Source organism: Chenopodium album, chromosome 20 (genome assembly GCF_948465745.1).
Source record: "Chenopodium album chromosome 20, dcCheAlbu1.1, whole genome shotgun sequence".
Classification (NCBI taxonomy): Eukaryota; Viridiplantae; Streptophyta; class Magnoliopsida; order Caryophyllales; family Amaranthaceae; genus Chenopodium; species Chenopodium album.
Genome location: NC_137853.1, coordinates 29,818,797 through 29,890,885, shown reverse-complemented (window position 1 = coordinate 29,890,885; position 72,089 = coordinate 29,818,797). Strand labels below are relative to the sequence as shown.

Sequence of the window (72,089 nt, the reverse complement as noted above, 5' to 3'; positions counted from 1 at the left end):
AATTTTTCTAGCTAATTTTTTTTTATTGAATTACTATTATAATATATGTTCTATAAATAACTGAATTTTATTAAGCAAATCTGATCTTATTTCAACTGAACGTAGCCCCCCCTCTTTTTTTTGAAGGGGAAGCAAATGATTAACCATTAATAGCAAGAACATCCATGAGTACATAGAGAGCTACATTAGAGAGAACATAATAATATTTATTTTCTAAACATATTTTTGTAGAATCTAACTTTTGATTATAATAATAAAAAACAAAAAAACTATTAATCCAAGGTAATGAAAACCGAAGATTAATATTTGTTGTTGTTAATTTAAAAAATAGTTAGAAAATGGAGGTAATGTTTCCTTCACCTTATGCAAATAATGTTTAATAAAAATAGTTAATTCAATAAATTTATTAGGGAAATTGTACATGGTAGCATGTAAGATTCACAAATTTTATTTGAAGGGAAAAAGCCATAGTTTCCAGTGGCACTAAAGATTTGCAAAACTCTATGTAGTGAACTTATTTCATTAAATTGGACTTAACCAACAAATTATGGCTACCCTTTTAACTCCATATAGTAATTTTACTAACCTAACTTTAATTAGAAAAAAAAAAAAAAAAAAACTTTATTATTTTTTCTTTTTTCCCCTTTCAATTGAAATCTTCTTCTTCTCTTTTCTCTTCCATAACTTCAGGCCACCTCATCTCCTGCCCACGCACTTCGCTTTCAGCCACCTCCCATCCTTACCCCTCTTCTCTTTTCGGTCACCTCCCCTCCTTGCCCAAACGATAGCAATAACCCCCACGATTTCCTGCCACCCCACCCACACAACCCACCACTTGAAACCCAACCGCCACCCCTCACCACCACCCCCTTAATACCCACCAATCAAATATAGCCACCATCCCCTTGAAAACTTATCGTACCCTAGCCCTAAAAACTCAGCAGCTAGAAAACCTACTAAACCCACCACCGCACCCACGAAACCGAAACAACCCCCTGAAAACCATGAAATCCAGCTACCTAAACCCACAAAAATCAGCCACCCGAAACCCACAAAACCAAGGCACCTAAACACCCATGAAATTCGGTTGAACACGAAACCCTTGGTGTTTTGCTGGTGTTGCGCACCCTTGGTGGTCGGCATGAATGTGTAAGGGGGAAGGGGTTGGTTTTGGGTGTGGTTGTGGGTGTGGGTGGAGGGTTGTGGGTGTGGGTGGAGGGTGGTGGGTGTGGGTGATGTGGGTTAGTAATTTATTTGGGGGTAGGTTATAGTAACTTAGGGGCCGGGATTAGGGTTTAAAAAAAAGCTCAAAATCAAAAAAAGGTTAGTCATTTAATGAAATAGATTTATACCAATTTAAGTGGTTACTAGAAATTATGGCTTTTTTTTCACCAAGTTGTAATTGTGAACTTGAAGGCTACCATGTAGATATTTCCTTAGCTTATTATTATTGTCAAACAATAAGAATGTAAATTTTTGTTAGATGAATGAAGTACTAATTAATTTCTCTAGCCTAGCTAACTGAAATTACAAATTTAAAAGTAAAATAGAATTTAAAACTCGCAACTATTGTAAATGGATCATTAACCATAGTAATAAAACAACTAGAGTTTGGATAATAAAATGTAATGAGCAAGTTGGTAAGATTTGATGTTAAAGTCGGATAATTTAAATTTAGGATTAAATTAGATGGATAATTGTGTTTTTTTTCCAAAAAAAAAAAAACAATAAATAAAGTTATATATGTATGGTATATGTTTGGCAAGAAATGCGGAAGATTATTTATGTTTTCTTTTTGTCGATATTGCTTATATCACGATTAAAGCTTTATAGTGGTGCTTCATTTTAAAGCCCCTTATTACGAATAACAATCACTCTTCAATAGTTAGATTGGACAACCTCTAAATCCTACAAAGGCCACTTCCATTATTAATCTCCAAAGATTTATAGATAAGGATAGGCCTCCTCCCATTTCCCACCTAACTCAAAAATTAAATTAAAAAAAAGTACATATATAATTAGCTTAAACAATAAATACTGTAGGAAATTTGCACGCACATACATAAACTTGAAAAAATACTTTAATACTTGGCACAATCATTTTTTATTTAAATTTGATAAATAATTGAAAAATGATAATGTCAACAAAAGTTTTATGTTTGACAACACATACATATCAGACACCTTATAAGCTAAAAATTTTATTTAGACACCATAAATTACAAGAATTGTTTATTAAGTGCCTCAATTTTTAACTTGAAATGAGCTATATAAGAAAATGCTAAGAGTTTTGAAAAAACTTTATATACATGATCTTTATTATATAATTATTTTTAAAAAATATTAATAACAAAAATCTAATATAATCAGACACCTTACCTACTATCAATTTCAGCTATTACATACGAAGGATCACATAAGAAGATAGAGAGGAAAGAACAAGAATTATTAAACATTAATGATTCAAATATTATTGTACATTTTCAAATTCATATGTATTTTGAAAAACATGTTATATATGGTCATATGTCGTCGTAAGAGTTGTATAAATGATACCTATTTGTAAATGATTTCAAACAAGTCTCTTTTTTAACCATTAAGATTGATTCTATACATGAATAATTTGAGATTACAAACACAGTCAAGTGTATTTAATGTTGTTATATCATAATTGTAGATGACTATTTCATTCAAAAATCTCTCTCTATCATTAAAATTGATTGCAAAACATGATTATTTTGTGATTAAAAGCATAATCATTCACATCTACATATATCATAATCGTAAATGATTTCAGCCAAGACTCACTCCCTATCACCCAAATCAATATCAAAACATGATTAAATTAATTTGAGATTATAGACATAACCAAGTGTTATTAATGACTCCCACAAAATTGAAACACCACTAAAACTAAATAATCTAGCTTTTAAAAACGTTATCTAGATTGTAAAATGGGCATGGCTTTTTAGGCATAAAAATAAACGATGGGAGATGATAGATTTATTTTAAATGACCCTACAAAAAGAACACCCAGCTGCCATCTTCTCCTCTTCCTTCTTAGCCATATATTAAAAAGTACGTTGCATGATTTAAACTATTGGGTCCCACTTTACTACAATATCATTTCCTATCAAATATCTCACTACTATAAACACCATTTACTGGCCGGTTAAATTTTATGTGCTTTTTATGACATCATATTAAGTCATTTCTGTGTTAAAGAGTGGATCTAAATGAATTTTCTAAGATTTATTTGTATAAAGTTTTTATCATCTTTACTTGTTAAATAGTGAACATTTTTTGTTACAAAATTTCAATGTAAAAAATGATTAACAACTTGTTACTATTTATATTCTTAAAATAAGTTGGAATTTTCAATGTAAAATGATTATCAACTTGTTACTATATTCTTAAAAGTGGGAAGTTTTATTATGAAATTAGTTCTTTTAGATTATTGTGATTACTTTTTATTCATTGGTTTTAGGGATTTGCCTTATCAAAAGTAGTCAACCTAAATTTACATGTACAGTAATCTTTCAAGGTTAGTTGCTGCTAGAAGAGCACCTGCAATATGTTCCCAAAGGCCAAAGCCAGCTTAAAGCGCAAATCTCATCTTTAATGATGAAAGAAAGGAATTCAAGTAGTGGCATAGCCAAACGCGAACAGGAAAAATTACTCATATCGTTTTTAAAAGTGATACAATTTATTTTAACTATTACACATTTACACTATTCACATTTCACAAAAATTTCTTTTATATTTTGCGATACATATATGTTTAAAGGAAATATACATGATCACCAAGGGTCTTAGCTTAATGGATTTGTCTCCATGTATGTATGTTTTCAAAATATTAAATTCTATAAGATAGATTTATATAATACTGGTATGGACTAATTATTATCAATAATTAAAAAAATATAGAGGAAGTATAACAAAGAACAAGTGTATTGATATGCAAGATTCACTATGTTATTGCAACACTAATTATTTATTGTTTTAATCACGCAAAGTCAATTATATACTCTTTTATTCTCAGCATTAATTCCAAGGTAAATCCTCAACCAACTACACAAATCTTTGCTTGGTAAATTCATCTAAAACCCGAATCATGAAAATAATATTAAAATACATACCCTTGGTAAATTCATCTAAAACCCGAATCATGAAAATAATATTAAAATACATACCCTAAATAGCAACCATGAATACTACTAGTAGTATGAAGTTGATGTTTGAGTACGTAAAACCGGTAGCCGTTACATTGCACAATCTAAGGCGCGCCAAAAATAAGGTAATCAAGTTGAGAATTTGGCGGCTAAATAATCAAGTTGACATTGTGTTTTTCCTTATTAAGGTAAGCTAGCATATGCACGAAATCTTTGCTTCTAGACTTCTAGTCATTAAATCTCCACCGTTGGATTAACTCCTTCAAACACAAAACCATCATTACAACAAAACTAATTGTTGATTTTGCGATTCCACGTCATCAATCCGAAGCATGGATTCTTGAAAAAAGTGAAAGTAAGTAGAGTATTATTATGGTCAATGCTCAATAATAACTCATGGTGCTTTCAAATATCTCCAATTGTAAACTTTGCTTTCTTCATTATTTAGAGGAATATGTTCAAGACTCACCCTTTAAAGAGTAGTTTTTGCTAGAATTATTATGGTGCAACTTGGATGTACAAGATCAAGGTGATAACATTTCCTTTAACAACTATAAAGTTGAAAAGATTAATTAGGGAAGTGAATCATGTAAGAAGGTAGAATTTATATTGGTTAAGCCGAAAGTCGAAAATAATGTACTAGTTCTGTTCATACGTTGTATACTACGTACCTTCGTTTCTAATTGATTATGTAATTTTTATATAGTCAAATATAAATGGAACCTAAAACTTAATTAATATGAAATACGAAGTAAAAACAATACTCCCTCTTAAATTAATGAATCAATTTGATTTTTGCACTATTCACGTGTCAACTTTGACCTTATTTTATACATAATATATAGGACAAATGTTATTATATAATGTTTTGTTAGATTAAGTACTTATAATTTTGATAATGTCAACATTAATAGATAACTAAAGATATTAATTGTCAAATTTATTTATTAAAATGTGTGCAGTGCCACTCAAACCGAATCATTTATTCAAATATAGAAGTGAGGAAAAAAAAATTAAACTTCCTCCAAATCTTTTTGCATGGTATTGTTGGGGTTTTTGCGGTTATCAATTTTATGAACAACATTTTGTGTCATTAATATCTATAATTATAATGAATGTATTTTACAAAAATTTAATATTTGAAAGTACATATGACTCTACATGACTATATTTTTCATAGCTAATGTATAAGTATTAAAGGAGTGTGTGTAAATAATGTATAATAAATTAATAATCTCCACAGTTATGATTAATAAAGAAAAGAAAGGATCAATTAAGTTTTTACTTTTGGGATTTTGTTTAATTTGATTCTTCTCAATGTTTATTTTCATAATTATTCATATATGTATCATATTATATAACAATGTCATATGATTGAGTGTTTCAACATACCCTCCATACTTCCATAGGTAATAAGATTGCAATCTAATAGAGTGCACTCAAATGGAGCAAATTAAACACACTTACGCGGTCTGAGTATTGTACAAGCAAATAAAGCTCGTTTTAGTGGAGTACTGAACATTACTCCTAGTTCTATGTTAAAAAAGAAAAAAAAAAAAAAAGAAAAAAAAAAACATGGCATGAGTAATTGAGTATTGCTTGCATTATTCCCTTAATAAATAAATAAATAAATCTGAGTATTTATTTCAAGATCTATTCATATTATAAGTTTTAAATTATTTCTCCTGCAATATCTTCATAAAAAGATATTTCTGATTTTGTTATTTTCAATTTTTTTTACCATATACCTTAGTTTAATATAGAAAATGAAATTATCTATTTATATTGTGTATCATTACATTATAGTACTTACAAATTAAGTTACAATTACAACTATTCTGTAAGAAATAAGATAGTAAACTGAACAAAAATTTAATTAAAGATTACATACGAAATATAAGCTTTATTTAACAAAATTTTTAATCTTAAAATATTTGATTGACATAAAGTCATGTGCTTTTTATATTTGACACCTTGAGACATATCCTTACCAACATGGCTTTAGTTGCAAAAGATCAAATGTTCGATCAAAGACTTGACAGTTCATACAATGGAATTAGACATAGTAAATCAAATTGTAAATACATAATTCATTTTTTTAATCATCATATATAAAAAAAAATAGTTATCAATAATGTGAAATGTATACATCATTATTTTTTGGGATAAAAGTTATGTAACTTAAAAAGATCAACTTACTATTGCACGCATTTTGCAACTTTAAAAGATAATTAGTTTTTGAAATTAGTTATCAATGTGAAATGTATACACCATTATTTTTGGTTTAAAAGCTATGTATAACTTAAGAAGATCAACTTACTGTTGCATCCCTATATTTTTAGGTACTTAATATATTGTTGAAATTATCATAAGAAAAATTTAGTTATTAGTGAGAAATGTATACACCATTATTTTTTGGGTAAATTTTTTTTTTCTTTTTATTCTTTTCTTATTGGTTGTAAGAAGATGAACTTACTATTGCATTTTACTATGCTCAAAGATACTCAATATTTCTTGAAATCATCATACAGAAATTAGCTACCGGTGTGGAATGTATACACCATTTTGTTCAAAGACTCTCATTAATATTTATAATTATTAATATTTACTACGTTTAGACAATTTTGTAACCACTTATACGGAGAATAAGTTATAATCATGATGAGCATGACATGCTATAAAATTCATTAGGTCTCAATGACATAGAACAAGGTATAGGTCGATTGATGTTACTAGGTCTATAAGAATTTACCTAATAAGGTAATAACATGGATGATATGCTGCTACCATGAACGAATCACATAATATTAAAATAAATAAATCCATCTTTGTTCTCCACAATTTCTCCTACATTTTAGGTGCTTGGTGGAATAAAGTTGTCAAGCCCACATGGTATTGTACTATAACACCAAAAACTTCTAAACGTGTAAACCCTATACACCTTAAGCCTTTGTACATTAATTACAACAAAGTCATAGACAAGACGAAATCAAAATCAATGCAATTACAATACCCAAGTTGCAACTAACAAATAAAATTAACCTTAATACCTTTGAAATTAAATTGAAGATGAGTAATTTCTACTTATAGACATATCTTAGTTAGAGATTGAGGGAGAGGATTCAAAACCTTCCCCTTAAAAACTGAAATATATGAGTTGTAAGGCGTTTTAACCACTTGGTGGGTGACACATCAGAAAGTAAATTCAAGTGGGTCCCTCAAATCTTATGACCCTAACTTAGTTCAGTAATAGGCAATAACAACTAGGATAAGAACATTAGAAGGTACATAGGTTTAATTACCAAAAATGGCTTATATGAGTAATAATTAGATCAGTAATTCTAAAATATATTATTATTTATTAATATATAAAAAATAAAAAATTAAAACAAATAAATAAAGAGGACGAGGAAATGAGTATGCATGCCAGGGGGAGATGTGTAGTGGGAAGTGGGATTACGTGAAAAGGCTGAATTTCAGATACAAACAACTTGAAAATTAAAGGCATTATATTAAAAATAAATAAAAATAATTTTTGAAAATTTTTGTTTTTAAAAAAATGTAAAGGAAAAGAAGAGATGAAGATAGAGAGAAAAATAATCACCACAAAACACTGTTTCATTGCTAGTTTGCTACCTCTCTCTAATAATATTAATAATTGCATGCAAAAGTTGAGGGTTTTTTTAATTTGTATTTCTTTTTTCTTTATTTTTTTTTTCTTTTATAACTTTATTTCTCCACTATATAAAGACCCCCTGCCACCTCTTACCATTTCGTCCAAGTAAGAGCAAGCAATTAGAGAGAGAAACAAAGAAAGAATATCTCTTTTCTTTTAAGTTCACTCATACAAAAAAAGAGAGAAAAAACCAAAAACAAATACACAAACAAAGAAATGGATTTTGCTCACTTCTTTCAACACCTTCCATGGATCACCATCTTTGGTCTCCTAGGTATAACATATAGTTTTACGAATATATTCTTATACTATATAGTTTATTCATCATTCCATATTTGGTCTCCTAGGTATCATATCTAGTTTGCCAATATTATTCATCACATCATATTTTATATAGTCTCTTAGGTATCATATTTAGTTCGCCAATATTATTCATCACATCATATTTTATATAGTCTCTTAGGTATCATATTTAGTTCGCCAATATTATTCATCACATCATATTTTATATAGTCTCTTAGGTATCATATTTAGTTCGCCAATATTATTCATCACATCATTTTTTATATTAGTAGCATAAACACACCCTTTCGAGTCACCTAGGCATATTAATTTCATTCATCAATATTTTTATATTAAAGTTTATCCATTATCCATTACACTATACACCAAGTTAGAATCTATAATCATAGTATTCATCAAAATGCATTATTTCTTCATTTTATGAATTTATCAATTAGTGGGATTGATGTTACGTAACTTTATATTTAATTATGAATTGGGTTCATGAGTGCATGAAAAAGTCTTACATGCACTATTACTAATAACAATAATTTAATAGCACTTTTTCATCAATCATTTGCTTACATATAACAACAGAGATTACACCTATGGATTTTCTTAATTATAAAGTAATAATTATTTTATGCTCCCTAGCTATTTTCCTTCACTTATTGATTACTTTTTTTGCACTTTTGCCCTTGGTATAGGTAACACAATTTCTTTCATGGTCTTCCTTTCTCCAATGTAAGTTGATCTTCTTAAGCTACATAACTTTTAACCTAAATATGATGATTTATATTAATCAATAAATTTGTTTGGTACCAATTTTTCTAATGATTAATTATTCTATTGCAGCCCAACATTTTACCGTATCTACAAGAAGAAATCAACTGAGGAATTTCAAAGCATTCCTTATGTTATTGCATTCTTCAGCTGCATACTTTGGCTATTGTATGCCTTTGTTAAGACTGATGTGATCTTCCTGGTCACGATTAACGCCTTTGGTCTCTTCATTGAAACCATCTATATTGCTCTTTTCCTCGTCTATGCCAACAAAAAGACTAGGGTATGTGTCTAAACGCGTTGTTTTAAGGAAAATAACATGTAACATCTATATATATATTAGTCTTGCTAAAACACAAAATATTGTGTACTAACTTTTACATGAACCATTAACTTGCAGATCTCAACTTTCAAGCAAATCCTTCTATTCAATGTTTTCGGATTTGGTGTTATTGTCTTCTTTACAATGGTGATTGCAAAGACAACCCGTGTTCGATTGCTCATCCTTGGATGGATTTGCCTCATTTTCTCATTGTGTGTCTTCGTTGCACCCCTAGGTGTCATGGTAAGTACTAGTAGTACATCATACATGTAAAGTGTAACACAATTTATTAACTTTTAAAATTAATTTTCACTACAAAAGTATTAATTTTATGATATGTTTTTTTACAGAGGAAAGTTATCCGCACCAAAAGTGTTGAGTACATGCCCTTCTTCCTCTCATTCTTCCTTACCATAAGCGCCGTTGTGTGGTTCTTCTACGGTCTCCTCAAGCATGACTACTACATTGCGGTAAGAATTAATTATCATGATTTTGCACAAATTTAATCCTACCTTAATTACACAAAATTAATTGGAAACCTAATACTAACTTGTTTCTTTTTCTATTGTATTATTTGAAAAAATAGATCCCAAATGTGCTCGGATTCACCTTCGGAATTGTGCAAATGATCCTCTATGCCATATACCGTAACTCCAAGACAATCGCGAAAGACATTGAAGTTGGAAAGAGCAAGGATACCTCAACCGATCAAATCATCATAGAAGAGCCAGTGAAACCTCAGGCAGCTAAGGCTACAACTACTCCAACCAATGATGGACTTTTCGCGATTCAAATGCCAAACCTTAACATGCTCAACCTCCACAACAACAACAACGACGAGCCAATGAAGATCAGTGGCCTCAACAACCATACTCCACCACCAATCAGTGTCGCCGTCTAAGCAATAATTTCATGGCATTACATGATCAATTAGCCTTTGCATGGGCCGGGTTCGATGTACGTGACGTCCATGTAAAAGATCAACAAGTGTAGCTGTCATGAGGGGCTATATGTTCATCTAGTATAACCCCAAATATTCCTAAATTCCATCTCAATTCCCTCAACTTTCTTTTTAAATTTTTTTTAATCCCCTCATTTTTTCCTTTTTTTACTTTCTATTTTGAACCATAATTTAATCTTTGTAATTTGTTGCTACATATAATTAAATGTCAATAAAAAATATTTGTATTTTCGCGCTTATCATTGGGGTATGGTACTTGATCATCACATCTAATGCAAATATGTAATTGTATTTCCAAATTGAAATATAAGTTTTTTTCCTCGAATTTTCGATGAGTTCATATCAATTATCAATTATGAATGTCGTAAGTAAAAACTTGCTTAAAATGTTTGCATGGTACACAAAGAAAATGACCTAAGTGAATGATTAAGCACTCATTTATCATGATCTTAGTAATGGGCAACTTGATATGAGTCGCCATTTCACTTTTAAGAGGATAAATTGTGATAAGCTAAGCTAGCTAATTTCTTTAATTTTTTTTCTTTTAAATTGAAAAGAAAATAAAAAGAAAAGCAACATCGATCTTTATGTAGTAGCAATGCTCATCATAGACCATGATGAAAAGTATACTATATAAAGGTGATGTTAATTGCTTATTAGTTGGATTTCTTACATACGTGTAGTGCTTAAATATCTATAATAATAATAATCATCATAATAATAATGTCATAATATTATAATTTTTTGTAATTAACTTATAGAAGATTAATTAGTAGCTCAAAATTATTGGACTAGTGCGTTATAATAGTGGTTTGACCCTTCTTTGACACCTTTTCCTCTTTATAGAAAGGCAATAATACAATAGCTTCACCTATTGTGTGGGAGTTATATAGCAATGTTGCTACATGAGAACTCACGGGTTCAATAGATTAGAGAAAGATGTATATGTAACTCACCTTATATTGACTTTTAAAGGCAGAAAATGAGTCGTTTAATTTGGACTATGTTTGGATGAGTATAGTACTCATATTATGTGTGCGTCATATTAAAGTGCGTGATGAGTTGTTTTGTTGATTCATATCAATCTAGTAGTTAAAAAAAGTCATATTTGATATTATTATTGGCTATAATTATTAAGCTTATTTGCGAAAAATTTAATACATACAATTCAATGATTTACTCGATTCTATCTAAGCAACACTGATAGGGTCAATTTTAGTTTGGGATAATAGAATGAGAAGGTTTTGTGTGACTCCGTTTCACGTGAGTCCAGTTTATAACGCACTCCCCTTATCACAAACCGCAACCCTTGTGGCCACACACAACCCAGAATCAGCCACCCCTTCCTTCACGCTGGCGATGATGCCGCCATCTCCGACCTACCCACTGCCATCACCCTCCCTCTCCCCCCTAAATTATGAATATTTTTGCTACGATTCATAGAATGGAAAACGTATTTGGAGTTCCCATCACAAACGAAACATTAAAAGAGATGAAAGAATATCAAGACAAGAAGACGCTGAACCAAAATGACCGACCTAAGGCAGCAGTGTTAATGAAGAACATTGATGGTAAGAATGTGAGTGCTCACAATTTCGCAGCAAATCTGGTTGATCGTTGTGGTAGTAGCGTTGCTACTAAGTCTATAAGTGTATGATTTACAATGCAACTGGAGGTCCTATAAGTCTATAACATTGGAAAACTCCGCCATTGATGCAGCACCTTCATCACGAGGAAAATGTGTCTAATATCTGATCAATACGGTCTAATATCTGATCAATATTGTCTAATTTCTGACAATTAAAACCCGAAAAAAAAACTATCAGAAATAAGATTTTGTTAGTCAGGAATAAGTTAATTTTCGTCAGGAATTCGATGTTTTTTGTCAGGAATAAAATCATTCTAGTCAGGAATAAGATAATTTTCGTCAGAAATTAGATATTTTTCTGCTTGTATGATCGGACTCACGTGAGTCCGTTCTATACAATACTTTACGTAATAGAATATTCTAATTTCAGATTTCAAGCATAATTCAAGTTTAATTTGGGTCAAATAACTCAGTTTTGCATCGGATATAATATATAGGTATGACCATAACTATTTTAATTACAAGGTCTACTATTACAAAATGTCACTTCTGTCAAATGTATACGAAGTAACTTTAATCATAACAATCTAACTCATCAATATTTAATGTTCAATGAAAAAGTTGTCAAACATAACCTTTTAAAGTTATTGGATGTATCTATGAATTTTTTTCTCAAGTTAACACCACCTTTTTACCGGCCCCTTTCTACCCTCCTTGACAACTATACGAATAATAGAAATGTTTTCTACCCTTTGAAAAATTGTAGTTTTCTACGATTTTTTTAAGAAAACTTTTCTACAATAAAATAATAAAAGGTGATTCAGCTGAAATGCAATTACCGCCAATATTACATGAAATCAACATTTTCTTGCCCCAAAAAACTGAAATGTTTCTATAGTAGTCATCCTTAAAATGATTAGCATTATATATATAATTTATTGGTCGATTTTTATTACTTTTTGTTGGTCAAACTTATTACCTATGATTTTCCTTTTGTTAAAAGTATTTGTTTCAAAAATTAATTATGAAATAATAAAAATGATATTCGAAAATTCAAAAAATGATATGGTGGTAGTCATTTTAAATACAACTATTGTAGTGTTTTTGTTTTTTTTTTTTTTTTTTGGTTTTTTTTTTGAGAAATACTATTGTAGAGTTTTCACGAATAATCTTAACAGTAATAAAAAAATAAAAAAAAAAAAAAAAAAAAAACCCCATAAAGAAAGACCCAAGAACCTAAAAACCCTAGAATGCATTTATGCACGAAGTACATAATAATTTATAATTTCTATTCTCGGCCAATGATGTGATAGGACTTCATTGAGATCGCAAGACAAAATTAGGTTTCGAACACATAGTTAGACACAATCCATCACAAGCTGGTGTTTGAGGGATGTTTATTTTTCTTTTCTTAATTACTATCTTTGTTTCTTTTAATTTTACCCATGCATATTGACCTTTCATGCTTGTTGAAATAGAACATTGACTATTTAAATCTACACATTAAAAAGTTACAAATAAATAAATAAATAAAGTTCGTAATCAAAGACTATTTGTTAAGACAATTGTAACGGTATTCTACAAAACTATATTTTTATATAATATGTAGTATATATACTCCGTATAAATTACCAATGTCGGTCGAAATGAAGTGTGCATATGAATAGTAAAATGTTAAAATGGATATTTAATAAAAATTAGAGGGATGGAATAAAATCGGAATATAATGAATTCCGACAATTCAATGTTGAACCCAAGTTTGTGGCACGTTATAATTTATGGTATAAAATAATGGCTTAACTTGGATCAAGTATTGGTACAAGACCATGAATAGCAATTAAGGATAGCAACAAAATAAATGGAGTATTTCAATTCGGACCATATTACATTAAATGGGAGCTAGCTAGCAAACTTTCTAGTCACTAAACACTATGGATAGAAACTCTTATAAAATTTAGATTCTAACTACCTGAATTTAAGCCAAACATCCTTTGTCCTTTGCTTACCAAAGTTCTACATATTGATCTCAAACAAGTAGATTCCTTTTGCTATTATAGCTAGGGAATCTCTTTCTAAAGAGTGGGAGGGAAAATGATATTGTTTAACTAGACCTTTTTACCAATGTATTGGACTTTATGGACCTAGATAACTCTAGAACTACCTGGAAATTCATGAGACCTCATTTTTATTTTCTAAAGTTCTTTGTTCTCATTTACATTTAATATGGATAACGAACAAAATCCCACCAATAACAAATGGCATGCAATTTTCTTTCCTACATCCTCCCCCGAATTTGATTTGCTACGTTTTGGCTTTTACGCTATTTCCATACCTTACTAGCCTATTCTACACTATTAATTCACTATTATTTTTACCAATACTCCCTCTGATCCCAAAGATAGTTTGGCTCACTTTTTAGTTTTGGGGTGTTTCTCCCTTATATTTTTTTCGACTAGAATAATGTGCCGTGTTGATGCATAAGATATGTTTGCCAAGAAAAATAATGTTTTGTAGTTATTGAGAAAGTTAGTGAGGGAAGATAGTTACCAAGAGGTTACTTTGAATTTTGTTTTACTGCATAAAATTTAGGATTCGAGTTTTAGAATTAAATGTTTCATTTAACTAAAGCCATCATGTGTTTGAAAGCTAGAAAAGTAGTGACTGACTTCAAGATTATTATATAGATACATTGATGGATTTTTGGCAAACTACTTTAATTACCTTACCTCGACAGTATTTAATTATACTTTTCTACCATTATAGTCTTTTACTTTATTGACCTTTTTCTTATACTTACCCACCTTTAAATGTAACTCGCTTTATTCACAATTTTCTTACATCCGTTCACTTTTTTCAATAAATCTTTTCAAGAAGTGAGCCGAAAGTAAAAGAACAAACATAATATATAAAAATCAAATGTCATTATTTAAATGGATTTTAGATTAATCTCAATATTTAAATCTAATATATACTCTGTTTTTTTAATGTATTTTATGCTAAAAGCTTTTACACTAATACTAATAATGTTCAGATCAAATCAAGTAAGCAAAATAAGGTGAACTAAACGTAGCAAATCCCCGCTGCTACAAGTCTAACGTTATTGTATGTGCAATAGCTAGATATATAGAGTATATTTCCACTCTGAAGGAGGGGTGGTCGGGTGGATGAGATTCAAATCCGTAACCTCTACATTAACCTAACTCTGATATCATGTTAAAGGACTAACTTAACCAGAAGTTTAAGCTGATGGTTGAGACCCAAGAATATATATATATATATATATATATATATATATATATATATATATATATATATATATATATATATAGGGGAGGGATCTGGTGAGAATAGCTTCATATGTGAGAATTCATACTTATATGAGAACTGATTTAAAATTTAGAACATGTGAGTAAAAATTTAGAACATGTGAATAAAAATTTAGAACATGCGAGTTAAAATTTAGAACATGTGACTCAAATTAAAATTTTGAACATATGAGTAATAATTTAGAACATTTGTGTGAGTAATAAGTTTAGAACATCTGATTTAAGAATTAGAACAAGTGATTAAAAATTTATAAAATTTGCTTTATGAAATTTTAAACATACTAGTAAAATTTAGAACATCTGATTTAAGATTATGAACATGTGAATAAAAATTTAGAACATTTGATTTAAGATTATAAACATGTGAATAAAAATTTAGAACAAACTAATATAGAATATAGAAAGTGTGAGTAAAGTATTTAGAACATATGAGTAAAAAAATAGAACATATGCTTTGAAATCTGGAACATATAATTAAAATTCTTAGAACACACATTTTAAAATTTAGAACATATAAGTTAAACTTTTGGAACAAGTTATTTAAAATTTATGACATTAAACTTAACTAATTTATGGTTTAGAACATAAGAGTACTAAATTAGAAAATTTGATTTAATTTAGAACACCTAAGAAAAAGTTTAGAACATCAGATATAAAATTTAGAACATATGAATAAAAATTTAGAACATAAAGAGTGTTCTCACATATGAAAAATTCTCACATAAGAAAAATTCTCACGAGAGCCTTCCCCTATATATATATATATATATATATATATATATATATATATATATATATATATACTCTATCAATTTTGAGGCCTTAGTCTTTGTTGTTGTCTTGGTACCAAACCATATGTACTTACTCCATTGATATTGTTTATGTAATTTATTTAGGTTTAGAAATATACAAACCAATTAATATGTAAAAATTTGCGTAAAGTGGCTCGAGGGGGGTTGCGAGAGTGGAATGGTAGTGTTGCACTATCTAGGTCTAAAAGTTCTCTCTCTTGAGCATTAGACATTTTCTCGTGTTAACATTAATCAAACAATATATTCTTTATGAGGTGAGTAACTCTCAATCATTTCCTCACCATTTTAGTATCTCATCAACTTGGACCGTCTAAAGACCACTCCACACATATTCAAATAATTCTTAATTATTTGGCTTGATGACATCCAAAATGACGCATTTTTGGAATGGCAATTTTATAAACGTGTATGAAACATATCAATTTTATGAGAAAGATCTAAATAAACATAGAAAAAATATAAAAACAAATAAACAAACAAAAAACTATGCATGTATACATATTGCGTGGCAAAAGTAATGTAAAATAATGCCAATGATAAGCATGTATGGAATTGCTTTATTGATTTTCCAAGCAATCTCTTATTTGTGTGAAGGATGTTAAATAAATCATATGAGTGGAGCTCATTGGTGATGATGAAATCCCTATCCAAGGAGTAAACCCACTTTGACATTCAATTTTTGTATCATTTCTGATTTGCTAACCCTTCAATATCAAATCAATTCAATTTTTTTTAATTTTATTCTTCATAATAAAAAAAATTTAATTAATCTTAGAGGTAGGTTAAGTACCATATTTGTTTAATCTCCATCATCTCCTTTATATCTTGTTTCCATCTTTTTGGACCTTGTCCTTACTTTTATGTTACAAGATAGTGCAATCATATTAAATTTTTTGAAATAAATCAATTTTGCTTAGCTAATCTCATACGAAGTAATTTTATTTTTTTTCTTAAATAAAAAAAGATCTTTATTATGCTTTTTGTTACTATAGTACAATATTACTATATTCATGCATTTGATCCTATAATAAAAGTTCAACTAGGGACAGTCAACCCCATTTTTACATCATTAAAATGGCATTTTGTCTAAAATAAGATCAATACTTTAAGCCTTTTGGCAATCTTTTCATGTTGTAGAGATAATTCAGATAATTAAAATATGAATGGTCCACCCAATCTATTTCATATAGTATAGTACGATTAGGCAAAGTTATGGCCACTACACCAAAGTTGTGGATGTCCTATATGCGATAATTTGATGAGGATAAACTTTGAGCTTTGTTGTAAACTTTAGATATATAGATAGATAGATCTTGTATGAGATGATTGTACGCGTACCATTAACGTGACCTTTTGATGATGTATATCAGGTTGTATATAGGCCATGTTTTTCATTGGTCTTATGGAAATAGAGTGACTTTTTTCCCTTTTTCTTTTTTTTAAAAAAAAAAATGACCTCTTCAAACGATATGAGATGATTTGATTGTATATGAAGAGGTGTAATTCAATGTATTGTTATTGTTGTACTGTACCAATTTTAGTTTAGTTGTTATAAAAGTTACAATAAAGTATATAATTAAGTACATAAAAGCTTAGTTCATAATAACTAGTTAGTAGTTACCCATTCTTGGTTTAATTTGTTTACATTTGGCCTAACATGATTGATAGAATATAAATCCAACCATGATTCATGAAGCTTCAACCATGATGGTTCAGCCTATTCTCTAATATGATTTTAAAGCTAGTGTGACAATAATGCACGAATGTCATGTGCTCAAATCTTATCCAGTTCTTTGTTTCAAAGTGGAATAATTAGAGATGGGGCGTCATATATTATAGAACCAATCTTAGGACCGTACTTCAACCATAAAATTATGTTTTTGGTTCAATTAGTCACCGAAAATACTTGTTATTTACGCTAATACTTCTTTAAAGTAGCTGCGCTATCTAACATTTATGAAGATTATTTGATTGAGTTTTAGGATACATATGTTAACTAAGTTGTATACCACATTACCACTTCAACATGCTACAACAAAGTATTTTCCATGCATATATCATAGTACGTAGATGTTTAAATTTTCTTATCATAAGTAAAGCTTATTCATTATTTGAAAACCTCCAAGCATGCACAACATCTTTAGTTACATGGAAAAAAAAAAGAACAAAAAAAACAAAAACAAAAATACAACTTCATTAGTTCCCTTTTTTAATAAGGTAAGAAAAAGAGAGACATTAGGACACCCTCTAAACAAGATCAATTTCTAATGCCATGACATGACTGTCAAGTAATCAGTATCTCATCACGTTAGGGCCTGTTCTCTTACGTTGAAATTCAGTTCAGTTCAGTTCAGTTCAGTTCAGTTCAGCTGAGTTCAGTTCAGTTCAGTCAGTTCAGTTCAGTTCACTTCAGTTCAGCTCCTAATTTCCTTCTCTTATAAAATATTCATTTCAGTTCAGTTCAGTTCAGTTCAGTTCAGTTCAGTTCAGCTGAGTTCAGTTCAGTTCAGTTCAGTTCAGTTCAGTTCAGCTGAGTTCAGTTCAGTTCAATTCAGTTCAGCTGAGTTCAGTCAATGAGAACAGGCCCTTAGTTGTTGCACCACTTTTATTACACAGGTTACTAGATTGTTCACCCGTACGATATTATGGTAGTCATATTTCAAAAGACTACTGTAAAATTTTTTACGGCGGTCATTTGAAAAATGACTATCATATTACAGTATTTTAAAGATATATAATATGATCGGTTTATTTTTTTACGCTATAAAATGGCCACAATTACTCTTATAATATCTAAAATGTAAATATAAATTTTGAAAATTTTAATTCAACATAAAATAAATATTTTTTGAGAAACTATAAAATAAGAATAGAAATTACATAAATGAAACTAAAAATTTGATAAATAAAAAAAAAAAAAAAAGTTGATAATACTCTTTAATACTATTAATAAAGTAATATAATTAATTACTTGAAAAAAAATATGTCAATTATGAACCATATAATCATTAAAACATTATGATAGTCATATTTTAAAATACTACTGTAAAATTTTTATCGAATCCAAGTTGGTAATCATTTTATACCGATGGTCTTGGAGTATAGGAATTATAGCTAATATGACATCGACCGCTCACAAGCGTTCTTGGATCAACTTGTCGAATAATTCTTCTACATATCCTGATGTTTGGTGTTGCTTCGTCTAACAATGGTTCGTAATGTTAACCAGTTATTTTAACTATTTGGCTCTTTTATGTTAGTTCAAGGTTGTCTCTTCTAGTATTTCCACTGTTAGTTGTTCTTTTTGTAGCCTTTTCTTTGCTTTCTTGTAGTTTGATACTTTGATTAATGGGAAGCATCTATGACTGAATGGAGAATTCTGGCTCACAATGATCGCATTCTTCTCTCCTATTCTTAATTACTCGTACTTGCTAATCAAATGCCATATGAACATGAGCAATTCTCGACATAACAGTCTCACTGTGTAGTTTCACATATCGTCTTTTATTAAATTGGGCGTAATTAAAGATATCATTTGTTCATAATTGTCTTAGAGAACAAAGAAAAAAAAAACATGTAGAACAACCTTTAAGGCTCAGTGGCCTACGCTTTGTGCATAATTTCTTGACAAAACCTGAATTGCAGACGTAGTTTGGTACAAAAAGCTATTATAATTGTTTTATATTACGTTAATTAATAGCAGTACAAAAGCAGTTCTTTAAGCTTAATAGCAGCACCAAAACAAATCTATTGTAACTGTATTTTATTAACTTAAAATAATAGCAATACAAAGCTGACAGAAAACATTAGAGTTACATAATCACTAACCTACCACCTTTTGGTAAAAAGAGCCGTAAGATCAAAGTTGTGTAAATTGTTAATTACTGTCGAAAATAAAAATTCTGCCCCAAAATTAGGAAGAACTGCATTTTCTTCAGTCCCGTTCTGAGACCTCTACAACAGTGAGCGCAAACTACAAAGCAAAGCTTGAATGAGCCAATGCGTAATCTCCATTTAACAGAGTATTGAACCGCACGCACGCCTTAGTTTTAGGTCTGCATGCCTGCCAGTATTTGGCATCTTGGATAAGACCTGAACAAGCTTGATGATTGGTCGCAGTTGAATTTTGACACGAATTGTTATTCTGTTAAACTCAAACTCAACTAGTAATGTACATGATGTCCTCCTTTTTTATGGGTGTATCGTTGTCACCCTTTTTCACATTTCGCTTTTGTGTTTGGTCTGGTTGGCCTCGCTAAAATGAAACAGAAAAAGAATCTCAGAATCTTATCAAGTAAATAACATGGTTTATCAGAAAAATGATAGCATTCCATAAGAAAGCAACACTCATTGTATGCCCCCTAATGCATCGGCAAGGACAAACTAAGATAAATTGGTAATTGACCCTTTGTTATTTTGGTGCAAAATCATGTAGGGAAAAGGCTGCAAGAAAATTTTCAAAACCAGGTCTTTGATATAACTTCCTAGAGACTGCGCCAATAAATCGAGAGGGCAAGTATTCTATATGGCTATTTGGCTACATTTACAACTCGTAAGTTTATTGTTTGATGAAGTATGTAAGCGGGTATAGTACATCCTGGTTTTCATACACCCTGGTTTTCATAAAGATGAAAGGAGTTTAGGACACGTGTACTCTTAACAAAATGAAGATTCTTATTGTAAATTTATCTAAGAGCTATTTCATAGTCTGCTGAATAAGCATGGTATTGTTACCTTTCTCAGCACAAAAGCCAGATATAAGTAAGCTACTTCCCACTCATCCGGTGACAACGTACCTGAAATTAGAAAGCAGGAGGGATCAATAATTTAGCAGTGAACCAAAAAATAGATCCTTTAATAACCAAATTTGTGCATAAGATTGGAGATTACTGAGAGCCTTGAGAGGCAGAAAACAAGTCATTACAAATCCAATGTGCATTGCTTTTTTCTTTGTTGCAGTCTTACAAGTTACAAAAACTACAGAGAGGGCAGGAAGAAATATCACCACCAAAGTAGGGAACTCACTCTTATCATGGGTATCACCCAAAGCACCCAGCCTCCTCATAAGATCAACAAATTCTGGCTTCTTCAAATATTCTTCAACAAATTGATGATTGTTTTTGGCAAAGACTAGTTCAAAGTCATACTGCAAATAGAGCCAGTAGCATCAATGAAACTTATTCCTCCACAAGACAATGTATATAAACTTTGCAAGATCAAGCCTTTTGATTTTTTTTTTTTTTTAAAAAAAAATAGTAAATAATACGGCCAAATTAAAAATAGTTGGTGAAAGATCAAGTTTTCTAAAAAATATCAAACTGCTGCAAACCTGCAGTGAATGCACTATAAATAATAAGGGAGGAAAGCAGACATCAAATTACAAGTGTCAACTTTATGTAGACTTTCCTCTATAAACTTCTCTTTCTTCTTTCTCTATAAAATTGGCTCGGTTAGTATAGGGCAAGACGAAGTCGTTTGGGATTTTTGTGCTCAAATCTAATACAAAACTAATTAATTCCACATAGAACGACACACATGATTAGGTTCACACTCTTCCCCTTCTCGCTTTAAATCAACACAACTAGCCTTTCTTCATTCACAACTTTTTCTTTCATTGCGAAATAAAAGGCTCAATTTTTTTTCTCTACATTTTTCTCTTCTTTTTCTAAATTTACATCTATTTAAAGCAACATACTACAGAATACTATGCAACCTTCTTACTAATCACAAACTCCACCATAGTAAGATTATTCCACAAAACCAATCAACAGGCAGTGTTATCCTTCTTTGTTAACCAACTGAGGGAACTTCTACAACATCAATTCCCCTAACAAAACCACGCACCTACCTTGTACTATCTATCCTTCATAAACGTTTTTGTTGGCTATAGTTGCATTTGTTGAATGATGACACTCGTATCAACAGGTGCAGCATGAATCATTTGGTAGAACATATATTATTCACCAAGTGACCCTTGGTCCCTTCTTGCACACCAGGTATGGTGCTAAAGAATACCTTGATAACATAGCATAAGGTGGGTTAGAAAATAGAGGTAAATGAACTCCCCTTCGAGTCAAGTACATTCATTAGTGAGAATCCTCTAAAGATCACCCACATAACAACATTGTGTGGTCACTCTCGAACTACCAATGGGTAAACCAAAAGCCACATTAAGCTCGGCCAAAATCCAAGAGTAGTGCACCGTTTTTCGGCTATTTAATGATGACCATGCTTGAACTTTGGTCAAGCTTGATGCGACTCTTGTTCTGCCCATTGGTTGTTCAAGAGCCAAACACATTGGGATGCAGATGACCTTTTGAGGACTCACTAATAAATATACATATGAGCTGAAGTGGAGTTCAATTATCTCTATTCTCTACCAAGACTCACGCTATTTTCTCAGGCTATTTTCCAACACCATATATAATTGACAAGAATGGAGCAAGGTCCACAAGGTTGAATTATATATGCTCCACCACATGATTCAATCGATACGGGTGCCTCATTCAAATAGCCAACAAAAACATTAATGAAATAAAAATAGTGCACAGTGAGCTCATGACCAAACTGCACTTTCTTTAGGTTATGTAGAAAACTTAAAATGGATAGTTTGGTTGGGGGTTTGATGTTATAGATGTTCCCAGTCTTCCCACCTGCTGGTTTTCAAAGAAAGATGACACTGCCCTTACGTGTACCAAGGGGATAAGGATATATTACCACTGTTGAGAAAATGTCCTTAAAAAATAAGAATAAGTAGTCTATTCATTGTTTGTCAACAAGGGTCCAAGTCCTTGCTCCCCAAACCATCCAATCCATCTCATCGCTCCGAGGATACTGGTTTATCTTCTACTCCAATTGAGAAATCTATCACAAATCTTTAAACTTCAATTGATGGGATAAAAAACGAGTAAAAGGAGACCCAGGAGAAATTAGCCTCCATAAATACAACTTTCTGCAAATATAAGCACCCAGATGCATTATAAGGTTTCTCGAGCGTTTTTCCCTTTACTTGTAAACATTATTTATTTTGGATTGTACACATTGTATTAACTTTATTAAGTAAGAGAGAAGGTACATGAGTGCACATATATTCTTTCTTTTTATTTAAGTTTGTATTAGGATAAGTTCTCGAATTATAATTACTTGATAAATGGGTGCTTTTGGCAAATAACTATGTTTTGCATACACTTATTTTAACTCGTAGTACTAATTGACTTAGAATTGTTCTATCCGTTCCACATTTTGACGTTTAGCACCAATTTTTGTTAATATATGAAAGTAAATGTTAAGTATATAAGATGTTTGATCAATCTAATATATTTTTCAAATATTACACATTTATAATGTTTACAAACATATAGTTAAAATGTATTATTAGTCAAATTCATGCGTCAGCAAGCATATCAAGTCAAAATATGTTGAATGAATTTGACTAATAATACATTTTAACTATTAATGTGTAATATTTGAAAAATATATTAGATAGATCAAACATCTTTTTGTACTGATTGTTTGACATTTTTTTCAAATATATTGGACAGATTTTTTCAAATATATTAGATAGATCAAACGTCTTTTTGTACTAAATATATTAGATAGTTCAATATTTTTTTTAACTATGTTTAGGATTTTAGGGTCAAATGAGAAATTCCTTAAAAATGAGAAAGATTAGAAGAATTTTATGTGCATATCTTTTGAACTAAATGTGCCAAAAAAAAAAAAAAAAATACAAGACCCAAATTCAGTGTGAATAAATTTTGAATGTAATGTACACAATTTCTGATTTTCCAGAAAATTCAAAAGTTTTATTAGTTCACAAAATCAGTTTTGCACATTTGGTGAAAAAAAAAAATGCACATTTAGTGATTTTTTTTTTTTTTTTTTGCACATTTCATCCTTCTCATTCTTCTCATTTTAAGAATCTTATCATTGGATCCCATTAACAGCATTCATAGAGGTTAATTGCAAATTAAAACATAAGATTTGTAAATGCAGGTGCATTGAAATTGAACTGTTGCAAACAGGAGTTGGGACATAAAGAAGGCGATCAAACTAAATTAACTGCAGTCATGGTGATTCAAAATGTCAAATGCCATATAAAAAGACCGCATCCATGAAGGAAGCTTTCACACGTAAAATAAAGGAGTAAAATTAAGATCATCAATATCACGGAGTATAATTGATGTTTAGAAAAGATTTTCATATCTTATATATAATTTAAGAGTTTATTCACCAACTTTCATCCACAGCATTACAAACCTCCAATCCTCAAAATCTATGCACTAATTTTTTTTTTGAACAACTTCCTACTCTTTTTTTTTGGTTAAAATCATAACTTCCACTTCTATATATTTTAAAATACAAAACAACACCAATTACTTTTTTTATAAACCACCCATAACTACCAATTACAGTTATTAAAAGATTATTTTTTATCTCAAGAAATAAATATACTCCGTGCTTTAGCACTGATACGTAGTAGGTCAGATAAATTGACAGTGGAAAAAGGTTTAAGGCATTAGCATCAATGACATGAGAGTAAACGAATAACATTTCCCCTCCATGTGTTTATTACCTATTTGGAGCTTATCCTCCATGCTAATAAGTTTTCTTTCTACAAGTAACAACACATTTTTTACACCTTTGTTTTATCAATATGAGAGGTTAGTAAGCAAATCTACCCATAATAGACTGTAAATTGCTTGCTATTAGACTAACATTTCTGCATATTTCTGAACCTGAATTCCTGAAATGATGGCTAGGAGACACCAGTGTTTGAAAATGCACGCCTAAGGTGCAAGGCGAAATGGGGTAAGCACTTAACTTGGTCTGGGTGAGGCATTTTTGGTTAGGCGCATGAGGCACACAAAAAGTGCACAAGGCGCACCTGAGAAATTTCTGCCAATTTTTTAAAACTGCTTATACAGTGCACCTCACTTCAAAGAGGCGCACTGAGACGTGCCTTAGGCGCACCTAGGCGCTGCATGACCCTTCTTGCTTCAGTGCGCCTTGAGCTTTTTTATGCATTGGAAGACACAAATAATATGCTGATCGAAGAATGCCAGAAAGTAATCCATACCTCTTCAGCCAGTGCCTTGAAGACATGGAAAGGGACAACCCATTCAGGACAATCAACAGCATCCTATAAAGAGAAATTAGGCATTGATAAGACACAATGCTAAGAAAAGGAAAGAGTAATAATTATGGTTGCAACGAATCCTCGAAAGTCAAAACCCAAATCTGAAAAAAAACACTTTTAATTCTTGACTTACAAAGTACTGTATAAACGATTACACCACTTCTATATGGGGATATATGGATGGATTATAAGAAATGACCAATAAAAGTTGTTAGGTCAAAGATAGGATTCACAACAAACACTAATAAGATGGATACTTCCAGCAGGCAGTCATGTAAAATGCACTAATTTTGGTCAGATAGAGGCCACATATCTCTAGTGGATAGAATTAATTAAGAAATGGTGAACTAAATGCATAATAATTTGGAAAATTTGTCAATTGCAGCCATTTAAAGTTTGTATTTTGCAAATCGCAGCCATTTAAAAAAAATTGCAAATTGCAGCCCAAAGTACTAATAACTTGTTAATTGCCACCCAAATCAATTATTTCATCGATTTGTGTGCTGAAAAATGTTCCGTAAAGGTTTTACGGGTTGTTTTAGCCCTTTAGGGTCCGAATTGAGCTTGGAACTGGCAAAAAAATAACACTAGTGCCTCATTTTGCGTATTAAAAATTGTATTGATTTGTGTGCTAACTATTTTTTGCTGTGAAAACGAGGAACTTAAGTAAATTGTTTTGCCAATTTCGAGCTCAACTTGGGCCCTTAATAACTAAAATGACCCCTAAAATTTTGACAGGATTTTTTTCAGCACAATTTATTAGTACTTTAAATGGCTTGGGTGGCAATTTGCAATTTATTAGTACTTTTGGGCTGCAGTTTGCCTTTTTTTTTTTTTTTTTTAAATGACTGCAAATTGCAACATTGAGTTGGTGGCAATATACAATAAATTAGTACTTTAAATTGAAAAGGTTGAATTGGGTAGCAATATACAATTTATTACTACGTTTGGGCTGCAATTTGCAATTTTTTTTTAATGGCTGCAAATTGCAATACAAACTTTAAATGGCTGCAATTGACAAATTTTTCTAATAATTTTAATAGATTTTTTATGGTCAATTGTCTGAACAAATTACGTAAGCAGTGATAAAAGAAAAACTTTGACAAACACATACCTCTAAGTGAAACTTGTATCGGATACCAAAAGGATTGGATGCTTTAAATTTCTGAAGCCAAAAACAGTAATTAATCATGGGAAGGAGCAACATAATCCTCATCAAATCCAAAAACAGTAATTAACAGATGGATGTTAACATAAAAGCAAGAAACAGTACCTTATCGGCATAATCCTCATCAAATCGTATCCAGTAGACACTGTTTCCAAATTTCAAACCTTCCACTGCATGTTATTCAAGAGGGATTAGGATTAATTCAAGCAAAGTCTAATCAGTCTATTTTGAAAAGTTTCCAATCAATTTATCACACAGGCAAACCTTTAAAAATTACAAGTTAAATTAAAATTTGCTTCCATTTCGGCACAAGACTTTCCACCAAAATGGCATAAAGGAAGGCTTTAGATATGGTAAAATAGTAAAAACCAATATAAGATATATCATATATATGATACATTGTTAAAACCTAAATGTATCGTGACCTAATGAAAATCGCTGAAATTGAGAAATGCAAAGACGTCACAATATCTTAAGAAAGATCAGCTACTATCACCCTATTCAACTAAGTCTCTGTCAATCACAAAGATAAAGACCTCAACAAGAATGTTCAGAAATTCGACGACAGTAATTAGATTATTCATACCAACACTTAAAACTCTGTAGACTTGAAACCTATAAGTGTTCTGTTAGGATGTGAGGGAACAAAGGAAAGACACTAACAGCCAGGTGAAGATGGATTAAAAGCATGCAGCTTACATAGAGTTTGTGTGAGGAGAAGATATTTTCTAGTCTATAATTACCATCAATTTGGCTACCTATATAAAATTACTTTGTGGTTGATTGATTAAAAATAGGAAGTGTTTTTCTTCCCATATTCCATTTCCTAAAAGATTTTTTTAAAAAATATGTTTAAATGATCCTAAGAAGTAAAACGAGGACTAAGTAAGAAATAGGGAGTAGAACTTCTTATAATTTTGTCAACTTAATAACTCTATAATTTTCCAGTTCTCATGGACTTCTACCACCAATAATTTTGTCAATTAGATAAAATCTAATTAGAGCAATTATTTTAAAAGGAAGAAAAGGAAAGATAACCTCATCATCAGCAAGCAAAAATGCTTAATCATACCATCAACTTCTTTCAAAAGAATAGTACCATGACCAGAATTAGTCTACTAGCTAGTCCGTGTTAGCATATACAACTGTATGTTAAGGCAAAGCAAGAATTATGTGAATTGAAAGGTTTATGGGTTTTAGACCGTAATTAAAGGGCACAAGGAGCTTCTTTGAGTACGATATTCAGCGTGAGAGAAGCTACAAATCACTGTATAGTATTATCTTATCTGGGAATGAAAGATATCTTTGTATACAATATTCAGTGTGAAAAATGGCAAAATTTTGAAAAACAGTACATCTGCTTGAACTTTCACTACATCTCATGTACATTGTACAAAAAGTCACAAACAAAAGCATTTATAAAATAATAGAAGAAACCTTCTCTGTACTTCTTGACAATAACATTGGCATCAGGCATTGTTCCAATCAAGATGCCACCAGGTCGAAGCAATGCTGAAATGTTAGCCAAAGCTCGCCGTGCACGTGCCTCAGTAGACCATGAATAGTGCAAGGCAAACTGCAAGTATCAAAGAATTGGGAAAAAAAAACAAGTATTCAATTTACCAATACAGAAGGATTGTACACTCCAAAATAATCAAAATTTATGAGAGAAACAAGGACCAGCCTCTAAATCTAAGATCAGAGAAATTGTATTCACTGTCAACGTTTTCATCCCTAATGAAGATGAGACTAGGTCCAAAGTCCCCACACAGTTGAAAATTTTGTTGTTTATTTAAATATAAAAGGTAGCCTCGCCTAGCAGGCCCATTCAATGATGTTATGCTAACTTATGTAATTAACAAAGAACTAGGGCTTATGGAGTCTATATTTGACAAGGTAGGATAAAAAGTAACCTGGCAACTGCAAAGGTCAAAGGGGCCATCCTCTGCCAATGCTCTGTCCAGTCGAACCTGAAATAATCAGAAAATACTGAGAATCATAACAAGTATTTCCATGTCCCAAAAACTCAGTAGTTAATGATATTATTAGCTGCTAAAAGGTGCATTATTATTCAAATTTATGACTTGTAAAGTAACAAATCTTCACAATCAACTGATATCCAGTCTAAACTACCTCAAAGCAATCTCCACATAAGAGGCGGGCTGGAAATTTAAACTTTTTGCGACGCTGATTCTGATCCGCATCGCCATTATACCGCGTACGACAATCTTCTATCTGCACAGTCTCTACTTTTAAACTAGATTGCAATACAGTGAAAAAGATCTATAGCGTAACTGTCTGACTAATTTGTCATCAGAAACTTATATCACTGAAGCAGCATAAAACAAATGAGCTACTAATTACTAAGATTTTATGTCATACCGAGCCTTCAGCAATATCAATTCCAACATAATATCCGATCTTTGCCTTGTCCCATTTTATAAGATCCCCGCCCTAACACATGGTGAGGTAGAGAAACAATTAGTACATTGTTGGACAAACACATCATCAAACTATAACTACTAACCAGATAAAACTTAATTCACCTTTCCACATGCAAGATCAAGCACAGCATTCCCAGGACGAGCATAAAGCTGAATTAATACACTTTTAATCTGCAAAAGCAAAACAAATGTGAGGAAGTTCCATTACAAAATCCTAAAGAAAATCTCACATAACATTCACAAAGTATACCCAATTGTTAAGTTTCTTCAAATGGATAATAGGGCTCGCTTCTCGTTCTTCCAATGTCTGGTTTGTTCTTGCGCTGTAATGATCAGCTACTTTCCGAGCAAAAAATTTTGTACTCTCATCCTCAAGGAATACCCCATCTCCTAAATTACCATTAACAAGATATTATTCAATTACCCAAAATATAAAGCCTTACTCTAATATAATTACACCCTATCAACCAACTTTATGCTATAAAGAGAGCTACAAACGGAAATGATGTAGACGGGGTTTGATTTCTCCGCACCAACCCCGAGACTTTAACCAATTAAATTAGTCGATATCCACACGAGGGTATTAAATTACACCCGAGTGTAGGAGTGATTTTACCAGCAAAAGACATATCTTTCTTTTAAAACATAGAACTAGAATTACAATATCCACCATTTTAATGATGTCCGGAAAATTACACCGATTTTAAGATATAAATTGCCACTAATAAGCGAAACCCGAAAACAAATACTTCGTATATAACAATTCTAATTTACACAACTTCTAGTATGCTATTCACAACACTTTCTTAGCTGAAGTATAGCTGAGAAACATTCATTCAATTGTAAAATTAAAATTAAATTAAGCAATGAAAAAGATTTCAAAGACCTAACTTAAAACATCAAATAAACAAGATGATAAATTTTTGACAGAAAATACAAGAAAAATACCTTCTGGGTTGGGTTTGGATCGAGATTGAGGAGGACCAGATGGAGAACCTTGATACCCACGTTTCATGGCCTTAAAATTACAACAAATTTGAGGTCTTTTATATCAAATTTAATCAATAAAATGTGGGAAAATTGTGGGAAGAAACTAGATTAATTGAATTGAAGTTGAAAGTGAGTAACAGTAGAAGTTGAGTTTGAGTGGAAGGAAAGAAGGTTAGAAATTCTTCAAGAATGTCTTTGTGGAGAGAGGGAAGAGAGAGGAGGGAAGGAGAAACTGATTTTATGTGTTGCTTACTTTGGTGGAATTATGGAAATAATAATCACATTAATCACAATTATATCAATGATTTTAGTAAACAATCTCCCTTAATTGAGAGGAATTATAGAAATAATAATCACATTAATCACAATCATATCAATAAGTTTAGCAAACAATCTCCATTAATCGAAAGGAATTATGGAAATTATGGAAATAATTGCAATAATTACAACTATTTTGGGGAATTTAAATACTCTCTAACATGTTATATTCGTGTATTAGTCTAATTCTAATCTGGATTTTATGTGAGAAAATTGGATTTAGTTGATATGAAGATCATATAGGTATAATATACGTGTGTTAACCAAAGTGCTCGATGATTTAACCGATTTGTTATTAAGAGCCTATTTGGGTGGTCAATTGCGATTTAAGGCCTGTTCATATTTACTTAATTTCAGTTCAGTTCAGCTCTAATCAGTTCAGTTCAGTTCAGTTCAGCTCCTAATTTCCTTCTCTCATAAAATATTCATTTCAGCTCAATTCAGTTCAGCTCCAATCAGTTGTTCAGTTCAGCTCCAATCAGTTGTTCAGTTCAGTTCAGTTCAACTCCAATCAGTTCAGTTCTGTTCAGTTCAGCTCAGCTCGGTTTAGTAAATGTGAACAGACCCTTAATCATTCTAAATCACACATAGCCTCTTGTGGGTTATTATGTGATTTTATTAGTTACGGAGTACAATTTAAAAAGTATCTTATTTTTCAAACATATTTTATCACTCTCTTTTTACAAATGGAGAAGAGTCAAAGAAACTTCTTGGCATTGTAGTTATGCTTAATACTTGTTTGACACTTAGAAATGCAATTTAGATAATGCCTAAATAGTATATTTTAAATATCTTTAAAGTTCGAGACCAAGATAACTACGGGCTAACAATTTGAAAGAATTGATAAATGGTCTCAATATCTAAGTATTAAACAAATATTTGTATGCATATACATTCATTGTTATGTTATCAACTCCAATTACTACTCATTGTTTCTTGCAACTGGCTCGTGGCTTGCCTACAGTGTTAATGAATTTGATGGGAAACTTCCCTAAACAATTAAACATATAGGAACTCTTTAATAAAAGCAAGATGAATAAGCTAAGGATGTTTTAGCATTGAAGAAAAATACAAGTTTTTCATATTGCCAAGTATCTCAAAGGGGTACGTTAGTCTTTTTGCGAATACGGTTGGGGTTACTTATGTCATTTGCTTTGTTAGTTGTTGGAAGTCGTGAATAGGCATTAACAGTTGAAGTTTTCCTACATTGTCGATCATTTAAATTTTCTCTATTGTTCAAAATTTCTTAAGCTTAATCTTCCTCTATTTTTCCCATGATAAACAATTATCATTTTTAGGTTAACCATTCCCTTTATTTCTATATTTAATATTAGGGTTTTTGTAATGAATGCTTTGTATAACAAAAATCGCAGAAGCTAGTGGTGGGAGAAGGTGAAGAACGACGAAAGAGATGGAGTGGAAATGGTCCAGTCAATGAATGTGGATGGAAAGAGGGGAAAGGAACAGAAAGAAGATGAAGGTGGATGGGAAGAGGAGCGTAGTTGATGAAGGTGGATATGAAGAGGAGGAAGAAGAAGGAATGAAGAAACAATGTTAATTTAAGTCAGCAACAAAAAAATATAAAATATTGATGAATGCACTTTTATATATTAACATCTATGCCATCACTTGCATTGAGTGAACTTAATATTCAAAAGATACTGGATAAATGTGAATATCCGAGGAGGTTCTCTCCATATCGATTAGATTCTCATCGTATGATGTAGGGTTGTTCACTTTCGGATATTGAATCAAATCCAATCCAAAAATTAGGATACTCAATCACCAGTTTTCAAGTCATTGAAATTTTCGGGAAAATTCCAATCTGTATCCAATTCGAAACCTGAATCTTTTTTCGGAAATCTGATCTGAAATATCTAAACTGCTAAATCAGGATTGGATACCCAAAATTTCGGCTCAGATCATCAAATTTTCGAATTGGGTATTTTTGAACACACCTCCCCAAGTATAATGGGTCTAGGAAGCCAAGCTTCATAAAATAAAGATGTTGCCAGCCTAGCTTGGTTTAAGTCAGGAGCTTGTTTGACTTGAAGAGGCTTGGCGATACTTAATTTGCTTTCATTTTATTCTACATCTAGGTTAAACACGTTAAATATATTAAAACAATAAAAACATGTGAGAAAAAATATTTAAATATGTTATAGTTATAACGTGCAAGTTGGTATTTTAGGAAGTTTACTTCAGATTTAATATAAAATAAAAGTTATAATCTAGATGCAAACTTTATTTTAATATATAAAATGGTTTTTTTAGAAAGAAATTTTGACGGAAAATTGTTTAATACTATGTAATACATTACCAAGTGTTCATTTAGATTCGCTTTTAGTAATATGTATAACTGATACTTGATGTACTTAATGATGTTTAAGTGATACCTCCTTAAGAAATGTAAATATAAGAACACGGTATCACTTGCATCATTAGCAATTTAGCGTAGATGACATTTGAGTTTATTTTTGTTTCACATTAAATAAGACAAATTTTTGAGATTTTGGGGGCCTAAGGATAGAGGTATCAATTCTGATAACCGGATAGAGTTTAGGTCGGGTCTATTTAGGTCGGGTCAAATTCGGGTCAAAATCTGTCGAGTCCCGATCGGGTTTGTGTTGGGTTAAATTCAGATCGGTTCATATTCGGTTCGGATACAATCGAATCGAGTTTAAAACGGGTTTGACCGATTTAATCTCGGGTCGGATGACTTTGGATCGGGTGGGTTTCATTTCGATTGATTTCGGTTCTTTTAAGTTTGGTTTGATTACTAAAGTTGATTCAATATTCAGTCAATTATGATTTAGATACTTTTCGTGTTTGGCTGATTTCGGTTAGACTGACCAAATTTAATATTCAAATAAGTACATTTTTAAAATTAGAGTAATTGTTGAGTTTTTTGTATCTTGTTATTGAATCGATGTCAAGTTATCCATGTGTCATTTTTCTATATCGTGTCATTAATATATGATTAAATAAAAATTAAGGTAAACAATAAGTTAGGTATAAAATTATGGTTAGTTTGAAATCATGTCAAGTAAGTCTAGTTAAAATCGGGTTGGAATAATATCAGGTTGGATAAAAAAACGGATCGGATTGAATAGGGTGGTTGTCGGGACAATTTCAGTTTGGATTAAGTTTAGATTGGGTCAAACCGGTTCAGTTTGAGTTCAATTCGGGTCAAAATTGGTTTCGAGTTGAGTTCAAGTCGGGTCAAATCGGTGCCGGGTTAAGATCTAATTGGGTCAAACTCGGATTCAAGTTGGTTCAGTTCAGTTCAGTTACAGATCGGGTTTGAGTGTTGAGTGTCTCGAATCAAATCGAATCGTTATAGTTCGAAGCGGATGGTTTTTTTCAGTTCAATTCGGTTTTGACACCTTTACCTATGGACAAAATAGTATAAAGGGGCACTATAAGATTAGCCAAGTGTAATCAAGTTTTTTAATGTAAACTTTTTATTAAATTTAACAAATAATTTTTAAAAAACCAATTATATGTAGTTCAATATAATTTGAGTCATGATTCTATGAATTAAGAAAGTTTTTTTTATAGAATTTGTACAGTGTATATATTTATCAACTACACATTTGGTTTATTGGTTACAACTTACAACTTTACAAGTGCTTCATCTACTCGTCAAAAGACAATAAAATAATTAAATTGCGCAATAGACAATTTTCTTAAATAAGTTATCACATTTCTTTTTGATAGCAACATATTTAGAAACGTGGATTATGGTTTCATTATATATCATTGGAATTGATTGCAACCTTGCAAAAGTTGCAATTGCAATCAGTTAGATGTTCTATTGATGTAAGCAACAAAAGATGGTATAAATTAGAGAAAAGTTAAGTATTAGTTAACTTCCTGGTGGTTTTAACCTGAGTCAAATCTTTACTGCTTCAGGTTTGTTGCTGCTGTGACATTGATATCTTCCATAAAAAAAGAGAAAGCTGAACTAAATATGCAGATCAATTACCTAACAGAGATACCTGATGCCCTGATTTGATTTGCAGAAGTGCTCGTCGTTATTTCAACCTGTAATTTGAATCATGTGAAAAAGAATATGCACCGCGTGTCAAGCGCAAAGCTTGCACTTGTGCTTCCCTGATGAGATTTAAGTTGGCACGCGACTAGGCAATATGCGAAAAAAAAATATATACATATTCTGTAACGCTGAATAGGGCAAAATAAACATCAATGAAGCAATAGTTGGAATATCAATATATAAAATTGGTCAAAATCTATAGGACAGAGCAGAACAATTCAGAACTCTCTGAACTTGACTAGTTCGTAGGAAATTGCCAACTTCAAGCTCTCAAAAATACGAATAATTTTCTAAATCAAAAGGTAACTAGACACGGACCACACAGTATCAATCAAGTTTTGCCCAATCTGGATACGGGCACTCATATGTCCAATCAGGTCCAGTGTACCTTATGCAGTGAAGCCATAACCCCTCTTCAAGCCCGTCGTACCTTAAGCGAAAGGAGCACATCATTATCAGCAAAGTAAATACCAGAAAATACCATCAAAATAAAACAGTATAGTCATAAATATAAAATTTTTTTTTGAAAAAAAAAAAACCCTGCAATAGAGGAAAGCCAGTACTTAAATAAGGACATGTATACAAATAGCATATTTAAAACAACATACAAAAAAAAATTGATAAAAAGTTGTTGATTTATTTACAGTTTTGCCATTTGATAAACATATTTTGATAAACATATTTTGTTTATCAAGGAGATAAACTTGTATTTTCTCAGAAATAAATTGAACTCTTTCATTCTCCTAAGCCGCATATCATGGATAATGAAAAATTATCTTGGTTGCAGAGGTCTAGTTGATATTTTTCCTTGTGGAGGTTGGTCAAATTTTCGGAAAATTGGTATATTCTCTATTAAGTAAATACATAAGTGGCTTTGTGGTCCTATGAGAAAGTACTCAAGCTCTCATGCAATATATTGCCAACTTCTTCCCCCCCTCAGACCACCACCCCCCCCCCCCCCCCCCCCCCCCCGCCCCTCCCCGCAACACACACACACACACCACCCAACCACTCTCGAGCAGCAAAATTCTGTTTGCATAATATCTAGTTTAGATGCTCAGCAGCACTTACTATGCACATTAATACCAATAAACAATTTCCCTTCTGCTTTCCTCTTAGCAGCATATTTCAGAGGTAAGCTTATCCTAAAAAGTATTGACAAGAACAATTCTTACCCTGTAGGGGCCAAATTTGGGCAATGTGTACACAAAGGATCCCTATCAAAATCTGTGAAGAATTCTTCTTCTGGCTGTTCATTGTTTTCAGAAGTTTTGGATGATATAGAATCCCTCAATTGGGCAGCTACTCTATCAGCACTTTTCCCTTCAGTAGAACGCCGACCAACTGATTTACCAAGATGGAGCATGTCATTGGCAATTGGGTGACCAGCATACTGGAGATGAACTCGTATCTGGCAAACAGGTGAAAATTGAATAAACAAAATCAATATATTTAAATTTCTTGTGCAAAGAAGCTAGTAACACAGACAAGCGAGGAAAACTAATTTACACTATTCAATTCACTGGATCAAAAAAATATAAAAAGTAACACAGAAATGAAATTACAACTCTACATGCTACAAGCCTACAACTTCAAAGATGGATAGGTTAGGTCAATCTTGTAGCAAAAAATCCAAGAACTCCAACACTATTGGATTAAAACAATTTTATTATTGAAGGCTATAATTTAAAATAAAAAATAAATAAAAAAAAAAAGTGTGAATACTCTGTCAACATTTTTCATCACATCTCACATATCACATATATACAATTACAGGCCCATCAACTCCAAGCATAAGGATCACACCCTCACCAATTATAGATGGTCAACATGTAATAAATTAATATTCTAAAGCTTATAATTCATAAATTCAAAAGAGCATGCTTTTCGAGTTCCACATATGTCTTAACATAATGATAATGAACTTTGATAGTAAAAATAACACCATAAAAGTGAGAGAAAATATGAGGAGAATGAAATAGAAGACAGATGACGAGCTTGAGCTTGGTAGAAAACGTTATTGCATCCGACAAAATCACCGCATAAAACTATAACTGTTATGTTACAATACTCTATTTAACCTGATGAGTTCGGCCAGTGAAGGGTTCACAGAAGACAATGCTTTGATCTCCATTAGTATTTATTCTTTTAAACTTTGTAGAAGCAGTCTTTCCTTTCAGTTTAACATTGACGGCATCATCTCCAACCTAAATAATCAAAGAAATCAGTAAAGATATTGTGGAGGTAAACCACTTGAAATGAGATAAAAACGACGGTTCTAAAATTAAATACCAACCAAAAATTTACATGTAACAGTGACTTGGAAAGACGAATCATCATATAACAAGCAACAAAACATTAAAAAAAAGAAAAGGAAAAAAAACATAAGTATTTCTCAGAAAAGGATCTGCAGGGCCACTTCAGAGATTCATAGCCAAGAAAATGCAAGCAACTTCCACTCGATAAAATCAGTAAATTTTACTTATATAATGTACCTATTCTTGTTATGAGTTAGATTTTCAAACATCGTCTTCTTATTTCTTTCTCCATTATACTCTGATTTCCCCTCTATGTGAGATTCCCAATAACTTCTTATGCCTTGTTCAGGATTCATTCCACGAATATCACCCACTTCATATCTTTATTAACATGTAGCACTAGGTTTTCCTCCACCAATTTCCGTATTATCCCCATCAAGTCCTTCAAACTAAAATGCTCAACCAAACACAAAAATATTCCATTCGAATCCATAATGTTAAATATTATGCTTCAAAGTTAGTGGATTGATGCATCTTATTCTTAGAAAATATATAAGTTGGTTGATTTTAGCCTGATAACATGGGTTTGTTTAACTAATTACAGGTTGTTAGTGGATGGGTTAGTTGCTATTTATTTGATCTTTATTAATGTTGTAGCCTATATATTGGCATTTACGTTGTTCTTAGATGTTGAATAAGAAAAGCAGTAAAATGCTTTTAACTTTGTTTTCACTCTTTGCATAATTGCATTTGTTTTTCCCAAAAAAAATTGATATTAAGAGCCATATGATCTTGTGAGCCTTATAAAAAAATTCAGTCCTTTCCAGTTTTTGGTCTGGTTGTGCATAGTCTGGAATTCCTGATTCCAATCCCAGTCCTTTCCAATTTTTGATCTGGTTGTGAAATAGTCCTACTTACAACCATTCCTTTTTTTTTTTTTTTTTTTTTTTTTTTTTTTTTTTTTTTTAATTCTATAGAGGATACCATCCACTGTAAGGTAACCAAACAGGGTCAGAATTATGCATCCTTATCCCAAACCAGTCACTGAAAGAGTAAAAGGCTAAGTCCATCAGAATCTACCAATTTAGTAATCAGATGCTACAATTGTCAGCTACTTTAAAACAAGAGGGACCAGTTTGATGAGCTATTTTGAATTAGTCCACAATAATTCCAAATTCAAGAATGATATTACTCAAGCTAATAAAAGATAAATTATATCTGGTATTCTCAATTTTTTCCTCTTATCCTGATTTCTTTGCATTCTTCCTCCTCAGTCTTCCAGATCCCTCCTTTCGTATATTCCAACACTGTTTACCTATATCCCCCACCATCACATTGCTTTTAAAGCCTAACTGATCCTCTGCTAAAAGCACCAACAAGACCTTCAGGTCATAGCCATGAGATCTTAGATATATTATATTTTTCTTAGGAAATTTTGACATTTGCTGCTGGGGAAAACACCTTGCTTCACATTTGCTACCGTTAAAATTTTTTTTTTAACTTTGCTACCACCTAAATTTGAGCTTGTTAAATTTTACTACCACTTAATGGAATGGAATCCGTTAAGTTTATTAAAAAAAATAAAAAAATAAAATAAAAAGAAACAGCCACCCTCTAATGCAAACCCACCACCGTCAGCCACCCCTCCCCCCTGCCGGCGACCGGCGCTCAAAGTTTCGGCCGGCGCCGGCGACCCCACCCTGTTCCCTTTCCTACTCCGATCCGCTTGGCCACTCGACTAAATTTTACCCTCGAAATTGGGGGTTTTCAATGGGCTAGGTTTTCAATTAGATGCAAAATTGGTGACGATGGTGGTGTTGCGGGCTGTGATAAATTGTGTGTGGCGAGCAGATGAGTTGATGGTGGTGTTGCAGGCTATTTAACTACATACTACTACACTAATGTGACAAATGCCTTAATTGCTACAACAACCATCTTTGTCTTCTTCCTAATGCCTCCAAAATAACACAGATAAAGTAAGGTTCCCTTTGCCGCAATAGTCCTTCAGCTAAGGGCTGTTGTTGTGGGTAGTGGGCACTTTGCTTGTGCTTTGTTGCCTCTCTGCTGCTGCCATCTGATGTTTCTGCCTCCTGCCGTAGGTATGGATGATAGGTGGCCTGAGTTGGGTCATTGCATGTTGTTGTGGTTGGAAGTGAGGGGGGCTGGAAGGAGGGTGGCTGGCAGGGAAGGTGGCTGGAAGGAGGGGAAAAGGGAGGGGTATTGGCTGCGTAGGTGTGGGAAAGGGAAGGGGGTGGGGTCGCCGGCGCCGGCGCCGGCAGCAGGTTGGGTGAGGGGCAGCATAGATGGGGGATAGGAAGGTGGCTGGGATGGAAAACGGTGGTTGGGTGGGGATGGAGAACGGTGGTTGGGCCCACTAACGGAAATAGTAACGGTATAACACATCGGGTAGTGAAATTTAACAAACTCTGATTTAGGTAGTAGCGATGTAAAAAAAAAAAATTTAATCGGTAGCAAATGTGAAGCAAGGTGTTTTCCCCGGTAGCAAATGTCAAAATTTCCTTTTTCTTATGCCCATGTCATAAAACTTATTCACATAACTATCTACTACGAATCCGTCAACCTTTTTTATCATACAATTTCAAGAGTTGAGAGAAAAGATCATACCTCCACAGTACTTCTTCCTTCTCGAGCATCATAATTAACATTTACATCAACTACTTGCTGCAAAAGATAAACCAATTGTGCCAAATCAATAGAAATCTAGGTAATTATCAAACCAATAGTTATTCAAAAGTATAGAATATTAAAAAAAAAAAAAAAAAAAGCACCAGATTTGTGATTAGAACTATTATAAACAGTGGAAGTGAGATCTTTCTGTTCTTTTATCTTTGTCTGATTGTCTATGGAGCACGGAGGATGGTATATCTAATTATCTAGGGATACAGGCATGACTGCATGAGACTTGTGCAACCTCTGTGATTGTCTAAACCTTTGAAACAAACAGCAAACTTCAATGCAAGGATAAGACAGCAAAAACAACTAGCATAACCTATTTTTGTCCCTCAGCCTACGTCACCAAGACTCTGAGTGTTAAACATTAAAGTCTATTATATCACATATAATACCATTTCAGAGTTTAACCCTAGATCCCAGCCCCACAAGCTGAGCAGCCAAGAAGAGAGAAAAAGAAAGATTATCACTGAAGTGTTGCTGAAAAGTAGAACTACTCCATGTAAGTATATTGCGCTCTCCTAAGCCTTTTTTACAGTTCACTCTTCTCACTTTACTTTGGTTGAAATTTGAAAGTAGTTTGAAGTGTCCAATTACATGGCCAAGAGTCAAGTACACATGTCACTGACTTCATGCGCATATCCTTGTGTCGTATAATTGTTTCTCTTTTTTTTTTTTTTTTTAAATGAGTTGCCCAATAATATATTTTTTTTAAAAAAAAGGATCTTCAAAGACTATACATTGAGACTATGTACATAGTGCAAAAAGACAAAATGGGCAATAAAAATAAATAAATAAATAGATAGATAAATACTGAAGGAGTACTTGTGTAGACACGGGTTCAGAAACCAAATGACAAGTGAGAGTCCATTGGAATGGTGGGTGGTAGGAGGGTCAATGAAAAGGTACCCTCTAACCAAACCAATATGCACAAGTGACTACACACAAATTCCAAACCATATAATGCCACTGTGCTGGCCACCTTCACATATAAGAGTGTGAACGTTTTTTCAGTAATTAGGAAATGATGCAACTCAGGCTCAATAACTAAATAGCAAGCATGTCAATAATAGCTAAACTTGACTCAATACAAACACAGTTAACAGCAGCCAATTGAGATGTTGAAATGTCAATTTTATAGAGTTTTAACCTGCCCCTTGTCTACTATTGATCTCATTGTGCTCTTCTTGTGTTTTCTAGTGTTTATGTAATGTTGTTTTATTATTAAAATCATGTCAAAAAAAAAAAATGTAATAATTGGTCTACTTGAATTTGCTTTTTTATTCATTTGGACCACAACCGAAAGACATCGGCCTTTTGAGGTTGCTTTTCAATGCAATGGCCCGAAATATCGATTTTCAATGAGACTTTTCCACCTTTATGAATGCCTTGGCAGGCCAATCCAGTTGGGCAAAGGAACTTTTCAGTTTCCACTTGGTTTGTCATGCAGGCCCAATCCGGTAAGGCAAGCTGGCTCGATCTGTTTACTTTACACTTCTACTAGTAATGAATCTTATACCTTTTAACAAAACTAAAAACCTTTTTTTTCAAACTTTCCCAACCAACACAACCTTCTTTTTACAATTTCCTACTTAAGCACCACTACTAAGCTCCCTAAGTGGACCCAACTCAAGTAATTAATGATGCTCAATTGTATAAATATTGTAGCTAAAAATTTATAGAATAGTCAAGGGCCCTTAAGGCTAACAGCATGAGATAGCAAAGAGAAAATAGATGTCACTAAAATCGCTAGAAGGCTGCCGAATGAAAATAGCTTATTCATGAGAAGGATTAAGAAGATATAGATTTGATTAAACATAGAAATATGATTCAATTCCTCACAATTAACACAATTCAAATTTTCATAGATTGATTAGTTGTATTCTTCTATATTGGGTCAAAGCAGTTAAAAAAATGAATATCAACTATTATCTAGCCTTGCACCTTCAAAATATCCCCTACCCCCACCCCTAAAACAAACAAACACACACACACACGAAAAAAAAAAAAGAAAACTACTTGGCTTAATCACCCACATCTAAAGGTGGGCACGGGCCGTGCCGGCACGCGGGCGGCACGGGCCCGGCCCGGCACGGCGGCCCACCCGTGGGCCGTGCCGTGAACAAATTTGTGGGAAATGGCACGGGCACGGCCGGCGGCACGGTGGCTGGCACGTGGGCCGGCACGCCGGCATGGCCCGCCACCACGGCACGGCCTGTGCCATATTACCGTTGAAAACTAGCCGTTTTCCAACAGCTATAAACGGCTAGTTTCCAACAGCCATTTCCCACCCATTTTCCCACCCAAACTCCCTATAAATACCCAAATCCTTCCTCCAAAATTTTCACCATCAACTCATCTCTTCTCTCTTATTCTCTAATTTTCTTACTCTCTAATTCCTACAATCTTGCTCTCTTTTGTGAAGGAAAAAAAAAATTCCTACTCTCTTATAAATTTTACATTTTTACCATTATTACTTTTATTAGTCTACTACTACTACAAAAAAAAAAAAAAAAAAAAAAAAAAAAAAAAAATAAAAAGTTATATCTACATTCGGGAAATTATAAATTCGGGGAATTATAAGTTCGGGAAATTATAATTTGGGAAAGCGTTGAAGCGTCATTGTAAGATCTAACTCAACTTCATTTTAATTTGTTATTGTTATTGTTATTGTTATTGTTATTATAATAATAATAATAATAATAATAATAATAATAATTATTATTATTATTATTATTATTATTATTATTATTATTGTATTCTTGGAAGTTGGAACCACTTAATTATATAAAAACTACAATCTATTTTAATTGTGGGTTATTTGGATTGTTGAAATCTGTCTAAGGCGGGATCTGGGCTCTGGACAACGTCGCTCCTAACCTCTCCTACCTGGGATCTCATTGACCCAAATAATCTACTATTATTATAATTATTTTTAAAATCTTAATTTATATAAAAACTACTTACTAATTGTTATTATTATTGTTATTGTTACTTTGTTTTTGTTATTTGTATTATTATTGTTTTTGTTACTTTTATTGTTATTGACTTATTGTTATTATTATTAATATTAATCATGGCATCAAACCCGAACCCTTCCTCCTCCTCTGGAAAAGCCAAGTCAAAACGTAGGGAATCAGTAAACCCAAACACTTCAATGCCTTTGCCCCCCCCCCCCTAACATGTCCTTTCCCTCCCCTAACATGCCCTTTCCAAACACTTCCGGATCACAACATGAATTTCCTTGGACCCAATTTCAAGATTTTCAACAAACCCAATTCTCACCTCATTTATACGGATCACAACAAGAATTTTCTTTTCCTCCTCCTTCCCAAGGTAGTCAAACACAAGCTTCCGGGTCGAATGAACCATCCACCCAAATGTCTTATACCCAAATGTCTAACACCCAATTAGAGTGGTGTACCGAAGAGGAATTTGCACAAACCAACCGAAAGAGTGAAGTTTAGGCACATTTTCAATTGAGTAAAAATGGACAAAAAGCCAAGTGTCGGACTTGTAGTAAAATTTTCTCGGCCGAAACCAAGGGAGGGACTGGACACCTTGGTAGACATGCAAAAAAATGTGGTGGACCATCTAGTGATCCAACCCAACCCAAAATTTCTCATTTCCATCCACAAGGCTTCATTTACAATTATGAGAGAGAGAGAGATGAACTTGGGAGAATGATAGTACATGCCGAACAACCTTTTCTTTTCGCCGAAAATGATGCCTTCAACAATTACATAAACCGAGCACTACAACCCAAACACAAAAAAATCTCCCGAAAAACAGTTCGATCTGCTGCCATGAAGAATTATCAAGAGTATAAATTGAAATTAGAAAATGAATTGAGTAATCTTCCTAGTAAAGTTTCTTTAACTGCTGATGCATGAGATAGTGGATACGGACTTCACTATTGATGTGTTACTTTTCATGGGTTGGATAATGATTGGTTGTTACAAAAACGCATCATTCATTTTAAAATGCTTGAATACCCTCATACCGGTCTTAACATTTCTCATCATTTGATGGAAGCCATTGATGCATATGGTCTTAGGGATAAAATCATGTCTATGACTTTCGATAATGCAACTTCTATGACATATAGTGCAAATTTGGTTAAACCCCAATTAACCGATGTAATATTAGATGGAGATGCACTTCATGTTAGATGCATTTGTCATGTTCTTAACTTGTGTGTGAAAGATGGAACACAAGCAATTGGTCCATTTTATCACAAAATGAGGAATGCTATTATGTCTATTAATAGCTCTAACTTGAGATATCAAGAATGGAAAGGTTTTTGTAGGCAACAAAGGATAAAGACTATAAAAATAGCACCGGATTGTGCAACTAGGTGGAACTCCACCTATGAAATGTTGAGTCGGGCAATCGAGTACAAGGTTCATTTAACACTGTTTTATAATATGAAATTTCCGCAATGTGCTTTACTAGAAGATGATTAGGTTAATTGTGAAAAATATATGAAGTTTTTACAATTACTATATAGTATGACACATTGTTTTTCTTCTGTATATAAGCCTTGTTCCCATTCTTTTCTTAGCAATGCATGTTTACTTGCACAACTTTTTGCCGAACACCGATCACAAAATGATTATCATGGATATCTTCCATCTATGGAGGAAAAATGGCGTAAATATTACACTAATATTCCTATGATTTATATTTTTGCTTCTATCTTAGATCCAAGGCAAAAGTATGATGGCACTTTTCTATTAATTGATATTTATTATAGTAACATGGAGTTTGAAGATGATGTTGAAACTTTTAAAACTAAGGTCACTAAAGATTTTTTCTCTTTATATAGTGTTTATGAATCCAAATATGGAACCGTGTCTCGATTTGCCCCTTCTCAAACATCCAAAAACGTAAGTAAAAGGGCCAAAGGTTTATTTACACAAGCTGCTAACATGATGTCTAAGTATTCAGGTACATAATCATCATCATCTAGGAGAACACAAAGCGATGTTTCGGAGTTGCAAATGTACTTAAGTTACGACTTCATGAAAGGCATGGACGATGAAGAGAAGTTCGGCCTTGACATCTTCGAGTGGTGGAAATCACAAGCCACAAAACATCCAATTTTGGCGGCAATGGCTCGTGATATTTTTGCTATCCAAGTCTCCTCTGTTGCCTCCGAAAGAGCTTTTAGTGCGTCGAGACGGGTTTTAGACGATAGAAGAACAAGACTAAAACCCGAAACACTTGAAATGTGTGTTTGATTCAAGGATTGGTTGGATGCCGAAACTCGTTCCTAAGATCGTACTTATGCAGAAAACGATGACGATGAAGGAACATCGGGTTCTATTAGTTCTCAATCAACTCAATTGGCCGATGAACTTGAACCAAGAGAAGACGAAGACGAAGAATAAAAATTCCATATTTATATTAGATACTATTGTACAATTTTTGTATTATCAAATCTCGTATTCCGTATAATAAAATGAAGTTATTCATCAATTATTGTACGATTTTTAATTATCATTAATTTTTTGTATTATCGATTTATCGTACCGACTATCGGCATATAATAAAATAAGTTATTCATCAATTTTTTGTGTTTTCGGGTTATCGCACTTGCAATTTTTTTATTATTATATGCATTGTTGTTTTTCGCTAAATTAATAATTTTTTTTTATGTAAACTTAAACATAAATTATTTACATAAACATAAATTAATAACATTAAATATATAAACTTAAGTTGTACAAAAAAAATATATATACCGATTTTTTTTAAATATACATTTAATAAAAATAAATAAATAATGCAAGGCACGTGTTGGCCCGCGGCCCGGCCCGGCACGGCATGGCACGCCAGGCACGTGGGTCGTGCCGTGCCGTGGGTTGGGGTGTGCCAAAAGTGGGCACGGCACGGCACGGCCCGCCGCGAAGCCGGCACGGCACGAGCCCACCGCCGGCACGGCCAAACACGGCCCGCGACGGCACGGCACGGCACGATGCCCACCTTTACCCACATCACATGCTAAAGTGATTTTGTAAAGACCGACCACTCTACTGTTCCAGCTGCATTCAGTTGGACTTGGCCTAGGCCAACCACGGAGGATGCATTGGGATGTTCAGGGTAAGAAGGCTTCAGGCTTCGCCCTAATAAAACTTGACGAGTGATCTAAGGAAGATGCCCCCTCTTTTACCCTACCCCCGCCATGACCAACAACGATCCTCATTTGTAGTCACTTTAGACGGGAAGGTACAAAGGCAGGTTCTTTCACCACATGGACGCCCTCGTGGTCACCTTATGGTGCATAGAGTTAAGCCACTACAAGACAATTATGATGCAAAATGATCTTCATAAATTCAATATGGGCCATGTCATTGCCAAGCTGATTCCAGAATCCCCAAAGTTACACTCTTTAATGTAACTATGTTAGTGAACCACACAAAAATGAGAAGAAAGGGTGAAAGGGATGAGGCATTAAATAACCTTGACATTAGCGGACTACATCTCTCGCAACATTGATAAATGGCAATGTCAAATTGTCAAGAGATAATGGATCAGATCCTACTACAATCTTGCTATCCAATCCAGTACTTATCAATTTCATTAATACAACTATACAAGATCATGTTGTTTGAAAGCTTCAAAACTATTTGATAAATTATAAATTAAAGAGATTGATGTAAAGAGTACCTCACCCTCTGGAAATACCCCTACAACCTTCGCAATATACAGTTTCTTCACAAGTCCAGCTTCAATCTGAAAACCAGAAGGTCAATAATCAGCAAAATAATTAACAAACACACTGGCAGAACATGTCTTATAATGAAAATCCAGACATATACGGCCGAAGTTCTAAACCAATATGTGTATGAACTATGAACTACATATATTTAAAAATTGTACATAAACTCCTACTTTCAGATACCCAAGGTTTCATATTAAGGAAAGATAACTTCATAAACAAAAGTAAGGATACCATTCATGCAGCAATAAATCCAAGAGTGTTATTAACCTACCTCAGCAAATTGGTGATTAATTTAGGCATTGTATAATTTGTTTAACACTTGATTATATCTCTACAAGCAGTAGTCTATAAGTCTATTAGAGGAAATGTCTTGCACAAGTTCCACTCTATCACTAAGTTCAAAAGCTACTGGTCTTGTCTAGCTATTAGTTGATTGCATTGATGACTCATATAAAATTTATTGGGAAATTTAAGTGAATAGATGTTTCAAGGTTACTGAATGTTATTAATCCAATTTTACTTGTACAATTTTGAATATAATACCTCCTTGGTTCCTTCCTAAATTATATGCCTGGTTCAAATTTTGGGGCACAGAGGGCATGAAATAATATTTGATATTATTTTAAGCAAATCAATTAGTACTAGAAAACAGCATATATTTACATATTAACAGGGGCGAAACTGCCTTAGGGCCTAAGGAGGCCCAGTCACTACATGTATAAAATTAGTTTATACAAATTTTTCATCACAATATAGACTTTATTTCAATGGTTAGCTAAACTTTTGAAGTCCCGTGAATGTAAAGAGGTATAGAGATCATATCTTATTTTCAAAACCAAAATCTATTTTTAGTTGCCTTTATTATTTTTTACTTAGCAACAATTGCTATTTACTTTCATAGAACTGCCTTTTCTTCATTATTTTTTTCATAAAATTTAGACCTTGTTGGAATAATTTTCTGGTTTCGTTCCTGCACATCATGTTTCCTTCCCAAATTTCTTCTTCTCAACTCTGGTTTAAATTCCTTAAAACATGCAAGGGTGGATGAGTGGATCTAGATTGTCCTTTCAAGAATATATTAATTCCAACATACAAAAATTTGCATCATCGTCATTTACACATCTGCACAGCTCTATCACTTAGCCATCCAAATTCCAATTCCTTTAAAAGACCAATCCGTTAACTTTCCAGCCCAATACTTCCTTTTGGTTTTACTTTTACCGGGCCGAAACTCTCCCTTACTATAGTTCTCTTGTGGGTGGTTGAATGATTAGAGACCTTGCAAAGGAATTTCTGGCCGATAAGATGCTGGCATATGATGATAGCATAGTGTGTCATTTTTCAAGAAAATTAATAAGGCACAAATTGCGCCTCGAGAATAGGGGTCAAGAGCTTGTATTGATCAACGAGGCAATTTCAAAGAGGCGTTTTCTTTCACCAAAATTTTATAATTTTATTTAAGTGCAAGCACACTAAGGCGCACCTAAGACACAAAAGGATCCTAATTGCTGCAGTGTGTGCCTTGAGCCTTATTATAAATTCTCATCTCATCCAAGCATCAACTATTCTGATGCAAAGCCAAAAAATAAGTTCTCCTCAGTGTTTACAGAATCAGCAACATTTCATCAAATTCGGTCACAGGATTGCTACTAACATATACAAACACTCCAACCAGCTGTTAGACTCACTTTAACATAAATCAGTTTGCTTCAGTAGAATTGTATTCAGGCTAACTGAAAAAAAAGGTTTCAGTGAATGTTCAAAAGATTAAGCTCTAAAAGACACACCAATAATGCAACCATTTAGGTCTCTATCTCATCGTAATCGATGATCATCTTTGTACTCAAATTTGAAGGTTTATGAAGTAACAATAGATATTAGATAGCTTTCTTTCATCCTTTCTTAGCTTATGCTTGTTTATTTCAATAAAAAATTCTCTAATCTTAGCCTATCCATTATATAGCTTGATTTTTGATTGATCACATGATATTATGACTGCGTATTAAAAGTTTTTAATATGGAAGAAGATTTAGGATACTTAACTCGTAATTTCTCTTTGTGCAACTCTTATTAAGTAAATATAAAAGTGTTAACCATAACAATCTTGATATTTGAAGATTTTGAGCCTTGATTTACTTTAGTTATGTCTACCACTGCAATTCAACAGCACCAAAATTTGCATGTGAGTAGTATTCTAGGTAGGGTGGGGTGAAACCCAAGTTACCCAACTATGAATGCCTAAGGTTAATTAAGAGATCGAAGGGATGTTTAGGTATTTACAATTCTCTGAGTCTATCAATAGATTAATTTTGTTAATGGTGTCAGCATTAGCACATGCTAGGGCTCCCTAGTGGTTGAGATATTGCTAATTTAGGATAGACCAAGCGCTCTTAGATTAGCGTGCAAACACATGCTGTAAAATTGATGTGGATAACTTTGCAAGGTTTGTGTTGCTTACGATTGACATGGGATCATGATTATAGTTAAGTTATGTTATTGTGATTCAAGAAAGGAATTTAAGATAGAACTATCGTGCATGTTTGTGTTGCTACCTAAGTCATGATCTTGATTGTTCATGCTCATTAAAAGCCACACCCCATCCTTATCTCCCCTATTCCTCCCGATGTACATCGGTGAGTCACAGATCCTTTTATCCCACAAAAACTTCCTCTATATTAAATTTCATGCACCATATCTTTCTAGTGTAGTTCCTAGATGATCCAAGTTGCCCATTTTTGATCCAGCTTAGACTCATGAGCTTAAATTAAATCCTTGTGGATCTTGACCTATACTTGGCCACTATACTTAAGTTCTGGTTTAGTTAAGTGTTTGAATTGAGGTCTTTATCAGCAACAATCCCGCTTCTAAAAGCACATGAGGTGCACTCAACGCACACCTGAAGCACAACTGAGGTGCACTGCTATAATTTTACACCAGATTTTTTGGTACCCAAGGTGCTCCTAGGTGCAGCAGGACCCCTATCACCTTGGTGTGCTGTGAGCTTTTTTTATATGTTGATTAATAGTTCCATATTATAAGTTCAGATATACAACATTATCTTGAAAACTAACCTACAAAGTCCTTAGAATCAATCTTAACGTAACTTTTAAAACAAGGTAGCCAAAAGACATCGTGTTAAAATTTCCTTTATGACAAAGGGTACAATGTACAATTGTAAAGTTTTTATTAGGCAAGGATAAATTCAACAAAGATGAAAAACATGACACTGCATAGGCCCAAATAAAATTAATTCTTAAAATATTGGGTTGGACTGATTTATCTTGAATTAGCCAAATATAAGTTGGATTCGATACTTGGATCAGCTTGAGTAGAGATCTATCATGAATTAGCAGTTAAAATGTCATATGTGATGTATTTTGGACAGCATTTGAATTACAGTAATCTTATCTAGTTATTCCTTTTTATATCCGTACACCACTTAAACTTCTACCTACCTCCTAAATAAACAACTTCTGGTACAGAATAAGCGAGACAGTGACTCGCATATATTGCTTCAAAAAAAAAGTGATGGCAGGGACTGGGTAATTCAAAAAATTAATGTACTGCTACTTAAGGCATCAAACTGATAAAGATCAAATCATGAAAGTTCAGAAGTCCACAATCCACAGCCATAAGTCCATCTGATTGGCTAAATTCTAAAGCGAAATACAGGCATAGTGTACCATGTTCAAAAGTAACTTATAGCAATGATAAGTAATATCAACGCAAAAATTACCTGTTGTCTGAAATTATCAGCCTTGGATGGGCTTCTGGCCAATATCAGTAGTCCAGAGACGAGTCGATCCAACCTATGTATTGCTGAACTTAATTGTCAAGGCTTTCAAATGGTAACATAACATGCAGATTGATTAGTTATGCCTAGGAATCTGGCTCTTTAATTACAGAAGATAAATTTCCACTATAAAAATTGTAATCTATACTTATACTACCTCCGTCCCCTTTTGATAGTCCCTTATGGGCATTTTACACGGGAATTAATAAACACAAATAAGAAAAGTTAAAGTACATTGAAAAAGTAAATTGACATTGGGTATGCAAAAAAGTAGAGAGAGAGAGTAATAAAAGTACATGGGAAAACATAATTTACATGGGAAATATAAATTTGCACAAGTATTGTTGCAAATTGGAGGGAAGTTTGGTAAAATATTAATATTTATGGTTGTTGGAAAAGGCAAATGGGGTGAACATTTTGGGATTAAAATTTGCCCATAAGGGACCATCAAAAGGGGACGGAGGGAGTATATTAAAAAGCGTGCCTAAAATTGTTTATATGCCACGTAGATCTGCACTAGCATTACACCATGTCATCATTAACCAGCATTGCGCCACGTCACCACGATTAACATTTTTGCAACATTTAACCATGTCATTATTAATCAGATAAAAACATCTTACAAGATTTGAACATTGAACCTCATGAATATAAGATCACATTACTTGCCATCTTAGCCAATAGTAATTTATGTCCTCTATATTAAGCACGACAATGGATAAAAGAATAATTAAGTAGCCTATAAAAAATGAATAAAGAGAATAACTTCAACAATTCCAACGCAATGGAAAACTATTCTATAAAATACTCTTTTTTTTTACTAACATCATGTTTCAAAGTAGCAAGTCGGTGCAACGCCCAAGCCACACACTAGTTAACATAATAAATAAAGAGAAAGCAAAAGCACAAATTAGGATACGAAATAGTGGAGCCAAACCATGTTCCGCCTCAAGAATTCCCACAACCGTGTTCTTCCGATATTGACCGCAAGGATGAACCTTTGATAAAAAGAATGAAAACGTAACTATAATACGTAGTAGTACTATGATATGAATATAAGCTGCAAATAAAGAAAGACGTTGCTCTTTGAAACAATACGAGGCCTTCTATAATTCTTAGAATCTCCCAAAGTGTGCAACAAAAAAGTGCAAAGTCCATGTTGACAGTGAAAACATAAAATATCAAGACCTAACCCATCTCTGAAATTGATAGGCTGATAGCAACATGCACAAATCATAAAAAATGATCCAAAATTCTAAAGAGAAGAATAATAAACTTCATAAATGGACATAAAACATTAACCCACAACCAAGATATACAGTTATGTAACAAGTCCTAAGAGCTTCCACATTCTCAGTCTCACTTCTCTGTTCTCTCAAGTGAATAATGATCACCTCAAAACTGAGGCTTTTCTCATGCAGAAGGGTAGTTTACAAAAGCAAATAGCAATATTAAGACTTACCGGAATAGAAGCCGGCTTGCAGACAGTCACCACATCTTCTTCTTCCTGCAGAACCGAGACATCCCAGGCCATTACAGGTGGTTCATGCCTACAAACTTTGTCATACTAATTACTTCATAGGACTTAATATAGCAGTATAAGAACAATGGCGTCCAATCATTTTAAGAGAGTTTTTGCAAATTTAACCTGTGGACAAAGTGGCTGATCTTTTCTGATGGTTTAACTCTGTAGTAAATAGAGACATTTTTTCCATCTACTTGTATTCTTCCGCATTTAACGGCTCTCTCCTGCAGAACCAACTCCAAGCAATAAGCCACCTAAGTCCTCATAATCTAATGATCTTACATAGAGTGCAATACAAACCCTATCATGGAATAAATCTAAGTAAAAGTTATACACACTAGTGTGTTAATTCACAGGCCACTTTCATACAATTATTACATAACTTGCAGAGACCATATCCACATAAGCATATGTGTCACGTTAGTTGCTACAGCCTATTTCACAAGCATCTAAGGCTTTAGGGCCTGTTCTCAAACTGAACTTATTAGAGCTGAAATGAACTGAACTAAACTGAACTTATTAGAGCTGAACTGAAGTGAACTGAAATGAATATTTTATAAGAGAAGGAAATTAGGAGCTGAACTGAACTGAACTGAAAATAAACGTATGAGAACATGCCCTTATTCTTTTCACATAAAAGTAATGCTTCTCTGGATTAATAAAAGCTTATTAAACTTAAATTAGTAGTGAATTGAACTTGGGTAATCCCCTTATCTAAAATAGCGTGAATTAAACTTGGGTAGCCCCCTTATCTAAAATGATATTTTTTAAAGTTTTTAGTAGACAAAGATAAAGTGCAACCAAATTAACTCCTCTCTTAGGGAGTATGATCAGAAGTAAATAAGGATAAACAAAAAGAAATAACAATCTTGCAGCATTAAGATAAGAACAACAAGATCCCTTCTTCTTCAAAAAAATAAATAAATAAATAAAAAACAAAGATATGAACAACAAGAGTTTTGCAAATTTGTGAAGTTCGAAAAAAAAATTTGCTAGTTTCGTTATTTTTTATTTAAAAAATTAATGCCTTTATGCAGAATCTGAACATACTAAGTGCAAAATTTAATTTGGTTCCAACATTGGGGAAAGAGGTAGAAATTTCATTTCTGTGAACTAAGTAAGAGTTTGTAGGTTGGCAAAAGGGAACAAATAATAGCTGCCTCAAATTCATTTCTATGCCTCTAAAAAAAGAATATACCGTCTTCATATTATTAAACAGCAACAAACTGCAATTAGGACCATGTACCCGTACCGGTCCAAAACCGGATCAAAGCGAACCCAATTTGAACTAGAACCGAAAACATCTATTCTAAAGAGCGGAGACCGGACTAGTAAAAACCTGGTCCAGACTGGACTGGACTTTTTTTTTCTGGTCCGCTCGGGTTTAAACCGGTTTTATATTATAAGACCTTTTTTTTGTTATTTTCGGGAAGCATAAGCCCCAACTAGATACAAAGTATATGATATAGCAAATCCCAAAAGACTTAAACCAAAGATCTTAATTCGAATAATGATTAAAACTTCACAATTGCATTACATATTTACTTAATACACCATATAAAATACATAAATACTTCCTCCGTTTCTTATTACTTGACACATTTTGACTTTAGCATTATTCACATATGTAACTTTGACTTCTTTTGTGTGAATTGTGATGCATACTTAAGAGAAAACAAAATCATGTAGGGTCTTGTTAAATTCGTCTGAGTGTGTATTTCCTAATATAAACAATGCTTGCCAATTGATAGTTGAAGATATTGGTGTTTGAAATCATGCATTGGCAAATGTGCCTAAAGACATGTGTTAACTAATTTGAAACGGAGGAAATACCTAATAGAACCAATGATCAGGCTCCATTGTGGAAGAAGAAATCAAGAAGACGAGAGCTCTAATGGAGGTAATATGAAGAGAGGGAAGCAAAAAGGAAGAAAGTATGTAAATTGCTGGGAAAAGAGAGAATAAATGAGGATAGAGAATAAAGAAGAGAAAATTAAAAGAGGAAAAGAAAGAAAAAGGCACATGGATCCCAAAAATATTAAAGAAGGTACGCTCTCCAGGTTTTTTAAGTGTCACACACTTACACTTGCCTTAATCGGACTTTTTTTAAAGTGTTAGACTTCCTTTTATTGCAAACTACTACATTCATATTTTCTTTCTCCTCTCATCATCCCCACTCTCCTACGCTACTATTTAAATTATTTATATCCTATCACATCATTTTGTTTCAATAATTTTTTAACTCCACTATATTTTCTTACAGTTATATAATACCTTAGTTATCTCAGTTATATTTCTTTTTTAATTAAAGTCAATCATACGAAAAAATCACTCTTATTTATTGATTGATTAATGTCAATTACATTGTCATATGTGTCAGTCAAGGTATAACACTTGAAAAGAAATGGAAGGAGTAACACAATGCAAAGTTTTAGTCTCTGTAAAATTTCGATTTATGCCGGTAACTCGGAATCTTTTGTTTACATGGATTAGAAACCAGTCTAGTCTGGACAGGTCCAGTTAATGTAGGTTTATTTGTGCACACCCTCACCCACATGAGTGTGTGTGCTTGTGTGTTGCAAGGAATCAATATTTGAGGGAGGGGCACATTAGTCATAGCCTATTAGTAGTGTCTTGAGGAATAAGTTAGAGTTAGTTATGAGACTTTTTCTATAAATAGACCTCATTAGGAGGAGTAATTATCATGTTGAATAGTGTGAGGATTCTTATTGGGAAAGAGTGAGCCTCTCGAAAGCTCATGTTAGGAGAGCATCCACCTCTCGAAAGTGGAATTATCGTTCGATTAGTGTAATTCACATATTATCAATACAATCATTATTTTCAGTCCCTAATCTCTGCCATTGTTAAGCTGTAATCATGCCAGAAACTATGCTAATTCCTAGCATGTGTATACAATATGCGTTAATATAGACATATTAATTATGTGTGCACACCCTCACCCACTTGTGTATGTATGTGTTTGTGTATACAGTATGCAGTATGTAGACATATCATTTATATGTGTATACATATAGATCACACACGTGTGTGTAGAACTATACACGAAGTACATGGACAAGTTTTATGGGCAATAAAACTAATGTTGCCTTTGATACACAAGTTCAATAATAGCTCGAAAGCTATGAATAGATGCTGCAAATCTAAGGTATTGAGCATCAAACTTCAAGCAAGAGCATACCTTAGTTAAATACAGCATCTCTTAGAAATGGTGAGAACCTGGTTCTTCAAGTATATATTCCCAATTATATAATTTGGGGGGGGGGGGGGGGGGGGGGGGCGGCTGCAATAAGTTACTTATCTAATCTATATAATTCTTTTGATGGACTTATATGAGAAAACAACTTATGACAAACAAGTAAAACCAGTATTCATGATCTCAAACCTTTTGACCGCCTATGTTATGTTTTTACTATGAAACATATAAGGACAAAGTCACCAAGTAAAAGACTTTGGTATGGAAGGCATCATTTTAAACACTTTTCCCTAAAACTACTAGTTGTAACACTTATTTGGACCTCCTACGGGCCCACATTTGTTTGATACAAAAATTACCAAAATGCCCTTATTTAAACCCTGGAATAGAATCGTGCACGGCAAGCATCATGAGAAACCCTAATTGGAAACCCTAATCCTCACCCTAATCAAGTTAGTTAATACTCTACTATAAATACTAATCTACGCTGAATAGCCTGTTAATTAATTTATTCCACTCTCTCTCTCTCTCTCTCTACAAACTTTCTCCCTGTTGACTGACTTGACCGTTGGAGGGGCTTTCTTGAGAACACCCCTCGAGGTAATTGACTTTCTTTTTTTAGCGGGACTCGGTTTGACCAGATGAACAAGCTCCCCCACAACGGTATCTTCTCTTGCAAATACAATTGGCGTCGTCTTTGGGGAATACTTGCACCATGTGGCCTAGCAGCTTGTTTGTACACTCATCTAAGCAGCGTATGCGACTAATTGTTCATCTGTAGTTCTAGCAAAAGGGTTTATGGTGGACACCTTGACCTTGTCTACCTTTGGGGCATTCATCCTGACTAAGTGGAGTTAATGGTGCAGATAAATGTGATGGCAATCGTATCGGCTGCTCATTTTAGTCTCGATTTCTTCCTTCATCTCGAGTTCTATAACTTGTGTGACGAAATATGGGATCTCGCTCCTGTCCACCAGTGGTGGATCTTTCGATTCTTCTACATCCTCTCAGCCCTAGGGTGTCCGAATTGAGCAAATTTTTTTTCAACTTGTGTATTTTTTCGACCTCTACGCAGCTTCGAATAATTGTAGAGGATTCTGCCCAACGAAATCGCGAAAAAAGACCTCTAGCATAGCAAAAATGTCATTTTTCGAGTTACGGTCTCACTTTAAGGCATGGTATCGGATGGTGTTGTGCTCGGATCACCTCTTAATGAGCCCCTAGGATGGGCGATGATATAATTGACGCCCACTTGGGACTAAGAGCCCCATGGATGAGCGATGATACGTATAACGCTCCTCGAGGCTATAAACCAGGCGATCATGAGAGTTATGTTTTTTGTATACAATTTCGTATAACTATATGTATTCTTTGTCCTCTTCAGCATGAGTATTAAGTGTCTATGACATCCTCCTTCTGCATGAGTGACAAGTGCTTGTGACACACTTCTTCTCCATGAGTGAAAAGTGTCCTTTAGCTCATTTTTCAAAGCAAATATTTCTCTTTATATAGCCAACTTCTTACACTTTTCTTATTTACAATTTCAATCTCAAAAGATTTTTAGTGAGAGAAAATAGTGAGGGAAAGTGTTTAAAACGCGAGTGGGTAGAAAGAGGCTAGCACGCTCTTGTTCACGAGGCAGTGTTCGTGATTTAGCATTGGCACGAGCTACCTTTACTTTGAAGACGCTTTCTTTTTAATGCTCTTGTTCCTCTATAGCTCTATGCTTTCTTTCCTTTATAGCTTCATCATCAATTTCTTCTAGTATTAGACTGCCATGGTGGTGATCTGCAACATTTAATTAGGATTGTTGACTTGTTTTAGATTACGGTTAACTGTAATTGCATGAGTGCCACTTGGCATGCATGCGTGATTAGTGTCTATTCGCATTGGAGGGGGTTGTCCTCCTTTGCCTATAAATAGATGACCTTGGGTCTATCCAAGGCCTCCAAAAACAACTGTGTATATATGTTATTAATGATATTAATAAAAGTATGATTTGTGTTAAATCCTAAGTGTTCGAAGTATTTCCTATATTGTGTGTTCTTATATAAAGTTACTGTGAGAAGTTATGCTGGTTAGTATATCTTACGCCATCACAAATAGCGAAAGAAAAATTTAACTGTGACAATTTGGTATTAGAGTCGGTTTTTACGATAAACTTGTTGAAATTTTATGACTCCTCCTAAGAAGATCGCTAAATAGGTTGCTTGTCTAGGTGCTCCTTATTTGCGTGATATCAAGAGATTAGATAAGAAGAAGTCTCGTTCTTTCAAGACACTTGATTTACAAGTTAAAGATAGTGTTGAGGAAGGCTTGGATTATTTATTTCCCGGTCATTGCTGTTACTCAATCAATTTCCATTAAAACGATCCAGTCCCTTTGAGAGTACTTCCACCCCCACAAAATCGTGGCCCTCAATCTTAGTCCCACAAAGTTAGCATTCTTTCAGAACTTTTACTTAAAAATCATAGAAAAACGGTGTTCTCAAAAAGATAACAAGGCCTCTTTGGCCAAGATCAAAAAGTACTTAGGTCTGGGAAACAAAGATCTCCCCCCCCCCCCCCCCCAAATACGGTGCGTGAATCGGTTTAGTTACTTTCTAAATAACTGAACGAAATGAATTGAATGATACAAAATCTTGTAGGAAAGCAAATGGAGATGTTTAGCCCTAATGGAACTCCTTTATATAAGGAGAAAGAATTGGAGACACAAGCGAAGTTGAGTATTTGAGGGAGGAACTTTCTCTTCTTCAAAAAGTTGTTGAAGAGAAAACATCTTCATACTCATCTGGAGATCGTGCTAAGGTCCCTGAACCGAAATCGTTCGATGGATCTAGGTACTCTAAGACCCTAGAAAATTTCATTTGAGATTGGAGCACTATTTCAAAGTGACTAAACGGGGATATGGTGGCAAAGTTGATTTGGCCGCATTGTATCTCTTTGGTGATGCGAAATTATGGTAGAGATCTCGTCAAGAAGCGGATAAAGTGGCTACAAAAGATCTCATATCCTCATGGGATGTAATGAAGGAAGAAATCAGAAACAAATTCCTGCGAACGACACTTCTTGGGTTGCAAGGGATAAGTTGAAGGATTTGAAGCATACTAACACCATTCGTGAGTAAGTTAAACAGTTCATGTCTTTGATGTTGCATGTTAGTAACATGTCCGAAGAGGACAAGTTGTTTCAGTTTATGTCCAGCTCTCGGGCCAAGTTAAGAAGGCAAAAGGTTAATGCCGCGATTGTTGTCGCAAAAGCGCTGGTTGATTGGACACTGTCCAATGTTGCTAATAACAAGGGTAGAAAAGAGAAAGGTAACGATCGTGGAAAGAAAAGGACGTTCGGGAAGAAGGGCTTCCAAAACAGTGATAAGTCATCCGACAATAAGAAAGAAGAAAACTTGTCAAACAAGAAGATGCGGTTCAGTGACGAGTGTTTCATTTGTAAAGGCCTCATATAGCCCGAAATTGTCCTAAACGCCAACAACTTTCTGCATTGTTGGGTGAGTCAAGTGATGAAGAGGGTTCCATGGAAAAGGAACAAGAAGACTACGTTGCACCAAAGATGAATACGATGAAGTTATTGAGTGCAATAAAGGGTGAACAGAAGGAACCAATTGATGGCCTTGTGTATTGCAGGTCAAGGTGAATGAAACTGAGATGTGGGCTATAATAGACACAAGGGCTACCCACAACTTTCTAAAAGATGGTCTAGTTAGGAAGATGGGCTTAAAAGTCTAGCCATCTTCGCATATAATCAAGTCGGTGAATTCTGCCGCTGCAAATTCCGTTGGTATCGTGAAGGACGTCTATGTCAAGATGGGGGCATCCGGGCATGGAAAGGAAAGGTTGCTCTGGAAATGGAAAAATTTTTCTAGCAGGCAAAATTGATGCCTTGATGGTTGCGCCCCACTTGGCGGTGTTATGATAACCGATGAAGCATATCCTTGTTTTGTCCCTGGTAGGTTATCAATGTTACTTCGACCGATAGTTTTTTGTCAGCCATCAGGTTAAGAAGGGTGTTAAATCGGGTGAACCCACTTTCTTGGCCGCTTAGGTTGAGATGAAGAAAGATATCGTTAATGTACCAGATGAAATTGCTAATTTGTTGAAGGCATTTGAGGGCTTAATGCCTGGAGATTGCCCAAGAGGCTTCCACCAAGGCGCAAGGTGGATCATGTGATCGAATTAGAGCCCGGTACGAGGCCACGTGCTAAGGCACCGTATCGGATGGGGCCATCTTTGGCCGAATTGTGGATTGTTGGATCTAAGGCTCCATATGGCACGCTGGTACTGTTTCAAAACAAGGCCAATGGATCAATGCGTATGTGTGTCGATTATCATGCGTTGAACAAGGTGACGGTAAAAAATAAGTATCCGATTCCTAGGACGGAAGATTTATTTGATAGGTTATCAAAGAATACTTATTATAACAAACTTGATTTATGTCTAGCAAGTTAGAATTAAGGAGGGTTATGAGCCTAAATCTATTGTGTAACTAGATATGGTTCATATGAATTTCTTGTAATGTCGTTTAGGGTAACCAATGCCCCGACTACTTTATGTACTTTAATGAATAATGTTCTTTACCGAGTATTTTGATACTTTTTGTGTCGTTTATTTAGACGACATTGTTGTGTATTCAAACAGTCTAGATTACGGTTATTTAGACGATATTGTTGTGGATCCGCAACGTTAGGATTGCTGACTTGTTTTAAATTACGGTTAATTGCATGAGTGCTACTTGGCATGTATGCGTGATTGTAGACACCCATTTGTGTCTCCCCAAAACCAAACCCAGTGATGAATACCTTTCACGTCGAACCATAATCGAATGAGGTGAAAGTGTGGAAAAGTCAAGTGTTGCGGGTTAGTGTTTATTAAAAATCTTTCTTTTTGTTTTCGAAAATGTACCATGTTTTATGAAAACGTCCAATTCAGTTTAGTTTGGTCCATGATAAGGGTCCAATAATAGTGTAGTTGGATGGGGTTTGAAAAGACCTTTCCAACGATATATTATAAGCCCAATTCCGATGAATAATGAGGAAGTTATGGCCAAAATACTAAACCGGGCCCAAACCGGATTTTACTTACGACCTAATGATCATGTGGAGGGTCCAAAGGTTTAATCCTATTCCTAAACTAATTAGGATTGATTAGAATCTTCTATAAGATTCTAAAATATCTTAATTATCCTTTTTTGAAAAGATAAGATTAAGGAATTTGATTTAATATAAACTTTCTTTTTTTAAACTTTCCTTTTTTAATTCCTAATTCTATTCAGATTTAAACATGTTCAAAGATAGTCAGTATCATTTTTTTCGTGCCTCATGTTTTTTATCCAAATTTTATATGGTTGGATAGATCTTGAAATTATATTTCCAATGATATATTATAATATTAATTCTGAGCTATAACAAAAAAGATATGAAAGAAATACGAAACTCTATCCAAAACTGACACCCTTTCACTATTTCGGCCATATCTTTTTATTTACAAATGATTTTAATCTGATTCTAATTGGGTTGGAAAGTAGATTTCAAGAGCTTTCCAACGACATATTATATGACTTATTTGGACTTCTGGATCAAAAAATATGATAAAAACAAAATCCGCAAAAACTGTCTTTGTCGCCAAACGACAAGTCTGGCGGTCGCCTGGCGACAAGATGAATTTTTGGCGACAAGGTCGGTTTGTTGGCGACAACGTGTAGTTTTATTCCTTATCAAATTCTATGATTTTCCGGACTGTTTTCTTATAAATAGGGTCCTAAACCTCCGTTTTTATTCATCAACTCTCATCAAGAATTACTTAATTCTTTCTCTCTCTCTTTCTAACCAAACTTTTTAAACACAATTCCGCATTCACAAGATTTTGAAACACCTAGCCAAGTTCGAAGTTGCCTTCGCCCTAAACGTGAAAGGTTTATACTTTTCTGAGGGTTTGGTCCCAAATCCAGTCCAAACTTTTTTAACTCTCTTTCTTTTCAATTATTTAATTTAATTCTTTAATTTATTTTCATTGAAGTTTACTAACTTGTGTATTTTGTTATTAGAAAGAGGTACGAGGCTTCAAAGTATGTAATCTTATTACTCTCTTTCAATGTAGAAAGCATGCTTGTATTATTTTAATTCCTAGTATCATGTTAGGATGTTATTTAATGCTTTCTAGAATCATGTTTAGGGTGCCTTTTATCGTTTCTAATATCATATTGTTAGCATGTTAGTACCATGTTAGGTTTAAAGCTTTGATCTTTAATGCTTAGTAACATGCTAGGATTTGTTATTAATCTTGTTAGTATCATGCCTAGGATCTTGCTATTATATTTAAGCTTTATTATGTTTTAACATGATTTTGATTATTATTGTGATTATGCTTATGATTATTATTATGTTGCTTGATATATATTTATTGTTATTGCTTGATCACACCTTTTATGCTTGTTAAAGGGAATCTGTACTTGAAATCACGCTTAATAAGATAATTAATAATTTTGATTTTAGGCTAATGTGATTTTAATTCAAGTGATCGCCAATGATAGATTTATTTGTGCATTAATATTCAACCAAAATAGATAAACAGGTTAGGATTAATATAATGTTTGCATGTTAGTCAAAAAGCGCACATGAATACGAGCAGAACAAAGTAGAGGCCTATTTTATAGGGCGGGTCCTCTCTTTTGTAGATTGGATTCGTACCCTCATCCCCGAACCCTATTTGGTTCCAGACCTTATGGAGTTGACGATCTCCTGGATCGTTTTGGGTTTACAGTTCCTAAAACTTGTTGGCGACTCTTTTGCTTTAGCTTTCTTCCCTTTGGAACGCCACCATACTTAAGTGTATGATCACAGTGGGGTTCAAGTTTGGGGTTATGATGCTTGAAATATTCCCTACAGTGATTAGTGTCTATTCGTATTGGAGGGGGTTGTCCTCCTTTGCCTATAAATAGATGACCTTGGGTCTGTCCAAGGGCATCTTGAAACTATTGTGTAAAATCGTTATTAAACATATTAATAAATGTATGCTTTGTGTTAAATCCTAAGTGTTCGAAGTGTTTCCTATATTGTGTGTTCTTATACAAAGTTAGTGTGAGAAGTTAGGTTGGTTAGTATACTTAACGCCATCACAGTTAGCGAAAAATTTAACTATGACAATTTAGTATCAGAGCCGATTTTTACAATAAACTTGCTGTAATTTTATGACTCCTCCTAAGAAGATCGCTTAGAACGTTGCATCCTTATTTGCGTGAAATCAAGAGATCGGATAAGGAGAAATCTCGTTCTTTCAAGACACTTGATTTACAAGTTAAAGATAGTGTTGATGAAGGTTTGGATTATTTATCACAACGATCCAATCCCTTTAAGAATACTTCCAACCCCACAACATCGTGGCCCTTAATCTTAGTCCCACACAGTAGCATTCTTTCGAAAACTTCTTATACTTAACAAGTGTCTATGACATCCTCCTTCTGCATGAGTGAAAAGTGTCCTTTAGCTCTTTTTTCGAAGCAAATATTTCACTTTACATAGCCGATTTCTTACACATTTCTCATCCACAATTTCAATCGCGTTACAAACGTTTTCCCTCACTACTTTCTCTCGCTAGAAATCTTTTGAGATTGAAATTGTGGATGAGAAATGTGAGAGAATTTGGCTATATAAAAAGAAGTATTTGCTTCGAAAAATGAGCTAAAGGACACTTTTCACTCATGCAGAAGAAGTGACACTTGCCAACTTATGCAGAAGGAGGATGTCATAGACACATGTTAAGTAGGATAAGTTTTCGAAAGAATGATAACTTTGTAGGACTAAGATTGAGGGCCACGATGTTGTGGGGGTGGAAGTAGTCTTAAAGGGACCAGATCGTTTGTGATGGAAATTGATTGAGCCAGGAAATAAATAGTCCAAACCTTCCTCAACACTATCTTTACAACACTATCTTTAACATGTAAATCAAGTGTCTTGAAAGAACGAGACTTCTCCTAGTCCAATCTCTTGATTTCACGCAAATAAGGAGCAACAGGACAAGCAACCTTCTTAGTGATCTTCCTAGGATGAGTCATAAAATTACTGCAAGTCTATTGTAAAAACTGGCTTAGATACCAAATTGTCACAGTTAAACTTCTCTCTAACTGTGATGGCATTAGATATACTAACCAGCATAACTTCTCACACTAACTTTATATAAGAAAACACAATATGGGAAACACTTTGAACAGTTAGAATTTAACACAAAGCATACTTTTATTAATATGATTAATAACGTATTTACACAATAGTTTTTGGATGCCTTGACAGACCAAGGTCATCTATTTATAGGCAAAAGAGGACAACCCCCTCCAATACGAATAGACACTAATCATGCATGCATGTCAAGTGGCACTCATGCAATTAACCGTAATCTAAAACAAGTCAGCAATCCTAACCAAACGTTGCGGATCAACAACATATTGGCCAGTTACACCATACTCTTTAGCCATTGCCCGTGTAAGTTGGTTTAAGTGGTGTCTAAACACCGCCCTTAACCCATAAGCCTAGGTTTTTGTTGCCTTGGTGTTCCCCTGCCTCCATTATTGTAACTACACCAACTGCACGGTGTCTATTAAATAAATTGTCTCCATCTAAGAAGGCCATTGTCACCCCGAGCCATAGTACTCCTCAAAATACGAGTGTGGAGACCCACAAGGAAAATCCCACAACACATCGGCATAAGGGACGCCAGAGGTAGCAGATGGCAATCTGATACTAGAAGAACTTGATGATGAAGCCATTATAGAAAGAAAGCATAGAGTCATAGAGGAACAAGAGCGTACCTTAAAAAGAAAGCGTCTTCAAACTAAATGGAGCTTCTGCAAATGTTGAATCACGAACACCGCCTCGTGAACAAGAGCATGATAGCCTCTTTCTACCAACTCACTACTTTCACTGACTACTTTCCCTCATTAGAAATCTTTAGAGATTGAAATAGTGGATGAAAAATGTGTAAGAAGTTAGCAATATAAAGAGAAATATTTGCTTTGAAAAATGAGCTAAAAGACATCACTCATGCTGAAAAAGTGTGTCACAAACACTTGTACTTATACAGAAGGAGGATGTCAAAGACACTTACTAATGCAGAAGAGTACAAAGAATACGTATAGTTATACGAAATCGTATAGAAAAAGCATAACTCTTGTGATCGCCCACTAAGGGGTTCTTAGCCTGGATGAGCGTCATACAGATCATCGCCTATCCACAAGGCTCTTAGTGTCAAGGGGGTGTCAATTTTTCATCGCCCATCCTAGGGGCTCATTAAGGGGTGATTTGAGCACGGCACCTTCAGATACCATGCCTTAAAGTGAGATTGTAACCCGAAAAATGGCATTTTCGCCATGCTAGAGGCCTTTTTCGCGATTTTGTTGGGCAAATCCCCTACGTCCATTCGGAACAGAGCTTGAAAAAAATACAAAAGTTGAAAAATAAAAAACTAACACCCGAGGGTCGAGTTAAGACCTCCCGAAGTTTAAGAATCAAAGAAGCACTCAAATGCTTCCTTCAGCATTAAAGACCTGGGTGCACTACGATTTAGTTTTTCGGCTTACAAGTAATCAGGGAATCGCACTTACATATACTAAGTTACCAAAGAGATAAACCAGCCTTTTTCCCATTCCTATGCACCTCAAATTGTTTCCTGAAGCCAACCAGTCCCATATCCTAGCTACTTAAAAAGCATTGTTGGTAAGGTAAACTTTCTAACTGATTCAAAACTCAGTGACAAGCACACAGTAAGACCCTTTTAATCATGTCAAAATCAAGCAAATGACTCGAAAACAGAAAGACTACATACTTAGACAGACTTTTATGACAAAACTGTAGCAAAATTTTATGCAATGTAATGGTTTGAAGCGACAAACATAACTTAATTACAGTTACTTCTAATTTCTAACAGAAATGCTGTTAATAAGTCCAATGTTCCCGAACAAAAAAGTGCAAAACAATCCAAATGAACGCACACTGAGAGCATGTATGGTATAGCATTTTCAAGTAAAAATGAATCTCCTTTCAAAAAAAAAAAAAAAAAGTAAAAATGAATCAAAATCATTGTTTCCGTTGCCAATTGTTTGGTATGATAGGTATGGACGTATGGTAACACACTCTACTTCCTAAGAAGAACCATTACCAATCATCTGTCACCCTTTCCAAGCCCCAGATCCTCAAATTGATACAAGCAATTCCATTCCTTGTGTATACCAAACAACTAATAATGAAAACTCGTATATAACCTTTATTATACTACGTATGTTTCAATTCCATTATATTCATAACAAACTTTCACCACCAGTTGAGATTCTTTACTTACATAGTAATCATGATTCCGCCCTTTAAACTCCTCAGAAAACATATCCACTATAGTTTTCCCCGCCCAACGATTCTTCACCTGCAATCAACACTAACCAACATTAAAATTAAAAACTTATTTCAATTTCAATTGAATTTCAAAATTCAAGTCATTAAAATCAGAAACTTAGTTCAATTTCAATTGAATTTCAAAATCCAAGTCATTAAAATTAAAAACTTAGTTCAATTTCAATTGAATTTCAAAATTCAAGTAATTAAAATTAAAAACTAAAAACTTAGTTCAATTTCAATTGAATTTCAAAATTCTTCACCTGCAATCAACACTAACCATCTAAATTAAAAACTTAGTTCAATTTCAATTGAATTTCAAAATTCAAGTCAAAAAAATAACAAATGAAAATCAGAGATAACTAACTAACATGGCAGATGAACTCGAAGTAATACGGTTTCACATGGCGCCTTCCTGAGAACAAAAAAATTGGCGCCAAATTGACAAAAAAACGTCACATGAAATTCAAAAAAATTAAAAAATTGAATTGAAATTGAAGGGAGGGTTTATGTTTACCGTTAAGACAAATGTAATCATCGGGAAGAGGAGGATTAGCAGGGGTTTGCCATACAATGTTCATGTCGCTTGCGGTTGTGTTAATGGCGGATGTGGCTGCTTCTTCGTCGAGGTGGTCGGTTTGTTTCTCTCCTCTCTTTCTCTTCATTTCTTAACTAAGAGCTCAGTCGAGGATTTGGTTTTATAACTTTTATTTTAACGGGGCTTGTTACGGGCTAACAGCCGTAACAGGCCTGTTTTCGCAACCCTCCGAGTAAAGTCGTACTTCCTTCGTTTCTTTATTGTTATATATTTTCAAATTTTGAAAATTGTAAAATACTACCTCTGGTATAATTTACTCGTAACAATTTCCTTTTTTGGGTGGTTCAATTTACTCGCAACAAACTTGTTTCTTTTCTTTTTTTAGTATGTTTTTGGGTGGCAATTGACCAACATACCCTTACTTTTTAAAAAAAAAAAAAAACAACCTTATCAAATTACAAATCTGATTTTATTATATTAAAGTCCAAGCTTAATTAATTAAACCCTCGTTCCCTTTAATTTTCTCTCTCCTCCTTCAACCCCATTTTCATGATGGCTTTGTGGTGTTAAGAGCGGCAGGGGTTGCAGATCGGCGGCGTCGTAGGTTTGATCATGGGTCGGGTTTCGTGGTTTCAGATAGGCGAGATTCATGGTCGGGTTTCCTAGGTTTTGGTTTCGTGGGTAGGTTTCGTTAGTTTGGTGAGTTGGTGGATCGGCGGTGCTAGGTTCGTGGTTGCAGATCGGCGGTGCTGGGTTCGTGGTTACTAGCTCAAACATGTGGTTCTGGGTTTCGAGGTTCGTGGGTTCTGAGTTCGTGAGTTCTGAATTCGTAGGATGCTGGGTTAGTGGGTTGCTGGGTGCGTGGGATGGTGGTGGGTCGGCGAGTTGCTGGGTTCGTGGGTGGCTGGGTTCGTCAAGTGGCTGGGTTATTGGGTTGCTGGTGGTGGGTTGGCGGGTTGCTAAGTGCGTGAGGTGGTGGTGGTGCATCGGCGGTTTGCTGGGTGCGTGGGGTGGTGGTGGTGCGTCGACGGTGTTGGGTTTGGACTGGGTGGTGGTGTGTGGTTTGGGTGATGCTTGGTGTTGGTGGTGGTGGGTTATTTAATTTAACTAAGGTTGAATTTGTTTTTTCTTATTTTTTTTACTGGGTTGGATTAATAGTTAAGCATATACCCTTATTTTTCCATAATCATGTTATCTTTTGTCTTGGTTTCCGAAAAGTTGTACTTTGTTGCGACTAAATTGAACCAGAGGTAGTAGTTGCAACACTTTTCATTTTTGTACAAATCTGTCTCTTTATCTCTCTCCTACCCATATGGGTCCCTCTTTTATTTCTCACTGTCTCTCATCTTTTAAAAAATTGTCTAGTAGACCGTGAAAATAAAAGTATAGCAACTAAAAAAAACAGAGGAAGATTTGTTTTTTTAGTTGAAATTAATTTACTAAAATAAAATGAAATATGTTATATATAACCCTAAGGACTATATATAAGCATTAAATACACTCTTAAAAATTGTACTTGTATAAAATTAAGAATTCAAGACCAAAACACGTGTAAATCAGTATAGTTAGTATTTATCATTTATGATTTCCTAACTTTATACGATTTTCTATCGTGTATTTACTATCTTTTTTTTGGTGGGGGGGGGGGGGGTTTCTACACAATAATCCTCCTTATTGAACTATTCTATGTTGTGCCCCTTCATATAACACTTTTCACACTGTAACCCGCAGATTCATGTATTAAGTATGCATTAATCTTGTTGTTATCCTGCTGTTATTAAATTCCATTAATGGGGTCCACTCTCCACTTATTAATAATTTTTGTATCTATTTGTGTGTTAGAAATGTTTTGGTTAACGATTTTAAGAGCTATTTTGGCTATTAAAAGATCCAAATTGAGCTCAAACACTACAAAAATAAATGCTTTTTAGCAACTAAGTCTGGCAACAGATTTATAAAAGGTTGCTAAATAGCAACTATTATAATTTTTTTCATTGCCTAATTAAAAGCAAATGTTATGCTTTAGTTTTTTAATAATTAATGGCTACATGTTTTTGATTTGTTGCTGTTTAAAACAAATTGTCTTACTAGTTGTTTCTAGATGACATCATATTTTTTCTCTTGTTGCCATATAGTAACAAACTATAGCAACAAATATTTTATTTGTATTGATTTAGAAACAAACAAAGGCAATGAATTTTGGAATTGTTGCCATTAGAAACAAGTCGTCTAAACTATTGTTGCTAGATGATAACGTATTTTTTTATTTGTTGCCATTAGAAACAAGTTGTGTTACGTATAAAATTATCTGAAGACACTCTTCTTATTATTTGTTGCTATAATGACATCAAATAGTGACGGATTTCAGTTTCGTCTCTAATTTAGAAACGAATTCTTGATTTCGTCCCTAATTCAGAGACAAATTTTTCAATTTTGTCTCTAATATTTCATTCACTTATTATAAATTATATATACATAGAAGTAAACAAATAGTACTTGGTTTGGTAAGAGTTTCACCATGTGACTTTGAGGTCACAAGTTCGACTCCTACCAACTGCGATTCTTGAGACTGGGGATTCAAAGAGCCTTACAAGAAAAGTCGAGCCGAGTTGACCCGAGTGAGGTTTCGGATTGGTAAAGGTCGGGATCGGGTTGAACCAAATAGAAATTGGGTTTTTTGTCTCGTAGTTTTGATAGCAACCAATATTTATGATTTGTTGCTAAATTTATGAACCAACTTTACTAATTTGTTGCTATTTTTAGGAACCAACATTAATAATTTGTTGCTATTTTAGGAACCAACATTAATAGTTTGTTGCTACTTTTAGCAACAACCAATGGTAACCTGTTGCCAAAGTTGGCAACGACTGCACCAAAAACAGCAACCATCATGGAAATTATATTTAAATTGATGCAATATTGCAACAAAATTGTTTTGCAACTAGTAGCCAAAATCACATGGCAACAAGCGTTTTAGCAACAACAAGTTTTTGTTTCCAACCCGTTGCTAAATAGAGTTGGCAACGAATTTTTAGTGAATGGCGACAAATTTTAGTTGATGCTATATTGACTTTATTTTGTAGAGAAATTTGACAAAAAATAACGAAAATACCTTGTATTAAAAACGTAAACACGCAAATTGAGACCTTTTTTAATATGTAAAATGAGGCATTTACGTTTTTTTTTTTTTCCAAACCTAAGCTCAATTTGGATCCTTGAGGACCAAACTAACCCACAAAACCATTAACGCAACATTCTTTGACATGCAAATCGATTAAAATATTAGAAAGTAGATAGTGGGTCCCACTAACGAAATTTGCGAGCTAATGGCGGAATAACGGCAATGTTACTACTGTATACTTGCTACATGTACCTACCTTTTTTTTGGGCAGGGATTGAGGGAATATTTTATACATGTACCTACCTTTGTTTATTATTATTATTTGTATTAAGGAATATTTTATCTCTCACAATTAATACTCTTATTGTTGCAAATAATACTTCTTCAGTTTTTTTTTTTTTTACTTGACCTGTTTCTTTCATCACTTGCCAATACGATTTAGGAATATCTAAGACATTACCGCTACCGTGAAAAACGGCTAAGGCAATTATCAAAGATACACAGCGGAAGACTTAGAATTAAAATCCGTTCAAAACAAGTCAACTTAAAGACAACCAAACGTAAGTAAAGTTTAAAACCAAAACAAACGAAGTCAAATAGAATCAAACTACAACTTGGAACCATTAAAGGCCCTTATTCAAAACCGTTCCAAAACCAAACCTTTGCGTTAGTCCACACAAAATGTATCATAAATAAATAAAGCATAAAACACATCGTAAACTAGCATGATTCACTCTTCACTCATGCCCCGTCATGAATATGCTTCAACCTGAAAAATTTAGCTCTACTTGTCCCCACTACTCTCCATTAAAAATGGGTCATCATAGGGCCAAGATAAAGACATGGCCAAACACACAAACATACACACAATCAGCAAAGCTGAGTACATAAGCGTAATTAAACACACTAACATGCTTTCACCTATCAACACACACTTACCTCAATGCACCTGTTTACAAGCACACACAACAATCAACAAGACACTTTAACTAGACACTAAATAATTCATTTAGCGTTGATTACGCATCGAACGGGTTTCCAACTATACCTCCCCTAAATAAATTGAGGTTAACTGACACGGGAGCTAATCATGCCAGCGACAAAACCACACATAGGTGGCAGAATTCCAGCGCATAATAATAATAAAAAGGAATGTACAGCGTCCTGTACTCCGTTAGAAGTTATGATCAAATATAAAGTCACATAACTCCCCCCATATGTTCATACTCAAGGTATATACATTCCAAGAGTTTTGGTGCGTAATCTCTTTCACTTTACGCTATTTACATATTATTAGATCGACTCGGTGATGACTCTCAAAGCATAACAATTCAATCATCAATAATCATTCAATCAACAAACATACCAATTTAATTCTTGAATATTTAGTGACCACATAATATTTAATGTTGAACCCTTTCTAATTCTACCTCAGTGTCAAAGACACCATAAACGCATAAAGCGCCAAAAATCCTATCCCTCGGTGTTAAAAACACCTTAAGTGCACAAAGGCACCAACATACAATTTATTCCTCGTGTACATAGACACTTATATAGCTCCTTCCTCATGCTTAAAGCATCAATAAAAATTATATGAACCATAATTAAATTCATTTTCAATATTCCAAACATAATTAAACATGTAGTTTAATTAATCATGCATTCTAACTTGCCATAAATAAAAGTGTAGTCCATATAACCATGCCAAAATATAATTTTCCAATCCATAAACCATCACAAATAATTCATGCTTCACAATTCAATTTCCAACACCAATAATTCACAATTCCATACATAAACCTTAGCATGATACTACTTGTAATTGATTGAAACCAAACCTAGCATGATTCTACATCATCAAAATATGCTAAGTACGCGAACGTACCTCGATTAAGTCCATAAAGTAGCCGAAAATACTACAACAATTTCTGAATCAAGTCTCCTACATAAAGGGACAATAATACTAAATTAATTACCCTTGTATACACAATTTCTAGCAACTTATACTCACTTTAAACCATTTAAAATAATCTAAAAATTATTTAAAAACCCCTAATTAAAATCCTTTTTAATAGGTAATCACACCCTTTTATTAAAATCACAGTCATACTACTTTAAATAAAATTCCAACATTTTAAACTAATCAAGAACCCCTTTAAAACTTCATCAAAATACATCTTTATACTTAAATTATCCATAGAAAAATTAAATTATCTCTTACCCTTTAAACTCAAGGATAAAATTTTAAAAAAAACTTCGTTAAAAACCAAAAACTGCCCGAAAATCATACTTACAGGTTGAATTTGGCCACGAGAGGATGAGTTTAGAAATTGGAAAACACTACTTTTTTATATCAAAATTGGATGAGTTTAGAACCTGGTCGGGATTAAAACGGGATTAATATTAACGAATGGAAATCTAAAAATTAAAACACGAATTTACGTGTTCAAAATATTCTGGAATTAAGTTAAACTAATTAGTAGTTATAATCACTAAAAGTTCAAAACATCATTACTATAAAAGCCCTAAATCAATTATTCACAAAAACCCTAAAATCATGATTTTCAATAATTAAAAACCCTAGGTTATAAAATTTACAAAATCTGAAAATTATAAAGTTTAATCATCAAAAATACAATTTGATACTAATTATATTAATTTCAAACAATAAATTCAAAATCCGTAAATCAATTATTATAATTACACAATTAATAAAACAAAAGAGAAGAAAATAAGACTAACCTTTTTGTGTGGGAAATTTTTGGGGATAAATGGAGTATTTATAGTGTAGAGTAGGTTAGGGTAGGTTTGGGCTTCATAAAAAATAATGGACTTTAAATGATGAGATAGGTGGCCCAAAAGTAAAATTAGGATGATTGGGTTCATAAGAAAGATGGGCTACATTTGGATTAAATACTTGTTGACCCAAATATAAATACTTGCTTTATCTATAATCCAATAATTAAAATGGTTTGACCCAAAATATATTTTATAATTAAATAAATAATTTATAAAATACATTAAAAATACGGGGTATTACAGTGATCACTTGTTTTTTCAGTGTAGCTTCTCTTTTTAGGTGTGGTCTGCTATTCTGCAGTCTTTGAATATTCAGAGAGGTTTTGATTCTTTTGTTGATGAGCTGCAATGGGCTATTAATTTAGGCTTTATTTGGATAATTAAGTGGGAGGGAAAAGAAGGGGAGGGTGATGAAGGGGAGGGAAGAGAAAGGAAGGGGAGGGGAAAAAGATAAGTTTTCCTTCCAAATCTCTCCATTGTTGGAGAGATCAATTTCTCACAAATTAATCCCTTTATTTCTCTCCCCTTCATTCCTCATTAGTTATCCAAATGAAGGATACTCCATCCTTTTATTTCTCTTCCCTCCCTTTCCTTTAATCCAAACATAGGGTTAATGTGGGAAACGAAGCACTCCAAAGCATAAACTCTACTTGATATTCTTTGCTGAATGCTTATATACAATTTGGATTCTGAGGAATGAGATTGCTTTTCAACAAAGATACAGGATTGTTGTTGCTTTGTTGACAGATGTCTATTTCGAAGTTGCTTGTTGTTGTAATGAGAGTCAAAGGAACTTTCTTGTTGTAGGTTGATGTCTTAGGCTCGTTTGGTTGCTGGCTATTGCAAAATTTTGGTGTTTTGGTTTGCTCTTGGTGATTAATAAAAATTTCTGTAATTGTCAAACAAAAAAAAAAAGTATCTATGCTTTATTGGTAAATTTCATACTTTTCTTATGATTGAAAATCAGATCTTTAGTGATTGAAAGTACTTATATTCCTA

General features: G+C 33.5%; 3 protein-coding genes across 3 annotated transcripts; 1 reads left to right on the top strand and 2 right to left on the bottom strand.

The window, feature by feature from the left end:
- The first annotated feature begins 7,940 nt into the window (after window positions 1-7,940).
- LOC145597307 (bidirectional sugar transporter SWEET12-like) lies at window positions 7,941-10,435 on the top strand. The gene is made up of 6 exons (XM_081653442.1): window positions 7,941-8,122; window positions 8,838-8,874; window positions 8,986-9,196; window positions 9,314-9,478; window positions 9,586-9,705; window positions 9,822-10,435. Exons 1-6 carry the CDS (start codon window positions 8,065-8,067, stop codon window positions 10,134-10,136), a joined length of 906 nt encoding a protein of 301 aa, XP_081509568.1. The 5' UTR covers window positions 7,941-8,064; the 3' UTR covers window positions 10,137-10,435.
- Window positions 10,436-19,661: 9,226 nt separating this feature from the next.
- Window positions 19,662-29,908, bottom strand: LOC145597692 (mRNA cap guanine-N(7) methyltransferase 1-like). Its single transcript, XM_081653924.1, has 13 exons — window positions 29,622-29,908; window positions 28,924-29,063; window positions 28,776-28,844; window positions 28,612-28,683; window positions 28,363-28,464; window positions 28,143-28,199; window positions 27,667-27,805; window positions 26,335-26,399; window positions 26,176-26,226; window positions 25,002-25,064; window positions 20,948-21,068; window positions 20,657-20,718; window positions 19,662-20,177 (listed from the first exon to the last, which is right to left on the bottom strand). The coding sequence occupies exons 1-13, from the start codon at window positions 29,686-29,688 to the stop codon at window positions 20,082-20,084; spliced, it is 1,104 nt and encodes a 367-aa protein (XP_081510050.1). The 5' UTR covers window positions 29,689-29,908; the 3' UTR covers window positions 19,662-20,081.
- Window positions 29,909-34,173: 4,265 nt separating this feature from the next.
- Window positions 34,174-65,303, bottom strand: LOC145598603 (RNA pseudouridine synthase 7-like). Its single transcript, XM_081654978.1, has 12 exons — window positions 65,150-65,303; window positions 65,004-65,047; window positions 64,586-64,663; window positions 51,156-51,256; window positions 50,970-51,057; window positions 50,427-50,505; window positions 49,451-49,533; window positions 45,660-45,725; window positions 38,922-38,978; window positions 36,120-36,245; window positions 35,214-35,449; window positions 34,174-34,468 (listed from the first exon to the last, which is right to left on the bottom strand). Exons 1-12 carry the CDS (start codon window positions 65,295-65,297, stop codon window positions 34,366-34,368), a joined length of 1,209 nt encoding a protein of 402 aa, XP_081511104.1. The 5' UTR covers window positions 65,298-65,303; the 3' UTR covers window positions 34,174-34,365.
- Between the last annotated feature and the right edge of the window lie 6,786 nt (window positions 65,304-72,089).

Coding starts and splice junctions, on each gene's coding strand:
- LOC145597692 (XM_081653924.1), bottom strand. CDS start 29,688: ATGAAACGTGGGTATCAAGGTTCTCCATCTGGTCCTCCTCAATCTCGA. Junction 28,684..28,775: donor TTGATCTTGCATGTGGAAAG/GTGAATTAAGTT, acceptor ACCATGTGTTAG/GGCGGGGATCTTATAAAATG. Junction 20,178..20,656: donor TGGCTTTTGTGCTGAGAAAG/GTAACAATACCA, acceptor GTTTCATTTTAG/CGAGGCCAACCAGACCAAAC.
- LOC145597307 (XM_081653442.1), top strand. CDS start 8,065: ATGGATTTTGCTCACTTCTTTCAACACCTTCCATGGATCACCATCTTT. Junction 8,123..8,837: donor CACCATCTTTGGTCTCCTAG/GTATAACATATA, acceptor CCCTTGGTATAG/GTAACACAATTTCTTTCATG. Junction 9,197..9,313: donor ATGCCAACAAAAAGACTAGG/GTATGTGTCTAA, acceptor ATTAACTTGCAG/ATCTCAACTTTCAAGCAAAT.
- LOC145598603 (XM_081654978.1), bottom strand. CDS start 65,297: ATGAAGAGAAAGAGAGGAGAGAAACAAACCGACCACCTCGACGAAGAA. Junction 64,664..65,003: donor ACTTCGAGTTCATCTGCCAT/GTTAGTTAGTTA, acceptor TGTTGATTGCAG/GTGAAGAATCGTTGGGCGGG. Junction 36,246..38,921: donor AAGGAAGAAGTACTGTGGAG/GTATGATCTTTT, acceptor TTGATTATTTAG/GTTGGAGATGATGCCGTCAA.